Raw genomic sequence first — 72,089 nt, forward strand, 5'->3', positions numbered from 1 at the left:
ATAGTTTTGTGTACCGAAATAAACTTTGACCTTGACATTGACCTAGTGACCTACTTTTACATTTTTGAAAATACAGGCTTCAAATTTGGACCACATGCATAGATTTGTGTTCAGAAATGAAATTTGATCTTGATTTTGACCTAGTGGCCTACTTCCACATCTCTCAAGCTACATCCTTCAAGTTTGAACCACAGGCATAGTTTTGTGTACCGAAAAAAGCTTTGACCTTGAGGTTGACCGAGTGACCTACTTTCAAATTTCTCAAGCTACAGGCTTTAAATTTGGACCACTTGCATAGATTTGTTTACTAAGATAAACTGTGACCTTGACATTTGCATGCTGACCTACTTTCTCATTTATGAAGGTACAGGCTTCAAATTTGGACCACATGCATAGTTTTATGTTCCGAAATGAAATTTGACCTTGATTTTGTCCTAGTGTCCTACTTTCACATTTCTCAATATACAGCCTTCAAGTTTGAACCACATGCATAGTTTTGTGTACTAAAATAAACTTTGACCTTGAGGTTGACCTAGTGACATACTTTCAAATTTCTCAAGCTACAGGCTATAAATTTGGACCACTTGCATAGATTTGTTTACTAAAATAAACTGCGATCTTGACATTTGCATGCTGACCTGCTTTCACATTTATGAAGGTACATGCTTCAAATTTGGACCACATGCATAGTTTTATGTTCCAAAATAAAATTTGACCTTGATTTTGACCTAGTGGCCTACTTTCACATTCCCAAGCTACAGCCGTCAGATTTGGACCACTTGCATAGTTTTGTGTATCGAAATGAACTTTGACCTTGAGGTTGACCCAGTGACCTACTTTCTCATTTCTGTAGCTACAGCCTTCAAATTTGGACCACATGCATAGGTTTGTTAACTGAAATTAACTTTGACCCTGACATTGACCTAGTGACCTACTTTCACGTTTTTGAAGATACAGGCTTCAAATTTGGACCACATGGATAGTTTTGTGTTCCGAAATAAAATTTGACTTTGATTTTGACCGAGTGACCTACTTTCACATTTCTCAAGCTACAGCCTTCAAATTTTGACCACATGTGTGGGTTTGTGTACCAAAATGAACTTTGACCTTGATTTTGACCTTGAGCTTGTCATAAAATTTGGAACATCCAAAAATGGCTCAATGGTGGGCGCCAAGATCACTTTGTAATCTCTTGTTTTTGTTTATTTTGTTAAATGCCATTTTTGAATAGTATTTCATTTATGTAACTTTTCTACATGAATCAGAGGTGTTTGATGAATGATTTTATACATAATTATTTTAACAAATCGTCAAGGAGAACATTAGCCTTGTCCGGGGATCAGTAACGTAAATCTGTCGTTCGGTGTCTTCTTTTTTCTATTCTGTATTGCACAATATTGTAAAACCGAATTCAATAAACTAAACTAATTGATTAATTAAATACACTTTATATAACCTGGTAGATATATTTTTAAAGAAGATTTTGGTGTTGTTATTGTACCGGTACTAAAAATGGTATAAAATTAATTCCCTGCTCCCACGTTTTAACAGAATCTTTAATCCTGGTAATTATGTTCGGCACCTCCCGTAGATGTTATAAACGGAAATAGCCGAAGAATATCGTCTGCGCTCCTCTCGCTAAAGTAAGACGGTGGAAAAGAGACAACTGTTTATATGCAATAGGGAAGATAATAGAATCGATTTTTATCGAATTCTTCAGTATGCCGGTATATATGGCAAAGTTTGAAAGTGACATCGGATTCATTGGTTTTAACTGAACGATAGAAGATATTAAATGTCTCTGCTTCATTTCTATGTAAAGATAACAAATTATAACATGCATTAATTAGCATTTCTTACCTGTCACTTCTTGCGAGACTCCTCTTGTTCTTGGCAGTAGGAAAAGGGATTTCTGTCTTTATTGGTACAGATGGGGGCTAATGACCATCACAATATGGTTCCAATAGACAAAGGTCGTTGCTTATTGGAGAGTCAGTCTACCTGGCAATTGTATAAATTAGTGAGAAGGGGAACTGTGTTTTGTTTTCATACTAAACATAATAAAAAAATAATAAGAAACTTTTTTAGGAATATTATATAAATTCTATTATGGTTTTAGGGAAAAAAGCAAATTTTCAGTTTTTTTCAAGTTCTGTCTGGAGATGTGCTCAAATTCAAATTTGATATTTTAGAAAAATGTGAGTGTCACTCATCTTAAGATTTTGTTTTAATAATTACATAATATCGTAAATAAAATTTCTGCAAGGTAAATGCGACTAAGGAAATAATATACACAACCGCCATGTAAAGATAAAATATCATAAAAAAAGAATAACGTCTTTCAATATATATGTATTGATATGGTTTTGGTTCGACCACCAAAAGAATATGTATTTCTTGTATTCTTGGGATTTTTTCTCATACATTTGATCCTTTCATTATTCTTTTCATTGAAAATGAATGTATTTCTACTTTTAGCTGTAGCGGCCCTCAACAGTGGCCTCCACTTAAACAAAATTGAGTCAGGACTTTGTAATTATGCTACAGATCACGTTTGATAAAGATGTAAGACACAATCTTATGAATGAGTCACCTAAATATGCAACCAGTTAAGATGTTTTATTTCATGCTAACCGGTTAAATACTGAAAAATATCAGCGAGATATTTATCTATATCACTCACAGTGCCGAACATCTTTCTTTTTCATGTTCTTTCTGTTTTGTATCATAGCCATCCATATATGGAAGTTCAGTAGGCGTTCCACATTGCCATATGCAGCAGTTTAGTGAGTACTTAAAATCCTTGCTTTACAAATGTGTAAAGCCCAGATAAAATAAACCAATGCGAGAGCAGAAAATCAGTAAAATACACTTCGCTGTCTGCTGTTCCAGACACGCTGGAATACTTTCCTATCCAACAGTGCGGTAACTAGCGTGCAGGTATTTAATACCTGCCCACTTTTAGTTACCGAACCCTGCACTCAGTGTATACGTTTTGCCTGCACCAAATTTGTTAAGAAAAAACACCGGGCTATGATACAATCCATTAAACAGATCAACTAGAGTTCCTCAGAAACAAAGGCAAAACAAGTAGCCTATCAACAGATCGGCCAGAATTATACGGATTTAGAAGATGATACACAATGTTAGGTAGTTACATAGCAAGAACACTGCACCTGTCTGTTGATCTGGATGTTATTTGTTATGCTCCATATACATCTTTTTTCTGCCCAGTCGATATACTTGCATATAAAAATTCAGACAAGTTTATGCATGGTTATTTGTTTAGAAACTGCATTTAATAATTTGAAATTACATGCATCATACTTGATAAGTTTTATATTCCTATAGAAGGGAACAAGAGATACAGTAGGTACATGTATAAGGGTTTTGCAAAGTTGTAAGGCTTCTTCGAACTATGATGATGTAAAAAAAAAATCGAAAATGACTAAGAGGGAATCATAGTCTGTGGGCTATACCGGCTAAACATGACACAAAATACATTGGAAAACACTTGAAGAACTTTAAATACTTGTGACATATGTAACATAAAAAGATCCGAATATAGTAAATACAGCACACAGAGAAAATTTAATTTACTTGAAAGTACGTAATAAGCATTTCATTCATGTCATTCCATACAAGAGTTTGAAAGCTTAAAGAAAATAGTTTTTTTCTTACCCTTTTTTTGTGATTCGGTCGTATCTGCTTTCTCTAAAATCTTGTTTTCGATATCTTCCTTCAAAGTCCAGGGCACTCATCTGCAGCTTAATGAAATTTTAAGTTGTGGACATATGTAGGAAACGGTATATAAAGTACATTCGCTAATTTCAACTACGTACAAGGAATAGTAGTATTTTCTTTTGTTTATGTAAGAAAGTTTGCTAAACCTATGAACAAACGTCGTCATGGCGCCCCGCCGAATGTATCCCCGCCGAACGCCACCTCGCCGACTGTAGTCCCGCCAAAAGTCGTAACCCTGAACGTCGGCTCGACAAACGTCGCCCCGCCGAATGTCCACCTTTTATCTCCAATTTTCTTAATACAGTTCGGATGGCGAAAAGACGACGTCCGGCAGTTCGACGTTTGGCCTAGCGACGTTAGGCGGTACGATATTTGGCGGATGACGTTTGGCGGGAAGTCATTCGGCTGGGCGCATTTCGGCGGGGCGACGTTCGGCACGGTGGCGAAATAACGAAATGGAATAAATCAGACACCATATAAAACAGATCTAATACTGACTTTAAAGTTGATCATAGAAGTAAAAGAGCAGACAGTGCAGAAACAATAAGAATGAATGTCATGAAAACAGTTTTAAGACATCGTACATTGTATATAAAAATACTGAACATTTTTAGAAGAGATGGTTAAAGCCACTATAATAATTATTTATTTTTTGTCACTGGTCTTTGTGTATCTGTGAAGTTAAAAAAAAAGAATATTGTTATTACTTACTAAATTCGAATCAGCTCTAGGTAGTCTCTGCTTGACGTTTTCCCTAATCCTCGCAAAATCCTCTCTATACATTTTGTATCCACCTGACTTGATGTACGCGCCCTTGATTACTTTCGGATTAATCAATATATCATACATGTTTTGTAATTCGCTTCTACAAATATCTTTAAGATACAGACGGTTCTTCTCTACGACTACCAGTTTTATTGTATCCATTTCGTCCTAAAGGTAAACATTTCTTTAAAAGACGTATATTTTGGAGATGTGCATTATTACACAGACAAATAAATCATTGAAGCTAAATCATTCTTCTCTAATGTTTGACAAAATACCATGTTTCAGAATCTGTAAACATCATTAAAAGACACTATATCTTCCTTTTAAATGCCACTAAATGGTTTGACAACCTTGACAGTCACTCATACTAGGGAGTATTAATTGAACGGTGTTTCAACAAAAGTCAGACTATCTATAATTGATGTTAAAACCGAAAGTTACCCCTTAGCCATTAGGAAGACGACCAGGGAATGATTGGTGAAATGAAACTCTAAGCATAGAAATAAAGTATTACAAAATACTACATTGTAAACAAAGAAGAAATCCTGATCAAACTTTATTTTGTCATCGAACAGAAATTTTCACAAAAGTACGGTGCAATTAATCCCTTCATACACGATTTTATATCACTACTGAACCAGTAACACTGAACATAAATGTTTAATTATCAAAATGTGCCTAATAATATAAACTAAGTATTTCAATTTTTTTTTAATTTTGAAAATCCATAAATGAGCGAAAAAAATCCGGCCCAATACACAAACTATGTAAAAACATTTGTTTCGCCCACCACCAGATAAACAGATGTTTATGCGTGACGGCACGGCGATTTCTCCTATACACATATATCCAGAATATACAGGCTGGCATACTTGTTCCGTATATTCTAAATTACGACAAGTAAACGGGACAAATGTCAAAGACCCTTCGAATACATGAAAATACCATTTATCTTAAAGCAGGACACTAATAAACACCATTTCTAATGGGTACTTTTGTGTTGTTGTCTTTTTGTTGTTTTTTTTTTTTTTTTTTTTTTGAAAACTCGTGTATTTAATATATACAGGAGATATACATGCATGTATATTCGACTTGCACGGGATCCCGTATATGCATGACAAATATACGGACTTCCCGTATACTAGATGTTCCGGACACGGGATTGTATACTAGGTCCGTATATTTGTAATATACACCCCGTATACTCCCGTATTTTCGAAATATACGGGACCGTTTCCTCCCGTATATTAATCCTTGTTTTAGCAGTGACCTTTTCCAGCTAATGTCTTAGTTGCATGGCTAAATGAACCGCCGCTCGAAAATCCAACACCTTAATAATTAAATATATTAACAATTTCTATTTCTTTTTCTTCAAATGTCCACTTATATGTACTGCCTAATCTTCCCCTCTTTCTAAAAACAATAATATTTGATTTCTGAACATTAACAGTAAGATTCCATCTTTTACAATATGACTCCAAATTATGCAATGATTCTGGTAAAAACAAAGACAAATATCAAACAGGGAATGCCACGTACCAAAATCGCAGCCTCCCCAAAACGAAACCCACAGCACGCAGACGTGCACACCACAAACACACACACATACACGTGCACACACACAAAGCCAACTCACGAGGACAAAACGAACAAACAAAGGAACATACACACATACACGCGCGCACACACAAAACCTACACAAAAGGACAATACGAACAAACAAAGGAACACAGTGGGGCACCGCCTTGGAACGGTCAGTGGCAAAAACACCACTGGGGAGCTTAACCCGGTTTATGGTGCGCACCCAACCTCACTCTTACCCCCACCATGTTCCAAAGACACGGGACAGTGTAAATAAAAGTAATCCCCTCCAGGTGAATCTCTAACATACGTAATGGAAACAAAAAGGCATGTCATGTAAAACACAAAATGCTCGTGTATAAAAATATAAAAAGCAAACCTTTAGAACCAAAAACGCATGTACTCAATGCCTTTTCAGAAGACAGAGCAACAAAAGAAACACCCTTAAGGGCCTGACGAAACAGACCAGAAGACAGATATCAAAACAGTTCAGTCCTGGTAGGATTTAAAAACTGCTTATCATAGAGTCCTCCCCCTCTTCCGTCAGACACAATCAAAGAGGGAAGCGTAGTGTCCAACTGTAAACGGGTTGAACACTAAACATGCGGTATGTCTCAAAACAGTTGGGTCGTAACAGTTGGGTCGTAACCTTTTTTAATAAAACGTTTTATAATTTTACCAAATACATTTGGAAAATTACCATGACCCAAGATCTTACGAAGTTTGTAAACCACATCCCCATAAAAAACGGGTTTAGAAATACCTTCTCGCAGATGTGTCTAAGCTTCTTTTGATTGAGCAAATAATAATGCAAACAATAACAGATATATTGATAACTGATCAAGTGTAATACCAGCATTTATGTTCTGTTGTAAATGTATCTCAATGTCATTCAAAAACAAAAAAAAACGGTATCGACGAGGTTATCTCTCCTTGCAACAAGCCTAAATTACAGTCAAAAAAGTCTGAAAAAGTATTCATATGTCTCACACATGATTTAACATTTTCATACATCGACTGTAGAACAGCAAACAGCTTGCCGTCGATCCCTGATTTTATTATTTTATACCATAAACAACTTTTGGCAATTAAATCATATGCTTTTTTGTGTAACCTTTAAAACAAAGCATTAAAAATGACTTATTCTTCAGCTGTTTCTCAACCAGATAAATTAAAATAAATATAGCGCCTACTGTGCTAAAATGTCGTCTTAATCCAACCTGAGCATCGGTCATGATATCGTTTTGCTCGACCCACTTTTTAAGTCTATTATTCAAAATATCAGAAAACAGTTTTGCAAAGCAACTTACGAGGGTTATATCTATGTAATTGTCTGGGTCAGTCGAATCACCTTTTTTATGTAACGGAATAATTAAACCTCTTGACCAGCTAGGCGGAAACTTACCCTGCTCTAGTATATAATTGAATAATAGATGAATATGTCACACTGTTATATCAATACTAACTTTTTTAAAAATACTCATATAGAATATAGTCTATTGAACATGATTTATTCGAAGCCAACGATTTTGTAGCAGATAAAATATCCGTAGTAGTTATTTGTGAATCAAGTTCAGAAAAAGCACTTTCGGTATTATTATCAGAAAAAAGGAGATAAAAACAATCTTCGTTTTCATTTGATTAAGAATTCTGTGCTAAGTTCTGAAAATGATTGAAAAAAAAATCTATATTAATACCTTTTCTGAACGGATTACTATTTTTCTTTTTTAACATTTTCCAACATTTACTACGTCTAATATTATTCATTGTCTCGCTCAAATTTCTGTTATATTCATTTTTACATTTTCTGCAAAAATATATATATATATTCTTTTCTTGTTTAACAATGTCTTGTTTCATATATTTTATTGACATTGTACTCAAAGATTGCCTTTTTATATATTGACATTTATTTTTACTTTTATCTACAGATGTACATGTAAAGTATACATTTTTAACAGAAACATTTCTCAAAATATTTACTACCTTTGCTGTTAAAAAGTTTGTAAACAAAGCTTCTAAATCGTCCATATCGCGGATATAACAATATAAAATATTATCAATAATTATCACAAAACTGAAATGTATGAAATGCAGTTATCACATTTGTCAATAAAATACACATAATGGTACAGCTCATTCGTATAAGATAATTTGATAACAACTTTATTGTTCAGTGTCCCGTGATGTTGCAAGCGCTTAATTTAGATACGGAAAGATAAACCATGACATATTGTTCATTTCAAATTATATTGAAATAGGAACAAATAATGCTGGATATATGTATGACCAATTAGGTTGGTAAGAGCAAATTTGCTGTGATAGCTCATATGGAAGAATTCTACATAGCAAGCTTAATCGGGATTTCAGATCCACAGAGGTGAGTACATTTGATTACCTATATAATATTATTGATAGAATTGATAAATAGAAGATATTTCATTAGTCTTTTCATATCGAAATTATTAAACGTGTTGAATAAAATGATTCAACGAATTCAATATGGAAAGTTACAATTGTAAAATACACGTGTGCTTAAAATAAACAATTTGTTATAATAAATAATACAAAGAAAAACTAATTTAGTATTTCTTGCGTTCACTTAATTGATATATCTGTGCAAAAATAAATAGGGTCAACCTTGATCGTTTATGTACCAGATTGCTTAGCACTCATGGTTCTACAAACCAATGTATGCCTATATTTCTTTTGAAAAGAAACAGATACATGTACGTGTGTCTTCTTCTCTATTTCAGCAAAAGACAGGAAGCATGAATTCCAAGAAAAGTATTACTTCCGGTTCATTGCGTAGAAAGAGAGGGTAAGGAACTTGCAACAGGTTTAACATAATACAAATAAGTGCTGTAACATTTATATGAACCACGGTTTCTGTCTTCATACCTATCGGGCGGACACATCTGACGGGGTAGATTGGTTGGATATTTATCATTAAAAGACACTGACAGCTCATGTACTTTATCTAACTGATGTTTCTAAAGGCATGTGAATCATGTTTAGTCCCCATCGTGCCCCTCAGTGTCATGAAAAAATGATCACATTCATAATGATAATGACTATGAATCTGTATAAAGCCGTTAAAAATGTTAGACAAACCTGTTAGAACGATCTCGCATTCATTCCATCTGTTTGCACATTAATTGATGCATGTGTGTTTGCTGAATTGAATAGAAACGTGCCGTGTACCTATGGTGATTTTACTTTTAGGCGAGATACATGAGGTGACGGGCTATTTCGTGAAAAATCTATGTAATACTTTTGCATAGTGAAATATTATGTCTGGTTTTTATAAGTAAAATAGTATTTCAGACATGTCTGTAGTATCTGAATCTGAGACTGTTAATGTAGGACAGGGAAGTAAATTGATTTTATATATCTGATGCATTTTCATTTCCCTTTTTTAAGCCAATGGCATAATAATAAAAAGGCATTCTATCATTTATAACTTCCATCGAATATGCATCATTAATCACTTTTGTTCGGGAAAGATAAAAGCAATTGTCAGTGGTTTGAAATGTAAATTTCGACACTTGAGACGGAGAGGGAACGGGACACTCCATCTATTGTTTGGCATAAATTTGCTAAAAGGTTAGTTAAACAAATTAAAACACAAAGTAGTTTGACTAACCGTACAACTAATAATGAAAGTTTTAAGATGTGAATTAAAAGCTTTGTACTTGGCACGAATGCAATGGCTTCCTAAAATATGCGATAAACAAGACATTTTCATATATATTCATGTGATCAATGTTTCACTTATTCTTATACAAGCAACTCCAAGTAATACATATTTATAGGTAAAAAAATCGCTTACATTTTATTCTCTATATTTTCTCTACATTTATTTCAGTGGTACTGCCACAAAACACGAAGGGCTCTCTACGAGTACATCATCGGAAAGGTTTAAAATTTTCAAATATTTCATTAATATTATTATCAATTAAAAGCATAAAATTTTCGATAGTATATTTTTCCAATCTCTTTGATTGAGGAAAAAAAGCACTGGCACGAGAAAAATGGCATTGTACATGTTATATCCTACCCCTAGGTATATTATGAGAAGGATGATACAAAAACAGGAAATATACAAGTCCACTGCATTCGCGTATCTCTCACCTAAAACGTTCATTTCGGCAAATGGGTACTATGCATGTTGAACAATTATCAACAACGAGCAAACTGCAAAATGTTCAAAACACAGCTGCACGTCTAATTACGAAAAAAAAAACGTTTGAACATATAACATAAATCCTTAAAGAACTTCATTGGCTTTAAATATAAGATAGAATCATATAAAAACATTCTCATTCAAACATTCAAGGCCTTGCATGGACAGTCGCCGGTGAATATATGAGAGCCTTACTGAAGGTTTACGTGCCAACTAGAAATTTGAGATCAGCAAGTGCAGCAATAACCTTGTGCCACAAAAAGTCGACTGGTTTCATACAGTGATAGAAGTTTTGCCGCCGCAAAACTATGAAATTCTCTTCCTGACAATCTCAGAAAAGATTCATCACTAAATTCATTCAAGAGAGCTCTCAAAACACACCTTTTCAAAATTTTCTACAACACATGGATACCAACTGTGACTGTTTCTACCCATAATAAATATGCTATTGTTATTTTGTGACACAGAACTACAGCAAGTCATTTATCGCTGACGAAAACCTCTTTACTGTACATATTTTGTAAAATGTTTTACATTTCAACATTTATATTTCCAATGTCTGTTCAATAAACGCACTTGTTGGTAAGTCTCTATGGGTAGGGTGGTGTGTGGTATGTATTTAAAATGCAGTATATGATTGCACCATTAACCGGCGGGTGTGGGGTTGAACCTGTATATGCAGCTCGTCTTGGCGTACCAGATGCTTTAAGCACTGGTATTGGCAAAAGGGGTTAAATGACCTCAAGGGGAGGGGTGCAGTCATGACTCTTTGTTACAATAAGGCTGTAATTCTTGTCATTGTCATTATTGACATTGTTATTATCATTATTATTATTATTATTATTATTATTATTATTATGTACAACGCCATTCATATATCATTTATAAAAATATGCGTTCAATCAAATTATTCAGATTCAGTTTTATGATTGAATATGTCATGTTTTGTGATTTTCCTACATATCTGCGAAATGTCACATGTTTTATTGTAAATCGCCCTTGAACGTATATTTCATACGAAAAGGGCGCTCAGCAAATCTGGTATAATAACAGTAAAATCAATAATAATAATAATAGTAATAATTTTCTGACTTTGTGAGCAATAAAAACATTTTCTACAGATAAGAGACAATCCGTATATTTAATGTTTTCGTCATCATTATTAAACATTAATAACCTTCCCTAGTCCATTACCGGTTCAGACGACTACAGATAACCTGACTGGCTGATGTTGAAAGAAACATTGACCAAATATGACTGGTTCGCGACGGAAGACTTTTCAATATGCTCAAAAGCTTTTTTTATTTCGCTAACCGAAATCGAAATATTTAGAATTCAAGAAATAGCATAAAATTTCAAATAAGGGTAAATACCTCTGGATAAAAAGTTTATTTAATGCAAAAAACGACGAACATATCGTCCATTTAGAGCCAGACGGGCTCATTAACGTTCTTTATCCATATGATGATGAGCCCGTCTTGCTCTCAATGGACGAAATGCAAACTAACTAATAAACTTAAAATTTTCCAGCGCAGTATTTTCCTAATAATTGCCTGATAGATGTTGTATTCGATCAATGTTTTATAAGTTTAGCAAGTTCATAGAACAAAAGTGCGACCTGCATTTTATCCTCATTATTTTTTTCTTTTCCTTTATTCCAGTGGTACTACCACCAAACGTGACGAACCATCTACCAGCATTTCATCAAAAAGGTAATATATTTAGAGATAATACACTACAAATGAAATGTTATAAAGCGTTTAGCAAGTACAATTTTGCAATCCTTCATATTGAAGAAAAAACATTAATAGTCTGCTTATATTTGCGCTTATGTGTGCGTAATATACTTACTATTTCCGATACGTTCATGATGCTTTACTCTATAGGATATAAGACTTTCATATACTGAGATATTTCAGAACTTCCGTTCTTGTGGTAATGCAGTGGCAAATTTTAGAGCTGATATTATATGCTTGCGGAGTGTTTCCGTTCTGCTATAAATTATATTCCTATTCACAATGCTAAATTGTTAATATTAAATATTTTCTGCTATTTGTTTATGCTTCAGTCAATGATGTATCAGTTATGTTTCGTCTTTGGTTGCTTACTGACAAGTATCAGACTCATTCAGTAAAAAATTAAACTTACAGAATTTATTTCTAAACCGCTTATATTTTATTATATATATTCCCTCTACCTTTATTTCAGTGTTACTGCCACCAAACGTGAAGGACCGTTTGCGAGGACATTATCAAAAAGGTTTTACTGCAATTTCAAGTGTATTTCATTACTTACATTGTCTAAAGGTTTCAATAGTATATTGGTTGCAATTCGTTCGAATGATAAAAGGCATTGGCATGAGAGTATGGCATTGTATATGCCGAAGTATATTATGAGGGACATGATACAAAACGAGAAAATATACTAGTCCATTGCAATTGCGTATTTTTTCAACTGAAACGTTCAGTTCGACAAATGGGTACTATGCATGTTGTTAATCTGATTGTTCACGATATCAGATAACTCAAGTTTTCCAGATGTCTCAATATTTCTTTACGCAGGGACAATCCGTATACTTTATGTTTTTGTCATCGTTATTAAACTTTAATAACTTTCTCTAGTCCATTTCCGGTCCAGACGAATACAGATAACCTTAACCTAACTGGCTATGTTGAAAGAAACTAGAGATAGACCCTAAAATTTTCAATGATAAATATTCATTAAATAAAGTCTGGAAATTCATTTCCAAGTTCTTCAAATAACCAGAAGGATTTTACAAATATGAAGTTTATGGTAGTTTTGTTAACACCAATAACAGAGTTTTAATTTTTAATTCGAAGTTGTGATCCACAACGAAGGACAACTCTTGCCTTTGGCTATTACTTATAAGCAGAGATATCTATTAGTTTACTTCCCTTGCAATTGGAAACTTTTTAGACACAATATCATACTTTTTTGCACAACAAAAACATTTAGGACTTATTCACATGTGTTTGAGTTACTCCTCAAAACATGGTTTCTATGATTTTGCTAACTTACTTATGGTAAAAAGTCAATTTTAAACAAGCCAATAATAAAATGAAATACCAGTAAGTAATTAATAGTGCAGATAATACAGTTTTGCTTGTATCAAAATGTCACAATAGAAGCACTTTTGTAATACAGAACACCTAGAAAAAGTGCAGTTATATATGATCTCTATTTCCTATCCCTTGAAACATTGACAAAATGTGACTGGTTCCAGACGGAAGACTTCCATATGCTTAAAAGTTTACTTTATTTCGCTTACCAAAATCGAAGTATTTAGAATTCAGGAAACTGTATAAAATTCCAATTAATGGTAAACACTGTGGATAAAAAGTTTTCTTAATGCAACAAACGACCTACTGAAAAGTTCATGAACTTGAAGGATTTCCAGCGAAGTATTTTCCTAAAAAATGCCTGATAGATGCCCCATTCGAGCAATGTTTTCCTAATAATTGCCTGATAGATGTTGTATTCGATCAATGTTTTGCGCTGCTCATATCAGTTTAACAAATTCATGGAACAAAAGAGCAACCAACATTTTATTCCCAACATTTTCTTTTCCTTTATTCCAGTGGTACTGGCACCAAACGTGTTGGCCAATCTACCAGTACATCATCAAAAAGGTTATATATTTACAGATAATTTACTACCAATAAAATATTATAATAGGTATATTTTTGAAACCCTTCTGACTGACGAAAAACACTAACATTCTGCCTATATGCGCATTTATTTGTGCGTAATATACTGGCTATTTCCGATACGTTCATGATGCTTCATTTTATAGGATATGAAACTTTAATATACTAAGATTCCAGGACTGCCGTTCTTGTGGTAATGCAGTGGCATATTTTAGAGCTGATATTTGTCCGTTTTGTTTCGCTTTTGCGGGATGTTTCCATACTGCTATAGTTACATAATTAAATTATACATGAATTCCCATTCACAATAATAAATAGTATATTCTGAATATTTTCTGCTATTTGTTTATGCTTCAGTCAATGACTTATCAATCAGATTTTGCCTTTGGTTGCTTACTGACCCCTCTCAGACTCATTTAGTAAAACAATAAACTTACAGAAGTTATTTCTAAACCGCTTATATTTTATTCTTTATATTCTCTCTACCTTAATTTCAGCGGTATAGCCACCAAACGGGAAGGACCGTGTGCAAGTACATCATCAACAAGGTTTTATAATTTCAAATATGTTTCATTACTTACTTCTATCAAAAAATGACTGCAATTCGTTCGATTGATGAAAATAGGCACTGGCTTTAGAATATGACACTGTATATGTTATTCCGCCATTTTTATTTTTCACTGACTGACATCGATGTAAATTTGTAATAATTATATATATAATTATAGATATGTAGAACTTCAAAAGTCACCCCTGGCGACAATTCGGTTCAATGAAAAAATAGCTTCTTTCATAAACAATAAAAACCCTTTTCATTTCTAATGAAATTGTTGTTGTTTTCAGTTCATTAATCACATTTTTATTGCTCCGGTGACATTAATTTTTAATCAACTCTTGTATAAAGACATTCCATCATTAATAACAACGTCTTGACATACCTTAGATCTAAGAATATTACATACCTTAGTCTAAGAATATTACCTAAGATGATAAGACACGTCGTAATGCGAGTTACTTTGTTCGTTTAACTCATTAAAGTTTGATAATATCAAATAAATCATAACTGAAAAGGAATAAATGACCCAGTAAGACATCCTGCAAACAATGAAGTACTCCCATTTAAAAACCTGTTTTCATTGCTTTGACATTTAAGAAGGAGCGTGGAGATAGGGATATGCTGTGAGCTTGTTTGTTGTAACAAATGAAAGCGTAGTAAAAAATGAAAAGATGTTTGTTTAATAATAGAAATACTTTTTAAACAAATGGAGACGTGACTTTATATTTAATTGGAATTTATGATACAGCACACTAGACGATGTGATAAACAATATAATTTGATACATTCAAGAACTTGACGAGAACTAGTAGATTTGAAATGCAAGTGCAAATGTTTCATTTTGTATTTCAACGGCTGATATCGAAATATGAAGAAATACAAATAATATTTTAGTTATCATGAAATATTTAAAAAATCACAAAAAGTCTAATGTTAAAAAAATCCAGAAGAATGATGTAATTTTTGACCTTTTTAGTTTACATTTTATCGATAATTCCTTGCTCTTGTAAAATGCCTTCGGCCTACTTTGAAATATCTATATATTTCGTAATTGCTTGAAAAACGTCGCATTCCATTAATATTTTGCGTATTCTTTAACAAGCTACTCCTAGTAATGTATATTCATAGAACAAAAGAACCTGTAACATTATATTCCCTTTAATGTTTTTTTATTTATTTCAGTGGTATTGCCAACAAACGTGACGGACCATCAAAGATTACGCTATCAAAAAGGTTATACATTTTCATATAAATTATTGCGTACATAAATTCAAACATGTTTGATAGTACAGTTTTGCAATCATTGTGTAAGATGAAAGAGACCGTTAATATTCTGCTAAATTTTGTCTATTATATCATCCAGTGATGCATAAGTCAAGACTGGCCTTTGGCAGCATATATATAAGTCTCAGAAGTCATTGACTAAAGACTACTTACATTCAAGATTATCTCTTATAAGCGTCCTGGACATATTACTTCTGCTGTATCACACGGTGTCATTCCGTAAAGGATACCTCTTAGCGCATTACATGGAAGCGCAGGGCACTGAAGCCTCACAGCTTAAACCAATCTAGGTATGATGGACTCCAGTGAAAACATGTTAATCTTTTTAAAGAAGATAATATGATTTATTAAGACTCTCACCATGTCTCACGGAAATTTTGATGCGTGTTTTTTTGTATCATGATATGCATTTAATGCAATGAAGGGCAAGACAAAGTTCTGTATTGAAAATAAATTGCCCAGATCACGGCGTATTATGTAAACCATGACAAATATTTGGTTAAAGCATAGTAGTTGCAGTATTCATCATACAAACAGTGTAAAAGAGTTACTTTCACGCACAGTTCTAAATGACCATTCAGATAAGTGCTCCATAAAACGAAGAAAGTCGTATTTCATAAGGTTCCAGTATTTTCATAAGCACGTGTCTCTGTCCTTCTCGCAAAATCAAATTGTTTAAAACATATGGCATGGAACCCCTTTAAGTTGTATGATACAGAACTACTTTAAGCTGTAAAAAACTTAGATTAAATCGCTTTCCAAACGGGGAAGCAAGTTACTTTATTCAGTAACAAGTTCCCAATTTAGGAAGTAGGGAAAAGCCATAAATCGATTTCTCGCATACTGGTTATAATTATAAAATGATAGGCTTTGTATATAATTTTTCCAGGAACTGTCTCGCCAACACGAAGTTATTACATACATAACACCATTTATAGTAACAGATACAATTATATTAAAATCATTGTCTTCTGTTGCGTATAAACGACAGAGGTGGTGATAATTACCACATATAAAGTTTCAATTGTTACGCGATTATAACAAGAGACAAAGAGATTTTTAGTGTAGAAACTTGTTTTAAGCGCAAGAAACGGGAAAGCCCAAGAAACAAATATAGCAAAATTGCATTTTCAATTGATTAACAAAACTGTAAAACAAATTCCAGTTAGTGTACAGATTTCATCATAATGCACTGGTTCTAAATGCGACTTTTCTGAGGACATCCAAATTTGCTGAATACATTATTGAGAAATGAAATGATTTTTTTTTCGGTGTTCATGCGAAATGAACGACAGAATAGGATCGGCAAATACATGAATCGCGATGTTCAATTTGCCGATCGTATTATGTCGTTCATTTCGCATGAACACCGAAATAAAATATGCGTGCACGCGTAAATATATACGTCTACCTATAATTTTTTATAAGTGCACGCGTAAATATGTAGGTGCACGCTTATATGGACGTGCGCGTGTATATATACGTGCACTAGTTTGTAATAACGCGTGCACGTATAAATTTACGCGTGCACGTATAAAAATATACACGTGGCCGTATAAATTTATGCGTGCACGCACATTCTAGCAGCACTTAAATATACGCGTGCACTTATAAAGTTACAAGTGTGTGTGAAAATATATACGTGCACGTATAATTTTACACGTGCAAGTGTAATTCTGGGTGCTCGTATATATACGCATCACCTATATATTTACAAGTACGCTTAAATATATACGCGGACGTATAATATTACGCGTGCACGTATATATACGCGTGCACGTTTATATGGACGTAAATTTATAGGTACACGCGTAATTACAAGTGCACGTACATATAAGCGATTCTACATATCTACGCGTGCACGTATAAAAATATACAGGTAGATGTATATATTTACACGTGCACGCAGATTTTTATACGTGCGCGTACATTTTAAAATGTGCGCGCACGTAAAGCAGACTTTTATGGTGTACCATTTGTGTCGAAAGTCTGCTTTGCGTGCGCGCACATTTTAAAATATACGTGCACGTATAAAAATATTCGTATACGTCTACCTGTATATTTTTGTATGTGTACGAGTAGATATGTAGATACACGCTTATATTTACGATCGCGTGTATATATGCGTGCACTTGTAATTACGCGTGCACCTATAAATCTACGCGAGCACGTCCATATATATATATATAAATATATACGAGCATTTCCATATATATATACGTGCACGCATATATATACGTGCACCTATAATTACGCGTGCCACTATAAATTTTCGCGTGTAGTTCATATATGCGTGCACGCGTATATATACGTGCATCAAAAATTACGCTTGCACGCGTAAAATTACACGTCCACGTATATATTTACGCGAACACTTGTTAATATATAGGTGCACGCGTATATATACGAGCACCCAGAATTACATCTGCACGCGTAAGATTATGAGTCCACGTATGTATTTTCACACACACTTGTAGATATATAGGTGCACGCGTATATCAAAGTGCTGCTAAAATATGCGTCCACTCATAAATATATACGCCCACGTGTATATTTTTATACATGCACTCGTAATAATGAAGGTGCACGCATACATGGACGTGCACGCGTAAATTTATACGTGCACGCGTAATAAAAAGTGCACGTATATATACTCGCGCACGTCCATATAAGTGTGCACCTACATATTTACACGTGCACGTATAAAAATTTATAGGTAGCCGTATATATTTACGTATGCACGCATATTTTTAAACATGCACGTATATTTTGAAACGAACGTGCACGCAAAGCAGACTTTCGACCCAAATGGTACACCATAGACTTTCGACCCAAATGGTACACCATAATAAAGGTCATTAAACTGAACATCACATGGTTAAAAGACTCCAGTGCAATAGTTTTAAAGGACTCCTGTGCCGTTGCAATTTCGTTCGGACTCTATTTACATGTTGCTATAGCTACTCAAGTGACAGGACGGATCGTTTATTATTACAAGTTAGGAATGTAAACCGGGAAGAGCTGTCAGCACTTATGTGATAGACGAAAACATGACATGTACTGGGTACGGTAAATTGCACTATGAGGTATCCGTTATGGAATGACACCGTGTATCAGCAATATAAGACCACAGCCATGTCCGTTTCATCTTAATTGGAGACAGAGGCTAACGTAGTGCCAGGAAAAGCTAATTTTATATATGTCTGTGATGTCCTTGGAGAATCTACTTATGTCATGATTGAAAACCAATTACAATGCCCTAATATTAATAAGTATACACAATGTACCTTAATGACCTCCATTAGTAAGGTTTTCCTGTTGATGTTTTTATTCTCTTAGAGTCGATGCAGTAAACACAAATTTCAATCACAGTCTTGCATATTCATGCACAGGCAACTTGAAATAATGCAAACCCGCAAAAAGGAAGAATCTAACATGTTACTCCTAATATTTCATACATACATTTCAGTACTGTGATCTCCGCGGGTAAACGATCATCTGCACATGTAGCATCAAGGTTTAACATTTTTCTCTTACTTCTCGTTTTATCTAAATGGTTAAAATACACTTACATGCTGTTTTAATAGTTACCTCATTGCAACTAATTCAAACGAAAAAATAACCATGAACATTCTGGTTGACACTTACCTTGTCAAATTCCGATGATATTGTGAACGTTCACGAAACTGCAATTCTAGTGCCAATGTGACATCCAAATTTCAAGTCTTTGTTCGATTAGGTCTGTTGTCTTGTTGCGTTCTTCAGCAGTCCATCTTTGCTTTGTATAACTACTTCTTTCATAATGCCAGTCTTAATAACATACCATGAAGACTTTAAGTTAAATTTTGTTTTGTATGATATAGCATTTAAAGGTCCATTACTAAGGGAAAGTGAGTTGGCATTTTTTTTCATAGCCAGTGCATAGACTTCTGCAAGACACTAAATAATGAAGATTGGCAGGTCAAAATTTACAGAAGGTCTTTGGAACTCAAAGAAATGTATGTGTATTATGTTGAAATTTCAATGAATCGACAGAATGACCCCCAGGTCTTTTTAACTTTCTTCATACTTCATAGAAAAATAATTGTACATATACTGCGATTTATTTCGAATTTCTACATACCAACTTTCATTTTCCAATAAAATGAAATAGTTTCTGTGCTTTTTAAAAGAAATTAAAATGTTCACTTTCCTTAGTATTGGACCTTTAATGATGTATCTGCGCCTCATAAATCAAAATAAGCCAGACTTTATCAAAATTTAGTTTTGTTATTTAAGAGATACCAGCTCAAGCAAGTTAGGAGCATCTGCATCTGCATCTAAGACTGTTCATTCATTACCAGGAAGGTAAATTTCATTAGATGTTATTTTGTGTTTCCTATATTTAATAGTTTTGAACGGAAATAGATTACATTGTCCATGTTACAAGAACTAAGGTTAAGTGTCGTAATGTGCAGTATAGGTAACGTGCATTGCGTGTATTTTACCGCAGTGCCCCTGTATCTACATACGTGACAACACGCAGAAAACGTCCGTAGATATAGCAAAAATAATACTAGAAAATACGTGATCGCAATCTTGAATGGAAACAAAAAGTGTTAGCCATTTAGAGAAAGAAATACAGTGGATCTTATGAATACCGGACCTTTCTAAAACCGGAGACTTTGAAAAACGGACGATTTTCTCACTTCCAATTTTTCTCTTTCTTTTTTCTATATCGACCATACTTTTAAATACTAGTATTGGAACTTCAAAATTTGAGCACCGGACGATATTTCGAACAGCTTCACTTATTTATTACAAGTTTACTTATAAAAATCACTATATGAACACGTATTTATTTGTTGCAATGTCAATATGTGCCTTCATGATAACTTCAATCAAATATCATTTTAACTACGGTATCATTGAAAGCATATATTTAGTTAAGAAATTAATCAGCAAGCGGAAAAATTTAACCTTGGACATTGGTTTGATTTCGTAATTGGTCAAACAATTTCACAAACTGTCGCAACTTCAAACCCTGTTTCAGGTAAAAATGTAAACCCTTTAAAAACATGACAATGTACGACTACTCTGTCATTTTCATAATTAAAATGACTCGCCGTCGAAAAATCGTAAAACTGAACCGTCCATACTGGACAAAAATAAAACCACCTTAAACGATTATAGTATGCAGTTAAAAATATTGCTAACACCCAAATACCAGAAACTCCTGGCTTTTCTTCTGTTCCCAAGGGCGTGCGGTTTTCGGAAATTACACTGTAATATGTTTGTTTGGTTTAAGGTCGTTTTTGACCAGTATTTCAGATAATTTATGTAACAGTAGGCACTTTTCTAGATTCAGTACCAGTATAAACCTGTTCTCCGCAAGTAACTGCCAACTTCCCTACAAGAAGAGACGGGGGACGAATGATTTCAGACACAATGTCTCATATCATATCGTCACAGTGTTCATACACCCGCCTGAGGATCGAACTCAGTACCCGTAGGATCCGTATATTCGCAATTTATCTTTTGAGCTAAGCGGGCGAACTAGAAATAATTAGGGTAAAACGGAAATTGATAATTTTGAACAATAACGTTATTAATTGTATCATATCATTAACTTTTGTATTTTCATTGGTAAGTGCCAGCATATCATCTCAATCTGATAAAGTTCTCGATCTTCATAAATTCAAATTCAAATTCATCTTCTGTATAATCGAATTTCCAATATTGCTATTCTTGTTTCCACCAATCTAATTTTATTTTGAACCAGTCAAACGACTCGTTTCAATCAGCATCTGGCCAAAAGAGGACTGGATTCTGAGTTTGGCATAATAATATCTCTTTAGAATAAAAATTTCGTCATATCATGAGGAAAAGGAAATGATTTTGTTTCTAGAATTACCTTTAAAAAGTGAAATCAGGAGAAAATAAGGCCCGAGTCGAGAATCGAACCCGGACTGCTGCGACAATAATTTTTTCTTGTGTACTTGACCAATACACCTCAAGAACTCGTAATTATTGATTTTTGAATATAGCAGTTTATATCCGGTATGCCTTACAATGTTTTTCATTTATGAATAGAAAAATAGGGAAACAGCTGATTCTAGTGCGTTTAAAAAGGCTTAATTCTTAGAACTTTAAAACCGTACGTGATAATCATATATCAAAAACTAAAATTCCAGGTAAAATTAAATAAAATAAATATTTTATTTAAACTTCTACTACTTTATCCAAGCTCACCGGATTCGTTGAAACTAAATTCTATGACTATCACTACACTACACTACAATTTATTCGTAACATTTTTCTAGTTCAGGAAAGAGACACGATCATTGCTTTTCTACAATGAACCCACGTACAACGACTCCGTACACAAGGTATGTTTGTGTTTTTTATAGCTTTTATTTTTAAACGGTTTGTAACAAAAACAAATAAAGTTATGGAAAAAAGCGAAAAGCATTATGTGAATATAGGAAGGTTAAAATGTACATTTTCAACATCTTGATTGTGCGAGAAAACAAAAATGAAATAGGAATATCTTCTTAAAAATAAAGCTAAACATCTCAATATGTATGGTAGTGCAATTGATTGGAATTAACACACAGAAAAATCACTGAACACAAGGAAAATCTCATTGGAAAGATATCTAGCAAAAACAAAAAAAAAATGTCCAAAAAGCGAAAAAAAGATACAATATAGACAATATTTGGCTATAAAAGTCTAACGTCTTCATAACAGAGATGTGCATTTTAAGATTTTCAGGTATTTGTGTAGTTGTTAAACAACGTAATTTTTAAGGTGGGTGTTGAATTGATTTTTGTCACTTACGTATCATTGGCCTTGTGACTTGCGCAATTGTGCCTTATCGTTTAGGTGTTTTGTATGAAAATAATATCGATAATAACCTCATCTGGCTCTCGAATTAAGGTTTCTACGTGTCTTCTCACTAATTTTATTTTGAGTAAGCACAGGGTGTTCCGCATGGTTCTATTCATGTCTGTTACACGTTTAAGCATTAACATAAAACCTATTGTGAAATGTTTATTACCAGATGGCCTTCCGCCCGTCCTTAAATTTTGTGTCCACTTTGCATTTCCTATCCCTCTTTAAGGATTTTCATTAAACTTAGTTCAAATGATCAACTCATCAAGACGATGTGAAGAACTTATAAGTCAGTCTTGACGGCTCAGGGACAAAATTACAACTCAAGGTTAAAGGTTTGAGCCTTCCAATTTGTGTCTGCTCTGTATCTCCGAAACTCCTTGAAGGATTTTTATGAAACTTTTGACGAATGATTTATCACCTCATCAAGAAATATGCAGAACTCGTGAGTCAACCATGTCGGCTCAAGATCAAAGTCACGACTCAAGGTGAAATGTTTGAACCTTTCATTTTCTGCCCACTCTGTATCTCCTAAACCCCTTTAAGGATTTTGGTTTAAACAGTATTTATTGATTTATTGATTTTTAAATAATGTCACATATATGCTCATCGGTGTGTTTCAAGAGTCTGTTCCTTGAAAAACACTGCTTGCCAAGGCAACGGAAAAACTGACTTTGGCTGGATTTCAAAATAATTTCATAGAAAGATCCTCTTGATGACCAACTGATTAAGTGGAATTGGACTGATTTTCATGGAATGCATGACGAAATGAACGTCAAACGTTTCAATGGAAAAGAATAGGGCGAATATAAATATTTAACAATAAAGGTTAAACTGGCATTTTGTCTTTGAACTGTCAATTGTTTGGGGCAAAATCTTTAGAGCATATTTCAAAAGAAACCAAATATGACACGACCCGCCCGCTTAGCTCAGTATGTAGAGCGTCGGTCTACGGATCGCGGGGTCGTGAGTTCGATCCTCGGGCTGGGCGTATGTTCTCCGTGACTATTTGATAAACGACATTGTGTCTGAAATCATTAGTCCTCCACCTCTGATTCATGTGGGAAAGTTGGCAGTTACTTGCGGAGAACAGGTTTGTACTGGTACAGAATCCAGGAACACTGGTTAGGTTAACTGCCCGCCGTTACATGACTGAAATACTGTTGAAAAACGGCGTTATACCCAAAACAAACAAACAACAAATATGACACTAATAACTTTGGCCGAAATGTCCACAATGCATAAATACAATCAATATTAAAACAATTCTACAGAGGCAGTAACGTATAGTGTACCCTTTAGGTCGAAAGTCTGCTATGCGTGCGCGAACATTTCAAAATATACGTGTACGTATAGAAATATACGTGCACGCGTAAATATATACGTCTACCTATAAATTTTTATAAATGCACGCGTAAATATGTAGGTGCACGTATATATGGACGTGCACGCGAAAATTTATAGGTACACGCGTAATTACAAGCGCACGTACATATAAGCGCGTATATTTCAAATACGTGCGCGTATATTTTAAAATGTGCGCGCACGTAAAGCAGACTTTTATGGTGTACCATTTGGGTCGAAAGTCTGCTTTGCGTGCGCGCACATTTTTAAGTATACGTGCACGTATAAAAATATTCGTGTACATGTAAATATATACGTTTACCTGTATATTTTATATGTGCACGAGTAGATATGTAGATACACGCTTATATGTACGTGCGCGTGTATATATGTGTGCACTTGTAAGTACGCGTGCACCTATAAATCTACGCGAGCACGTCCATATATAATATATACGAGCACTTCCATATATATACGTGTACGCGTATATATACGTGCACCTATAATTACGCGTGCAACTATAAATTTTTGCATGTACGTTCATATATGCGTGCACGCGTATATATACGTGCACCAAAAATTACGCATGCACGAGTAAAATTATACGTCCGCGTATATATTTACGCGTACATATGTAAATATATAGGTGCACGCGTATATATACGAGCACCCAGAATTACATCTGCACGCGTAAAATCATAAGTCCACGTATATATTTTCACACACACACACACACGCACGCACGCACGCACGCACGCACGCACACACACACTCACACTTGTAGATATATAGTGCACGCGTATATCAAAGTGCTGCTAGAATATGCGTGCACGCATAAATATATACGTCCACGTGTATATTTTTATACGTGCAAGCGAAAATATGTAAGTGCACGCATACATGGACGTGCACGCGTAAATTTACACGTGCACGCGTAATAAGAAGCGCACGTATATATAAGCGTACACCTACATATTTACCCGTGCACGTATAAAAATTAATAGGTAAACGTATATATTTACGCATGCACGCATATTTTTATAATTGCAAGTATATTTTGAAATGTACGCGCACGCAAAGCAGACTTTTGACCCAAATGGTACACCATAGACTTTCGACCCAAATGGTACACCATAGTAAAGGTCATTAAACTGAACATCACATGATATAGCTATTCAAGTGACAGCATGGATCGTTTATTATTACAAGTTAGGTATGTAAACCGATGAGAAGTGTCAGCACCTGTGAGCTAGACGAAAACGTTACATGTATCGAAATAATTTGGAAAAATCTGCTGCATGTTCACGTTCACTCCAACTTACACCTGTCAATTCGTTTCACTTTTTTATGAAGTTGAATTGTTAGAGTTTCGCTTTTAGCCATGACTTCATAAGAAACATATATAGCAAGTTCTGTTAAAGTACAATCCCGAATATTTATTGTGAAACGTTTACTACGTCTGTGATGTTCTTGAAAACTCGCTTGTTTTTAATCGCCTACGCTTCGGGGTACTGGGCACGGTAAATTGCACTATGTTGTATCCGTTATGGATTGACACTGTGTATCAGCAATATAAGACCACAGCCATGTTCGTTTCATCTGAATTGGAGACAGAGGCTAGCGTAGTGCCAGGAAAAGCTAATTCTATATAGTTTGATGTCACTTCATTTGCTAATGTCATGATAATACATAGACATTCCATTAGTTTTCAATTCCGGTAAATATGCAGTCATGACTTACATCTGACCGGGAAAATTTCAGGTTAATTATGACAATGAGAGTTATCTTTGCATAATAAAAGCTTAACCTAATATTTCATACATATATTTCAGTACTGTGATCTCCGTGGGTAAACGATCATCTACACATGTAGCATCAAGAAGGTTTAACATTTTCTCTTACTTCTCGTTTTGTTTAAATGGTTAAATTACACTTACATGCTGTTTTAATAGTAGCCTCATTGCAACTAACCTCTGCTCTGTATCTCCGAATCCCCTTAAAGGATTTTTATGAAACTTTTGACGAATGATTTTTCACCTCATCAAGACGATATGCAGAACTCGTGAGTCAACCATGTCGGCTCAAGATCAAAGTCACGACTCAAGGTGAAATGTTTGAACCTTTCATTTTGTGTCCACTCTGTATCTCCTAAACCCCTTTAAGGATTTTGGTTTAAACAGTATTTATTGATATAGTTACGATTGTTACAGTTTTACAAATATACAAACATAGAGGATTGAGTAGGAAGCTATCAGCTTTCTTAGAAACTTTCTCTCTGTACATAGCGTAATTTCAATGATAGCTTCTGCTTGCAGTTGTTTCGTTTATCTATATGGTATTTGACATAAATGTGTCAACAGTAATTTTAATTTAAGTTGACAAAGGAGATGTTTATGGATAAGAAATCCATGCTGCCTCAAGGTCAAGTTCACAACTCAAGGTCTAATATTTTAGCCTTCCATTATGTGTGTGCTATGTATCTCATAAGCCGAATTAATTTATGTCGTCATACATGGACTTAGAATATACTTAACAACATCAATGCTTCCAACCAATAACATCAACCCTTTCACTATCCATAAAGAGGCGGGGATATACCTGTTATTCAAAATGCCTTGTTGATATAATATCGTTCGGACAAAAATGGGTAAAACTTATCGCAAATTGCAGCAGTGTTTGTATAAAGTTCTAACTTGGGCATCGGAAAATTTATTTAAAATTTCCAAAACGAAAACTCAGTGTGTCCATTTTGTCAGTTACGGATATAGCACTGTGATCCTGAGCATTTTCTAGATGGTACATAAATACCCGTTGTTAACGGAGCAAAGTTTCTTAGTGTTATTTTTTTGATAAAAGCACTTTCTTTTATACCAAATAAAAAATCTGAAAGCCAAGTGTTTGATGTTATTGAATCTTTTAAAAGTTATTTCAAATACTGATTTGATGGCTTTATCACGGCTTTATAGAGCTTTGGTTAGTTCAAGCTAGATTTCGATTGTGTTGTTTATGGTCCAGCAAGACAACCTTATTTACAAATGTTAGATACCATTTGTTATCAAGGTCTTTGTATTGCTCTTTGTGCATTTAAAACATCACCTGTTGCAAGCTTGTATTTTGAAGCAAACGGAGCTTCTGTTTAGGAACACTCATTACAATATGTTTTGTGGATGACTGCAAACAAACCGAATCCTGCTCATAAAATCATTTTTAAACTAAGTACTTTGCTTCTATTTGGAAAATTTCAAAACAAATCCAACCGTTAGGATTTCGCATAAAATCTTCTATAAATGAAACTGAGTTCGACGATATGAAAGAAGATTCCGTTCCCGATACACCACCATTGAAATTACTTCCATTACAGTTTTTTATGCGAGAATTGCCTTTACAAATAACAAATGGTAAGAGTAGACTTGCCGGAAGAACTTATCACCCCAAACACACCTATAGTGCCACGCATTTGCAAAGCAACAAGTTCATTTTAATTTTATGCAAAAAGACATACAGGGAGGAGGGTGTAGTGGTAAAAAGTGGGGGTTTGGGAAGGGGCATCAGCTGGGACACATATGTACAAAAGACAAACACATACACACAAAACTAACATGCGTATATAAACAAACAGAAAAGTAAGATACTGTGTGGCACTGCCCAAGAAACTCAGACGCATAAGCAACGCACGCGCACACACATGCAGGAAAAAAGAAACAGCAAGACAAGTAAACGTAAAAGGAAAGGGGCTGCAAAAGCAAGGGAGGACTAATGCAAGAGGAAAGGATGAGATGGGGCGAGTCTGAAACTTACCCTAAAATATTCAAATCCAAATCTATTGAAATCAAGTCAACGTACATGGATTTTTTTCTAATTTATGATTTAAAGGTTGCACCAGCTTAGGCGTAATTTATGGTCATATAGTGATTTAAAGATTGGCTATGCTCAATTTGACTAAAGTACATATCCTATTACCCAACGTTTAGGATCTTTGAACGAGCTATTGATAGCCTCGTTCTGACGACCCTTTCGTAAACCTATCAGAGCTTTGCAAATTTATAGTTAGCCTTGATCTTTGATATTTACAATTCTTATGTTGTAATGTGTCAGATAGCCGGTAAGCTCAGTTCATAGGCAACTTGCTCTGTAAGCGAGGGATCCCGGGTTCGAGCCCTGGATTGATTGCACATTTTTCTTACACTTTGACTTTTGAAAAAGTTGTCAGATTCAAATAAAAATGGATTTGCGAAAATAAAAATAAAGCAATATAGGAATTCCAAAATATACAGAGGATGAATGTGAATGGATCATTCTCAGTTCTTCGTTTAGAAGATCATGTATAGAGGACGCAACTTGACCCCGATGCATTATAATGAGGCACAACCTATTATTGAAAAGGAGTGTACGTAAAACAAGAGCTGCACGTAAATATAAATTTATGTAAATATGAATTAGTGTACATGTATTAGTTTGCTACAGATTCAAATGAGTGGATGAACAGTAACAAACTAAAAATGAATTCCTCAAAAACTGAACATATTGCCTTTGGAAGTGCCCCCTCAGTTGAATAAGTTAAACATTCACGAGATAGATATTTGTGGTGACAAAATCAAGAGACAGAGTAACATCAGATATTTGGGGGCCTATTTGGACGAAACTTTAACTTTCAAAGAGCATATAAAAATAAAGTGTAGAACGGCAATGTTGAATTTTTTCCGAATCAAAAACATTCGCAAATATTTGACTCAGGATGCAACTGAAACCTTAGTGCTATCGCTGGTTATTTCGCATTTAGACTACTGTAATGTTATTTTATACGGTATTTCTGATTGTGACATCGCAAAACTGCAACGCATTCAAAATATGTGTGCGAAGTTAGTTCTGAATCGTAGAAGAAGAGACAGTTCTAAGCAGGCACTCTACGATTTGCACTGGCTGCCGATCAAAGCCAGAATAAACTTTAAGATCTTGACGTACATGTTCAATTGCCATGTTGGAAATGCGCCTGCATATTTGATTGAACTCTTAACACCGAAAATCCCCCAGCGCTCCCTCAGATCCTCGGAGTCATCAGTTGACTGTTACATCGTCCCTTTCAACAAGCGAAAAACTTTTAGTGATAGAAGCTTTAGTACTATAGGGCCAAAGTTGTGGAACAATTTGCCGTTGAACATCAGACAAAGTTCTTCAATTGACTGCTTTAGGAAAAAGTTGAAAACGCATTTCTTCAGAGACTACTTTGCATTATTCTAAGTTTTGACTGAGTTTTAAACAGTGATGCTGGTGACAGTGATAGAAATTTAATGTTTGTCTGTGATAATTGTATGTTAGTAATATTTTAAAATATAGTATTATCATTGACTTTAAATTAATAATTGCTATTTTGATTCGTTTTAATTAATCTTATTTAAAATATTTTATATTTAATATTTTATTTCAACTTGTATTGTAAAACGCCATTGAATATGTTTTAAATGTAGAAATAGGCGTTTAAGCAAATAAACCAGTTTCAGTTTCAGTTTTTTCAGTTTCATGTATTTGAAAGTTTTAACTGATCAAATGTAAGTATATATACTTTGATACTGCTATGTATACAAACTTATTCAATATAAATATACATGGCTACCCTAAGCACCCTTAATTACTATAATGGAAAAATCGATATGAATAAACAGCCTAAGGTCAACCATCGCGGTAAAGTTGCGACTACTATACTTTAATCAGATTGGCTATGCTGCTGTCAGCCACTTTCATCGATCAAATTTACGTTTGCCAAATAACGCACCTATAGTTTTGACGAGGCAAAAGCTATTGATTTAGTTCTAAATTTTGTGAAGAAAAGTTTATTATATATTCCGACTCAGTTTCTGTTTTACAGTAAATTCGTAAATCCTTTCCTTCAAAATATTCTTCTTTGGTTTCATGCACAATCTTTTAAGAAGTCTGTCATATTTTGTTTGATTCAAAGTCATATTGGTATTAATGGAAACGAGGATATCCGTGCATCAGCAAAGAAATCTGTTTCATTAACACATACTGAAATAATCATAAAACTGATTTTAAACCAAATACAGATATGTTTCTTAATACTTAAATTTTGTGCGATTGTTAAATCCGAACATTTATAGCATAAAAGAATCATACAGGAATTAATGCAGTTGACAACTAATCTTTCTTGATACCTAAACTTGGTGTGATTATTAAATCCGCACATTTATGATATAAAAGAACTATTCAAATAATAATGCAGTACACCATTAGTCTTTCTCAATATACTTGAATTCTGTGCGATATTAATGCAGTTAATACTCATTCCAGTGTCTACACATACTACCCAAACATAAATGATGTATAACCATAATGATTATTGAAATTTTACTTGTCAGTTGGGGTGAATAAGAGATCGTAATTTTACTTGTCAGTTAGGTTAAAACAGTGAAAAGGAACTAAAACAAATCTCATTGCAATTCAATATGTGTATATTTTTGTAGTACACACAGATGTATCCATATCTGTTTTGTTTTAGAAATTCTCGAAGGAACGCCTTGAAGAGAAAAGAAGAAACAATCACGGATCATTTAGAGACTGACCAAGTTTCTGGGTATGTTCAAAGTAATCATATTGTGCTTATTACCGTAAACTGTAATAAATCTACTAATGTCGACCTAAATCTACCCTTAACTTTTAACATTTCTTTTAAAATGATATTCAAAGCACAACGTTTCAAGCTCGCTAGTTTGTTACCGTAAACTTTGATTTTCATGACGCCAAGCCTCTTACGCTTTTGAACGCTTTTCACAATTTATTAAATGCTTAGCTTTCCTGAGCAGAAAGTTCATGTGGTTAGCTTTTGACACTACGAAATGTCCATCGTCAGCTGCAGCTGGTCGTCCTGTGTCTGTTGTCCTTCAACAATTGCTTGAAGTACATATTCCCCTTTACCACTTGGTCAAGATAAAAATGTCACTTGGTCAAAATAAAAATGTCACATATATGTTCTTCGGTGTGTTTCAAGAATCTGTTTCTTGCAAAACACTGGTTGCCAAGGCAACGGAAAAACCTACTTGTTAGAAATCTTTGGCTGGATTTCAAAATAATTTCATAGAAAATTTCTCTTGATGACCAACTGATTAAGTGGAATTGGACTGATTTTCATGGAATGCTTTAGATGCGGTTGGTATCTTGTTTTGAAATATTTCCAAGTAAATTATCAGGGATGTACCTTTGGGATGTGTCACTTTATTTTGTTTGAGATAATTGTGTCCTAGCTTAACTTGAAACCTTTGTTGTCCTTTTTGAAATCTTAGATCTGGTGAGACCTTTATATCTTAAAGACAAAACTTTTCTTCTGGCTACCCTGTTTCGTGTGCCGCTTTTCTTCAAATAGTTTATATTATATGTGACAATTTCAGTAATCGGTTTTAAACTATTAGTATTTACCTGATGATGTCCAGCTTAAACTCTTTTAAGCTAAAATTGTTAGACTGGAGTTGATTTCTCTGGAGTTTTCTTAAGGTGATTTATTTAACTACATCATAGAGTTCTATCGAATGGTATACCAACTTCACTTCTGTTTAAAAAGATCGCCCACTCTCAGTGAAGTGGGTCTTTTTCACGTTAAATGAATAAACTGTGATTTGGTAATCAATTTACATCAATGTTTTGTTTATTTATGCTATGATCGTTCGGCTGTCGTGCAGACATGATTTAAATTCTATGCAGTGTCTCTACACCTCGAATACTTATTTAACTAAGTGCATCTTTTTGGTAATAAAAGAGCAACAATGTAAATTGCTTTTACCTAAGAATTTGACTAATGCTGCAAACAGAAGTAACATTATTAGCATTGTAGAATTATTTCAAGTTGACATGACTTGTCGGTCAATGTCACAGAGGTCATATAGGCTTTGTTAGTAAATATAACATGAAATATACAGTTCTCGTTTTAGGCACATTTGCTGTTTATATTAAAGGATACACTGGAGAGAATTTGATATCAAATAATATTTCACTCGTGTTTTATTTAGCTCACATGCCCGCTTATGCCATCTTTGTGTTTAAAAATACAGCCATCTGTTAATTACTTAGTATATTTCGTCAAGAAAATATTTCTGATTAAATCGCTGATTACTTTTAAAATGAAAAAAATATGCACATATTTCGTCAAGAAAATATTTCTGATTAAATCGCTGATTACTTTTAAAATGAAAAAATATGCAGATTATTTTACATTACTTTTATCAATATCTGATAGAAAATATGAAATACATAAAACAGGAAAACTCCGTAAAACGAACACACTACTCGGTAGACTATATTATGCAAAGTTTACAGAGATATTTGCTCTTTAGGAATCATTTACGATGGAACACAAATAAAAAAAAACAATATGGAGGAATTGCTTTTCAAAAATTTCGTTTATACGAGAAGCAATGAACTTGTAACTGAAAATTGAAAAAATAAATATCTCAGAGGCCTGCATATGAAGTTTAAATTCTTTGAATTACAATATTTCCGTTGTTTTTATAACTTAGCGATAAATGTGCATTGTTCCAAAAAATTCGCAATCGAACATCCAAAAATAGGTGATTAATTAGAGAGAATAGAGAGTAGGTTTTAAAGTCTCCCCTCTCATAAAGGAGTATCAAAGCAGCACTGTGGTAGATCTACATGACATTGAATGTATTATTTCTTTGGGAAGAGTACAAAATTATTGTCATGAAACTGGGTTACAACGCTATAATGATAGTATCTGAATACAAAAAACGTTCCTAGAACTACATACATTAGTATCACATGGACATAAAGACAGCAAAGCTGGGAGTTTCTCTCTGAATTGTTAACCCACTCATCTCTAATATTTTGGAAGCTTCGAGACAGAAAAAATGTTACGTTCATTATCATAGCGTTGCACAAATCACCAAACGTAGCGTGTGTTCCTGAAGGCCGTGAAGAAATCGTGCAATAAGCGTTGGAAAACCGTTACTGCTATTGATGGGACTATGTCAACCAAGACCTATGGACATTCTCTTTTGCTACATAAGACAGTGTAACAATGACCGTTATAAACTGAAGATTGTTGAGCGTGATTAATTTGCATGGCGTTCAGGGAATCTTAAAGAGACGGCTAGAAAAATCCTTGAAGGAACGAGTGGGCGAGTTGAAAAAACTGTTATATTAACCAGTTTACTACTATAAAAGTTTTGCGTCTTGCTATAAGTGTCGCAAAATTGATTTAGTACAGTCACATATCTCAAAACGATATTTGTTACAATGAAATATACATCATTGAATAGAGATGGTACCTACCCAAATAAATCAAAGGGGGACAACTCTGAATTGATCAATAAACTGAAGCCAACATTAAACATTGATCAAAAGTGAAAGAAAAATCAGATAGGTCCTTTTTCAAACAATTTATCAGGCAGACAAAATATGACCTACATTTGTTTAAATCACTTTGTATTCAATATACAATATGCACGCTTTTCTCATGACTTACACTGACAGTTATTTTGTAAGTTGTAGTGAGGTCCGGATAGAAAGTTTAGTAATGCATGAAGATTATATAAAATAATGCATACATTCCTTTGAAGAAAATTAACGACATTAAGAAACGTTATTAAGTTTTGATCTTTTAGCCAAAGTTGTTTATTTATTGTTCTCAATGGTGATACATTGGTTTACACAACATTTATATATTACAAAATGTAAAATGTATATATCCAACAATGAGAAATAACAATAAAAGTTAAATTGGTAACACAAAAATTCATTGTCTTCAAATTTAATTACAATGTTTAAGGTAGTGGTTGTAATTACTACATGTTAATGTAGCTGACAGGTAATGACTCTATGTAATGTATTTTAAGCAATTCTCAATTCAAACATTCTCTGGAGGGAACTAGCACGATCATTTGCTTTCCTTGAAAAACGAATAAATGCTGAAAAAGCTATTTGATAATTTTCGTTACAGGTCAACTACCCTAAACAAACTAAAAGGTGTTTTATTTATTGTTGAAAACAAAGTAATCGGATAATTTCAGATATCAACATTAATTTAAAACTTATACTGTTTACACAACTTGAAAAAAAGGTTTTTGTTGGGGCCTCTCATTTACAAATATATCAACAATTATCACCTGAATTGAGTGCATTCATGAGTGGAAAATATTGATAGTAAAATGGTGTAGGGGTTTGTTTACAATATAAATTGGTATGGTTTTGGTAAGCTTATAATAAAGAGCATGTCATTCTCTTTCACTCAGAATTTTTTCAAGCGTTTTAGACTCTTGGCTAGTCTTGGAATTTGACTTTATTAAAAGACAAAAGGAAGTTCAGTATAGGCTCTTTCAAAATGTTGAAAGTAGAGTAAACTTACCTTATACTCTATTGAATTTATTTAGCTGTGGGAGCTTTTGACATAGACTATAATTGGGGAAGTCCTAAAATCTTTGAAAAACGGTCAATACAAGAGTTGTCCATTTTGCTTCAGATATTTTGAGAAAGTCATTTTTTAGATATCAAATATTTCTATTTTTGACATGGAGAAGAGGAAAACCATAAATATATTTAGAAAATTGGTGCACTTAGCTATCATTTCACTCTGACAAAAACCTATAAAGATGAATTTGAATTTTTAGGTACCATCTCTATGATTGAAAATAACAAAATAAGGTTAAACTTCTATCAGGAGATTCCACATTAAATGTATATTTATGAAGTACAAGTTGAATTCAACTCATATAGGTTCTACTATTATATGTTGATTCCATGCCATATAAGTATTACCACCTTCAGTTATTTGTATGTAATAAATTCTTTGATTAAGTAAGCATTACATAATGACAACTTATGAAATTCACATAACATTTAAAGACTGATGATTTAATTGTTATATACATCTACAACAAAACCTATTTAAAGCATAACACGTAACTAAGTAAAGTAATAGCATATTATTTTTGATTTGGTCTGTTCACAAGAAACAATGGAAAGCGCAACACCTCTTATGCCAGCTTGCACCAGCTTAGGCGTATTTTATGGTCATATTGCGATTTTAAATTTCCAGCATTTCGTGGAGAATGTTGGCACCTGGTCAAAAACACAGACCTTCAGTAAGCAAGCTAAATAGCTTCATAACATGAATAATTCTACCATAGAGCGAGGGTTCGAACCTAATTGAGCAATTATCCCAAAGGAGTAAAAATTATAACAACACTGAGTCAAGACAGGAAACAATATTTCAACAGAGCCAGCTGATTTTGAAAAAAATATATATTTGGAAGACACATTGATTTCATCTAACTATAAAAATTATATTCATTTGTTCTTTTCATATTCAGTATTACTTCGTCATATCAGTTTATACTAAAATTATGAAATTAATCTTTAACTGGTAGTCCTATAAATTTGAGCAACACATATTTTTATTGAAAGATTTACATTACAAAAACTTGTTGTTCAGGCGTAGAGATCACATGTTTCGATAAGGCACCTAATAAAAAATAATCTTGTTAATACTTTCCAAATAGCTTTCTATCTTGATTTATTGTAGAATATATATTATATAACGTTCTACCTCATTGTTGAAAAACTGACGGACAGACTGTCAAACTGACGGCTGACATTACTTAATATCTCCTTTGGTCATGGACGGTTTATTACCTGCACTGAATTTGGTTAAATATGTGTTCAAATACTGTTGCAGATCCTTGTCAGAGTTAATATATAATGATATAATTATCTCCAAATTTCAAATACGACTTTGAACGCTTTTTAAAGTTGATATTTAAGATGATTAACAACGTATATGATATTCTATTATATACCTATATAAATTCTGTAAAAAATCGGCTTGTATTTCACAATTAAATATAAAGAGACAGACAAAAATTAGGTATTGTGCCTTTTCAATTCCGTATTGTACCTTCCGTATTGCATGCTGCCGGACTATTTTCATTAATATGCATGATCCGACACGTTACTATAAATAGCGCACATAAAAACTTCACTAAGTTCCATTTAGTATTGATATACATTGAAGAGTTCGTTCAAGAACAAAACAAGAATCAAAATGGTAAAGGTATATAATAAAAGGGTCATTATAACAGTAGCCAGATCTGGGACTTTGTATTCGGCTCTCGTGGATTCTGCAAGGTCGGATCACACTCGGCGCTTGCGCGCATCGTGAGATCCGATCTGACAAAATCCATTCGAGCGGATACTGCATCCCAGATGAAGCTACTGTTATAATAACCCTATTTTACAGTACATATATCACAAGTTTTATATCCTGTCAACTGTCATGAAACTTTGTTTAATTAAAGACGTACACCACGGGATTTAGATGTATTTAGCAAGCCCATGTGTTTGATTTACAATGGCGAAGATGGCAAGCTTTATACTAAGTCAGGCACAATAGAGTCCATTTGTAAAATAGAAGCTAGGCTACATATTGTTGGAATTGCCGGCCCATTTCGAACTGGAAAGTCTTATCTTATTAACAAACTTGCTGGAAAATCTGGTATGTATAAACGAAAGTATTTAAGTTTTCAACGGGAAGGTTAGTGTGTGCTTGTAAAATGGCGACACACGCTTGTCATTATCTTTAGGCAAATTTTCATGACACAGTCTTTTAGAACATGATAAGAGTATTCAACTATTCACTTTGTGTTTTATTGTGAGTGATTCGTCAAATTAATGAACTTCATCTGAAATACATTAAAAATGTCATTGTCTTTGCGTTTTTAAACTAGTGCTCGTCGCAACACCAGATAAACAGGTAAATTTTTTATTCCAAATTTTCTTTTTTACTCATATTATAAGCAAAATATATAATATTAAACTATTGACACACCGGTATAAACATAAATCTACAACAAAATAACAAAATTAAAAAATACATATAGCTCGGCTGAAATTTAGCCTAAGTTATTTGATATGGCATTATCTACAGTACTTGGAGTTTGCCCATCTCAGCGTATATGCTGGATTAATATTTCGTATATCTTGCAGCAAGGGCGTTTTCTCGGTCAGATAGTTTCTGTAAGTCCTCTAGTTTTTCGATTTCATAACCCAGAAATAAGGCAAAAGCTCTTCTATTTATGTCATAAATACATTCATTTTGGGATCGTTGAAGACCAACGGGACATCCGTTTTTACCGTATGCCAAAGAAAAAAAATACACATTTTAATGAACCTGATCATTTTTTACGAAAAATGCGGAATTTGCCCTCTTTAAAAGTATCATTGGTAACAAAATTTAATGAAATTCTGCAAGACTGTTTCAGTACTGACTTTTAGACATTAAACGTTCTACTATGTAATTGTTGTAAAGTAATTAAAGGTTTCCTGTAACGGTTTATTCCATTGTTTTTATTTGTTCCGAATTTAGGGTCTCAAATACCCGACCTTCCAACCCATTTTATATTTTCGGCAGTTTAATAGCTAAGAAAAGTATTAAAATTGCTCTACTTTTTTAATGATATAGTATCAGACAGTTTTGCTACGGTTCATAACTTGATACTTTTTCATGAGAAACTATAAAACGCTGTATTCACTTAAGATTTAAGACAACTTGCATATAAACGCGAAGTATATCAATCAGAAAACACACTGTTTCTCAATAAATCGAGCCAATGAATGTCCAGTCAGAAATAGTGTAACAATAGTTTCTTTATGTTGTTTGTACAATCAAATATTTCGTTAACGAAAAAGGTACAGGAGGTCCATTGTCCCTACTTTTAGTTGTAGTGTTTTCTGTTGGTTTTTTTTTTTTTTTTTTTTGTTCTTTTTTTTTTTGTTTTTGTTTTTGTTTGTTGTTATTTTTTGTCGATTTGTGCTCTAACTTCAATGTTAATATTTGTCTTATGCAGTTTAATAGGTGTAAAAACTAATTTATTAAAAATGTTACATTGGCTTACCTCAGTAGGAAACAATGTTTAAAAGTCTAGTAACTACATATTTCTAATTTCAATAACGTGTGTTTCAGAAATATTACATTCGACAGGCAAACTGTAACATCAATGTACAAGATATGGCACAAATATGATTTCACATACGATGTATGTGAGGATACGAGAAGTCGTTTACATTTTTGTATTTTCTAAACCGGATACTCATACACGCATATATTAGTATTATATATATATATATATTATTGATATTACATCCTAAAACGGATTAAAAAAACGTTACTTTGAATATTTATTATAACAGTACCACTTATAACGGTACCAACAGTATTACTCAACAACATCAAACACTATAGAGATACGATAAATTGCATACTTCTTGAATAAATAAAAAGCTGTAAAACTCCATATAACTGGATCAATGTCACGAAAATGCAACAATAATGGCAATAAATGTATTTATAACAGTTTGGCACTATTTCAGAGGTCTACGCACTGATATATTTTTAGGGGCATTGAAGGGATTTTAATATATCTGGAGACTTATTGTTATAAAAATAGAAGGTAAAACATTCAAGTTCCACAAAAGAGTACATCAAAAGTATTTTTAGCATAAGCTGCTTTGCGATGTTTGAAACTGCTAATGCGTAAGACTTCTGAGGCAAAAATGAATATTTTGACAGCTATATCTTATCTATATGTATGTTTTTGATTGAAAATGACAGTACTTTTATCAATTGAAATGAATAACAAATTATTTAATTCCCTTGAAATGTACCTTATTTAATTAGATATCGTTTGATTTGTTTTATACTAATGAATAATTCAGCAGTTTTCTCTGATTAATTTTTATAAATGTAACCGATTTCAGCTGGTCATATTGACAAAAAAAATTAAATAAATGTAAAATCCTCTGCAATACCAGTTTAATTTCAATATAGTTATAACACTTCGAGCAGCTATACCTCTTCCATATGCATATGTTAGATCGAAGTTAAGACAGCCATTTTGAAAATCAAGGCCATTTTAATTTGAATAGTCTGTAAATACTAAAATATAGTATTTTGTTGACAGTTTAACTTATCTGAATTAAGTGTTGAGTTAATGCAACTAACCAAAAAACATCGTGGTGTCAGAGTTGAAATCATCCAATTTTTGCTATATTCACCAATATGCAGCACATTCGATGTTCTAACAATATATTTTTCATCGAATTCTGTTTAAAATCGTTGTTTTTCTAATAGATTTAAGATAAAAAATTTCTGATAAGGGATTCCCGGTTTATAAAAAAAGCAAACAGCATGTGAATTCCAGTCAGTGAGCACCTAGCAAACATCACGTGACAATAAGAGAAAATAACCATATCAATAGAACACACACGTATATGTATCGTACAATACTTCGACGTTTTGAAATATAGATAAACAAAACAATATCGTAATATGAATACGATTCGATGAAGACAAAATGAGTTAGTTGATCTAGTTCTAACATGTCTCCAAAATTGTGTCTCCAAAAAGTCACAATTGACAGGGAATTATGTTTTTAAATACACACAACCTTTAATATGATCAAATTTTTTTAAGCTTCCCAGTGATATTTTTAAAGCGTAGGTTAGCTTTTTTTGAGTTTTATAACAATCTTACACTTCACTTTGTTAAAATCATTGCCCGACAATAATTTCAGGATCGTTTGATTTAAAGTGTTAGGATAGGAATTATATGACGAATTATATGACTAGGGAAGTGCCTACAGTTTTAGTATCTTTAACAAGTAAATGGGTCCAATCGCCAAGGTGACTTTGTCTAAGACTAGCTGATAAACGAAATAGAATGTCCCATGTTAAAACGTATGGTGAGACTAAATATTTCGTATATAAAACTTTCCTCTGGCTACCTTGCCTAAATAATATCTGTACCAATGATTTGTATATGAATTCAGTTATGAACTAGATAATTTCAGGGATCAGACAAAAACCATTCGATGTTTCAACTATCAATCTTCAGCTTAAACTACTATAGGCTGGAGATACTATACCTGACTGCCTTTGTGTCGAAGTTTTCTTCAAACAATATCTTTAAACAACAACGTACGTGTCCTATCGCATAGGTGCTCAAGCTGCAACTCAGTAAGATTGCTCTGACTCATAGATTCTCAGCGCCTATATGCTATCACTTATAGCATTCAACTACGGTAACCATATAGGTAAAACCCTGATGTCTTGGCTGTACTTCACCAATAACGCTGAACCTCATCTATAAGCTGGAACACTCCTATTTTCTCAGTAGGTCAACAAAACCTATGTCCCTGATGCTCAACCTATATTTGCTATCATCTACATGTAAAGCATTTAAGTACCGTTATGGTAATACTCATATGCGTTGGTCCTGTAGCTCGAAACCTTGTTGAAATTCTGCAATTCTTCTTCAGTCTATGACCTTCAAACGTTTTCAATCCGCCCTGACAGTGTAGTTGCAATAACTCCTTCATCAAGGTACTAGGATAAATTATTAATTGAATCCTCGATGTGTCTTCTTCTATCGCTGGATACAGACTGATCTCTCTGGCACCCATCTTCCTATCTATACCTTAGCAGACGTGAGCTTTGATTGGTGCTATTTGTAGAACTTGTTTCTGACTGGTCCAAATTCGCACATAGCATTTTACGAAGAGTACCTGCTCTAACAAGATAGTTTGTTCCTTTCAACTGTTGTATATAATGTAAAGTGTGATGCTGTTATCCGGCTATCACTGAAAATACCTAAATCGTCAAGAAATGGCCAAATAATCCAATAATTAACACCAATTCAAATATAATTATAGCAATGACACAATGAAAAAAGTGGCATGCACTATCTGTGCTTACTTACTTATTACGTAAGCAATTTATCAGCTAAACAAATTATTCTGACATAAAGATACTACCAATTTTCTGTGAAAATAAGTTCTGAAACAACACAATAAATGAACAAGAGGGCTATGAAGGCCCTGTATCGCTCACCTGACCTATTGACCTAAAGATCATAAGGATTAACATTCTGACCAAGCTTCCTTAAGATATGGTCATAAATGTGGCCTCTAAAGTGTTAACTAGCTTTTCCTTTGATCTGACCCGGTGACCTTAGTTTTTGACCCAACATGTCCCAGATTCGAACTTGACCTAAAGATCATCAAGATTAACATTCTGACTAAGTTTCATGAAGATACAGTCATAAACGTGGCCTCTAGAGTGTTAACAAGCTTTTCCTGTGATTTGACCAAGTGACCTAGTTTTTGACCCCAACTGACCCAGATTTGACCTTGGCCTGTAGTTCATCAAGATTAACATTCTGATCAAGTTTCATTAAGATATGGTTATAAATGTGGCCTCTACAGTGTTAACTAGCTTTTCCTTTGATTTGACCTGGTGACCTAGTTTTTGATCCTACATGACCCAGATTCAAACTGGACCTTGAGATCAACTAATTAACATTCTGACCAAGTTTCATGAAGATGCAGTCATAAAAGTGGCCTCTACAGTGTTAACAAGGTTTTCCTTTAATTTGACCTGGTGACCTAGATTTTGACCCCAGATAAACCAATATCAAACTCTTCTAAGATTTTATTGAGGGTAACATTCTGATAAAGTTTTATCAAGATTAGGTCAAAATTGTGACCTCTATAGAGTTAACAAGCTTTTCCTTTGATTTGACCTGGTGACCTAGTTTTTGATTCCAGATAACCCAATATCAAACTCGTCCAAGATTTTATAGAGGGTAACATTCTGACCAAGTTTCATTAAGATTGGGTCAAAATTGTGACCTCTAGAGTGTTAACAAGCTTTTCCTTTGATTTGCCCTTGTGACCTAGTTTTTGACCCCAGATGACTTAATGTCAAACTCGTTCAAGATTTTACTGAGGGTAACATTCTGACCAAGATTCATTAAGATTAGGCAAAAACTGTGACCTCTAGAGTGTTAACAGTCAAATTGTTGACGACAAAAGTGTGTCCTCTAGAGCGTTAACAAGCATTTCCTTTGATTTGACCTGGTGACCTAGTTTTTGACCCTAGATGACCTAATATCAAAATCGTCCAAGGTTTTATTGAGTGTAACATTCTGACCAAGTTTCATTAAGATTGGGCCAAAACTGTGACCTCTAGAGTGTTAACAGTCAAATTGTTGACGCCGACGCCGACGGACGGACGGACGACGACGGACGACGGACACAGGGTGATCACAAAAGCTCACCTTTGAGCACTTCGTGCTCAGGTGAGCTAAAAATCAAATCGGTAGACGAGTCTATAAATTGAAACATCAAACTGCATGCGTAGTCACGTGACGATAGCGTCTAAAAATACTTTCACATCTTGTTTTATATCTATCAAAAGTGTTGCAACGGTTTATAAAATTCATGAGAAAAACTGCAAAAACTTTAATGCTTCCGTTCTTTTTTTTTTTTTGGAAACTATAAACTTGTCAGCCATTATGTTCCTATAAATATATTAAACATTGGTGGCATTTTGCCTTTCGGTAAAGATTTCTTTTAAAAAATCACAAATCACAATGTGTGAGTTAGTCTCTTTAAAGCAATCACAATAACATAATTTTGGAACAATTTTAGTGAGCCAGTTTGTAACGATTGTCGTCTTTAACAAAGATTATACTTTTGAATAAGCTTCTCTTTTGATGTTTTGCAATGGAGTGGTAATGACTTCTATGAAGTTTTGCACTTGCGTCAGCATTTGCACTGCTTACACAATTTCTACATCTGTAGTAAAGAGAAGATATGTTACTTAGCGACAAACGACACCCATACCTTAAGCCGATACTAAGATACATAGATATTTGAATATTAGGCAGTAATTATTTTATATTGTTTCTGTATGGCAAACATGAGGATGATATTTCTTTTTAAATCATGCGAAGTTCAAAAATTTAAAGTTTTCCGAAACTATATGTACTATTATGATGGGTTTGGTACATATTTACATTTTACTTGGCATGTTATAAAAAAGTAAGCATTGTCTAACGAACAAAGCAAAATATTAGTATTCTCGGCAACATAAGATAAGATTTGTGGTAGTATATTTCACATAAACTTCGTTTTCACCATCTGATAAAACATGTGTCTGAATTTAGCCAGAGCAACCAGAACAGCCAGGTAGCCAGAAAACAGCCCTAACCCTGAACCTAAAACTGGCTACTCTGCCTAGTCTGGCTACTCTGGCTAAGTTCATGCATTTTGATTAAACGTTGTGCGAATATAAGGCTTAACTGCATTCAGTCGACTCGTACATTTTTGAAGTTGTCATTAAATTTTACTGACATTTTTCTTAGACTGACATCCACCCTTAAAAGTTTCCTTAAGGATAGTGTATCATCGTGATATAGCGCAAATTTTGGGTAATTTCTTAGGTACGACTTTCACTTTCTTTGCATCAGTCGACAGACCGAATAGTTTGAAAATGGTGACAAAAATTATATAGCACAATAATCTATTTAGTTCAGAATTCCAACTGAACTCTATTATATTTCAACTTTATCTCCTTAATAACATACCCAGTTATAAAGATAGTTTGTCAGTTTGTTTCAACCAACCATCTGCTTAGAATAAATCCCTTTACAAACATGTTTATTTGATAATTTCTATGTAACGTAATACTCGCACACACACACATAAACATGGCTAGTAACAAAAGCACCAATGGATGGTTTAAACTCTTTTATTGCGCATAAATCCTCACTTTTTACCTACCAGTTTGTTTTGTAAATATATTGATATTGAAATTATGAAAAGAGAAAAGCAAATATGATTACATTAAATGAATGGCATTATTTCGATCGATTCGTCAAAAACATGACCGTCAGAGGGCATGACCACTTTTCCCTGTATGTACAAAAATTAATGCAGTGAAAGTTTTAACAATTACTTGTTAGAAACTGCATGTCCGGTTTTAAAACAAGTTTAACGTAAGATCGTTTATAAAGCTGTTCATACCATTCTGATTAATCAATAAAACATGGCTACAAGAACTAATACTAGAAACAACACTTAGACAACATCTCCCTCTTAATCGTTGCAAATAATTTCCCAGAATTGTTTCTGTGATGATTATCTGTCAAGATTCTGCTAGTTATACCGATCCGCTGAAAAACATGGCGGCCAGTTTCAATATATGTTTACAGTTGGAATTTTAAAACAAATCTTTTTGTCAGCAATTGTTTGTCCGCTTTTAAAATAATTATACACAGATGTTGGAAACGCTGGTCCAAGTTTGAAATCACTACAACAGATATGTTCCTTGGGTTCCCGTCTACCAGTATTGTTACAAATTATTCTTATTTAGAAAATAGCTACCGGAGCTGTAAACAAATCTTTTTCTGACCCTATGGTCTCATTTTGAAATAATTTCACCGAAATATATTTTGGGTAACCTTCTAAAAAAATTCAAAATTATGGTTGCTTGGGACTGAGCTAACTTTCCCTATATAGCTGTATGGAATACTTGTCATCTGAATCTGCAGGCCAGTATTCATAGTATTTTGGAAGGGACTATCGAAAATATTACCTTTCTGAGCAGAGATATTCTGGTAAGCGATTTACGACAATAATGACACACTGGCATTGTACTCACCGTCCGGTGATGTTAACTGATATAACCATGTTTACACAATATGATTTAATCAACTGATACTTTTCAGAACACATATATCGGGTTTTTCATTTCATTCCCAACATTATTTAGTACAAGTACATACATGTAGTACCTACATCCTCTCGGAAGAATAGGAATAAGATGAAAAGCATCAATAAATCTAAAAATATCCGTGACATATATTGTCATAAAAAGTTTTGATGTTCATCGTGAGGAAAAAAAGATACGATTGCAAGAGTGACACCAATATATCGCAAAGTTTTAGTCACAGAATTATTGCATTTTTTTTATGTAGAATTATATGAAATCATTAATATTTTGTGATTCTATCCGCCGACGAAATTAAATCCGTACGAACGTATAATATTCCCATTCATTACACCTTCACAAGTTGAACCAATGAACCATACAGTGGCATTCTATTTTGGAGCAAATCAAGAAGTTAATGCCCATGAAATTAAAGTTTTGATGATTTTATAGTACCAAAGCAAACTTTTGTTTTACATTTAACCATCTTGAGTTAATTACAGTAGAAATAATGTATAAATAAACCACTTACCTCATACAAAATAAAGATTTGTTCTTAGGTTAGAAGTCAATAATTTCAATCAATAAAATACCCAACCATTATATAGTACTGATTCATAATTAAAAGATCATGAGTATTCTTTTCCTTTTTGCGGCCTAATTTTCAGTTTAGAAAGCTTTAGTTTATATAGATTTTTGATAATTTATGAATATATTGAAGGATTTATTGTGGGAGATTCGACAAAAGCCGTCACTAAAGGAATTTGGGTTTGGTGCAGACAGCACCCAACTTGCTCCGAAGAGCCTACAGTACTTGTTTTACTAGATACAGAAGGTCTAGGTGACATCAAGAAAGTAAGAATTTAGTTTTAATATGTATCCTTCAACATAACGTTTCATTAGAACATATATGTAAGGTGCGAAATCAACCAACTTATGTTTGATATTCATTTTGATGTCGGAGGGAACTCCAAAAAAAGAATACTTAATTTGAATAGATAAATCTAGCTTTAGTCATTCAAATTATTTATATCTATATTTCTTACACTTGAAAACAAATGGTTATCATCTACAAATTTCTGCTATAAACTGTGCAATGGCTATGTTGACTACCCACGTTTTAAATACCCGCGTTTTGAATTGTTCTTTGTATTTTCTCAGGGAAACAAACATCACGATCAAAAGATCATGACGTTAGTAACACTTTTGTGCAATTCGTTGGTCTACAATATGATTGGACGGTTTGATGACGATTCAATGAGTAAACTCTCGTATCCTTAAAGATAACCAATGACCGTCATTGCTTAAAATATTTAATCGATAGATATTTACACCAGATATAGAAATATAGAAAATACAATTCAACTGTACTTAACTTTACTTAACTTATATATATTGTAAGTTTGTTCATGAAAACTATATAGATAAATCAAAAGATGCAATAAGCAAAGAAATTTCAACTACGTAGTTTGATTAATTGAACAAAAAAGTGGTCTTACATTATTTCTTTAACATCGGTTTGGTTTTATTGGTTTAGACTTAGTCAAGTACTATTGAAAAGACTAACTTAAGTGAAACGTATTCTATGTTGTAATAAAATGTGTTAAAAATGTTATAAATGGCGTACTTGGAGGCTCTGATTCTGTACAATCCTTAATGCACTCAAGTTTCGCATCACAGATATCAAGTTGGGTAAAATTTGGAGACACAGCAGAAAACGAAGAAAAGTTAGGATGTGTCATGCCTGAACTTGTGCTCGTTTTACGAGACTTTATACTAAAGTTTGCAAAGGGAATAGACTCTCCTAAAGCATACTTTGAAGACTGCTTGTGTGCAGACAGTGGTATTGAGGAGTACGACGAACCACGGCGGGACCTAAAGAAGTATTTCCCTGACAGAGAATGCTTTGTGCTTCCGACTCCTGGTGATGACGATGTTATGGCACGTTTGGATTCAGCAAAAGATTCAGAATTAAAGGAAACATTCAAAAAGGGCGTGAACGAAATGACAGAGCACATTCTTGGCTCTCCTCCCAAGCTAATGTTTGACAGTGAAGCGAAGGTATCCAGTCCGATAAACGGCACGAGTAAGTGTCATAATATTTCCCTATCAACTATTTAACTTTTTTTTAAATGGGGATCTTTTTAAAACATCTTGAAGTTAACAGTAGCAAATTATTAAATCATGTTTTATCCAGTTCATTTTTACATGCTACAAGATATTGACATAATATGTTTGGTACAGATTGACGTTGAACCATGGCATTTTAATACGAAGCATATTAGTATAGAAATAAAACGGTATTACTACTACTTTTGCTGGGCATGGAAAGTAATTCACTCTTGCAGTATGTTTACCGGTGCTGGAAAAATCCATCTTACGGTGTAAGATTACTCTCGTGCTTTAAATGACATATCACGAACTACATATATGTAGAAGACTTATGTAGTTATTTATATTTTATTATAAAAAACGGAATAAAAGAATTTTATTATTGTTCCTTCTCAATAGAAGGAACACTTATGGTGAATATGTCACACTTGACTGAGCATGTAATGGATGCAAGGGTATCATCAAAGGAATCCGATTTCCCGTAGTGCGCCGCCATCTTGGTCTTATGCATATTCATTACAAATAGCCTCTAGCCCAATATGTGTTTACGCATAATCAATCTTTATTTCAGTCTTTATAGTGCAATACAACTACTAAAATAACAGAACAACAAGACACAATAATAAAGTTTAAATCATGTAACTCCTCAATTGAATATATTATAGTAAAGAATCGAGATTAATGAAATGAATATGAATATGCATCATCTAAAAATAGACTCCCGCCAAAACAAAATTTACGTAATGAAATTGTCCCTGGTCACGTGAATTTTTTAGCTTCTAACGTTTCGGATTTGCAGGTGCTTTCTTTTGCGTACTTTTTTACTCTTCCTGATTTGTTTTTCGAATCGTAAATGCATGTATTAAATTTCTTTGTGTTAAGTGTGCAAGTACTCGCTGGTGTAGTCGCGTGATGAAAATATCCGGAACACAGACTGCAAGACAAATGCTTCCAAATAGCAGAATATGTACTGCACTTGCTTATATTAAAAAAACAATTTTGGGTTATGATAAAACTGTTAATACTTAGATTAGTTCTTAATTAAGTTTGCACCAATAATGACAGCACATATTTTTCTCATTGCATTATTAAACATTGTAACATTATGCTAAAACAATATCCCTTAATATATTTTATATGCGCTAGAAGGAACCTTTTGGTAAGCTAAATCTTGTTATTTCTTAATATCGGTATGCAAGAAAAAGATTATGTCACTGGTTATGGGTGCAAATGGGAATATCCGGCTCTCGGCTAACCGTTTAGGTGGTAACTTGGCTGTAGCCTCGTTACCACCTAAACAGTACCCTCGATGCCGGAAATTCCCATTTGCACCTAAAACCAGTGAAAGAGTCTTATAGTCTCCTTTAACTGCATGACTGTAGTATCAGATCCTACTAAAACAATGTAGCTGCTCAAATGCTACTTGTACCATGGTTAAATGTTCTTGCTGTCGTTTGTTACAGACGAAGTCCAGGTCTTACTAATATACCTTTAATGCTGTTATCAAGTGGCTGGGGCTCCGTGGCCGAGTGGTTAAGGTCGCTGACTTCAAATCACTTGCCCCTCATCGATGTGGGTTCGAGCTTCACTCGGGGCGTTGAACTCTTCATGTGACGAAGCCATCCAGCTGGCTTACGGAAAGTCGGTGGTTCTACCCAGGTGCCCGCTCGTGATGAAATAATGCACCTGGGGTCTTCTTACTGTAATCTACATGCTCCGTAACCCCTCTCTAAAGTCTAGTTTGTTTTGTAATGCCCATAGTTTCCTCGTTAAGGGTAGTTCATTAGTTTTTGACTGGGGTCATACGGCGCTTTTCATTGAATTGCAATCAAGTGTAACATTGAAGGGTCCATGTACACCACCGCAGTGTTTATACGTCTGCGAAAGTCTCTAAATTATAATTTGGTATTTGTTACATGCTCCAATGTTGAGATCTGTTCGCGCCGGTGCTAGATGATACCACAGATAATGTAGCATAACAACTATGGCAACTCTAACAATTGTAAAATGAGGTCATATATAAACTATGACGAAATTCATGTATCTTTCAGCTCTGCCTTTTCAGCACGTATTTGTTTTGAAAACTAGCAGCTACACAGGGGTTAGCAACAACGCTATCATAACATATAATACAATTTCTTCGAACCTCAGGCAAACTTCTGTTCCGACACAGCTATCTAAAACTAGAGCTCTTTATAAACTGTGCTTAATAAACATAGAAAGGTGTATTCATCAAAGTAAATATGTTTCCTTCACAACGCCGGTATTAAAGTTATCAAAGGTACATCGATGATCTATAAAAGCGTACCTGCATTTCTTTTAACGTTTGCTTGTTTCAAAATTGCAGACTAGTGAAACGTTACATTTGTTATTACAATTCCTCTAGACTCGTCGATGTGTGTTAAGGTCTTTGTCAGTCGATTTGGACTTAATATTTAATGACCTTCGTAAACCGAAAATAAAGACGAACAAACCGACGACCTATCGTTAAATATATTTATTTCAGTCTTGTTACGAGACATGATCTTAACATCAAATGTCATCAAGTGGTGTGCTTTTCGTGCTTTTACAGTATTCAAAAGTCTTGTGGAACACTACGTTGACTGCATTAACAATGGTCGCATTCCGAATATTGAAGATGCATATTTCATTGCTGCAAAGGAAAAGAATAAAGCGATTGGGGAGAAGATTATTGAACAGTTCAAAGCAGAAATAAAACGTGTTTTCCCGCTACCATTACCCGCCATCGAAGAAGTTCAAAATAAAGTGTTTCAGCTCATAAGTGATGAACTACATTCTTGCCGAAAAAAGATGAAAATGGATAAAGACTTTGAAATAGAAGATGACGTCAGGGTTTGTATGATTCGGCTGTAGCGTGAAGGAAATTTCAAGAGAGATAAAAACTATTAAAAAAAACAACAAAAGCAACTGTTTTTTTTTTTTTTCTTTTGATAATTGGGTATTAAATTCTGTTCGGCAGGTTAATATAGCGATATCATAAACAGAAAATTTTGCCTTTTATGTTTTAAGTCAAACAAACGCACAGTAAATTTTAAGAAATGAGACATCAAATTATAGCGGTGGTGTCTGACTTAAATTCCCATGATTAATCCTGTGAAATTATGGCAGGATAAAATAGCTACCAACCTGTCACAGAATTTTAGAAATAAGATATATTGCGGGTAAGGATAATTTTAACAGGTACTTTATAGTTTTTGCCATATTTTGCATTACAGACCACACTTCACTATGTATATTTTTTTGCTGTAATTACGCTAAAAGTACGATTCTAAGTAAATGGGTGTTTAGGATCCCTTTTATCTGTTTTTGTTCACATAAGGGATGTAACATTTAAATTACTAACACGCACAATGTAAATTAAAGTAGTGCGACTGAGTTTGTGTTTAGAGTAAATATTACCAAAAAATTGAAACTAAACAGAGAAAAATAACTAATTAAAAATGGCAAATACCATACTAATTATTTGCATGAACTTTGTAAACCAATGTATTGGATTATATACATTTCTCATTTCTGTGATCCAAAAATTAGTTTATCGGATTTCATCATCATACATGCGATAAGAAATGCAACACATTGAAAAAGCAACAAAGTGAGCGATGTATTTTTTGGATAGTTTCGTTAATGAAATAAGAAGTTTCTAAATAACTCTGCGCTATCTGGAGCCATGTAATGAAAGCATATATTAGTTGTTGGTCACAGTGCAAATAGATTGATTAGACATATCTTTTTTACATTTGATGTGATGACATTACAGAAGGCCTTGGAACAAATCTGGCATGATTATAGAAAGGAAAACTCAAGATCCCTACAGAAAACATTACTTTGCTATTTGGATGAAAGATATAGTACAAGTAGCGAAAATGAAAGTGGATACGAAGCATTCAAGGACAGGATGAATAAACTCAAGACAGAGTTTAAGAAATCATTTAATCATATTGATGAGGATGAGGTAAATTCCTTCACTCTTTATTTTGTTTTATTCTAAAGCAGCTATTTCAATCTTCAGATTTCATCTATATAACCTAATGAAAATTTATATTTTTTACGTTTACAGTTTCTTAACGTTTTGCAGTAGTATACATGAAAACTATTAAAAGAATCCAGAACACTAGTTTCTTCAACTAAGCACCGTTGTATAGCAGAAATACATCATTATAAAAAGCGTTAAACCCATCAATCAAACAAAAAATACTAAACATTAAATGTGCGATGTAACTGATGATGCATTCAAAAAAAGGAACACTTCAGCGCGAGATGATTTATTGAACCAAACTAAAGCATACCAGTTCTCAATTTGGTAAAAAAAAATGTTTAACTGAATACTGTTTCAGGTAATCCGTGCCTGGGCTTCTTTCAGTGACAAAATGCAAGAAACTGAAATTAACGTTCTGAGGAAAGATCGTCATCTTACAAATTCCGAAAAAGAAGGTATATATATATATATCTAAATACAAACAAGAGCTGTCCGTCAGACAGCTAATGCTCGACTATTCGAATTGTTGTCTTAGAAACAGAAATATTACCCTGAATGTTAAAATATCTATAGAGTTTCAATTCAATATCTGCATTAGTTTTGCTGATAGTAACTTGTATGTAAGATTTTCTAAGTCCAAAGAGGATATAATTCTGCCAAAATACATGTCATAGTTATGAGACTTAACACAAGGTAGAGTAGAATAGCAAGAACTATTCTTCAGATAGATAGTCGATCTAATAAAAGAGCCGCAGCTATTCATTAATGATCGTCTTTTGCCAGTACCAATCTGACGAAAGTTAGTACAATGCAACCATCATGATAGCAGTTCAGGCTTATTAACAGTAAGAAGATCAGTTCTCAGTCTGTTCATAATACTAAAAATGAGTGTCGTTCCGTCCGAAATTTATATAAACATTAGTATACTATGTCCCTGGAATCACTGGTTCAATTACAAGAAGATACAGAAGATAAAGCTGTTAGTAATGCTGGTTGTTGAGCATATGTATTTCAAATGAACTTCACTAAATAGCAGACACAGAAATATATATGTATATATTTTATATTCAAGAACAAATTAACCAGCTTAAAGCCGAAAACGAAAAGGTCTTAGCTGAAACGAGGAAACGGGGTGAGCTGGAAGCACAACGTTTGTGGGAGAAACTCAAACTTCAAAAAGAAAGGGAAATGCATGCGGAAAATGAAATGAAACATCTACGTGGTGAATTGAATGCACTGAAGCACAGAACATTTTACGGAAGACTAAAGTATCTTTTGTCTGGAAATTAAACTAATCTGCTGACTGCAGTTGAAATGAAAAAAAAAAACCAAAACATAATCGTATATAGTGCACACGAAATATTCAAAGGCAATTCACAGAACATTTTTGTACGAATAAATTTTTAACTTTCATGCTTAAACTCTTCAATGCTCTTTCATTTTAAACAATTATTCGAGAATGTCACGATACGTGTTTAAAGCTATGGACAAGACATTTGATATGAGAACCATGAACTGAACCAAACAATAAATCAAATTCCATTTGAAACAGACTTTGTTTCCTGAAATGTTTACTTCAGTTCTTAGACTATTAGAATTACTTACATCTTTAACAAAATTTAATTCCGAGAAAGTTTCATAGATATATTGAAATAAAAAAAATATATCATTTTTTTTTTAAATGGAGAACCTTTCTTTTGCTGAACCTTATATACCATACACAACGGAAAGAAAAACATCACGAGTAACTATTTTTTGCTGAGGTAATTATATTAATTAATAAAAAAGAGCTCTTAAGAGTATCTCTAAATTAAATTTACTCAACTATTTTTGTTATCTTTACATAAGATTTCCTACACATAATAACAGTATAAATAAACTATCATTACAACATCCATACACCTTGCATAAAAAGAAAAACAACCTTATATTATACTTTCTATTCTTTGCGTCTTCTTAACTTTTACGGACATCCCTTGTTTTCGTTATACCCTAGTTAGTATTTAAGTATTATGCTGGTATATTGGAGTCAAACTATACATGTCAGTCCGTCGGTCCGTCCATCATGTCAGTTCTATGTCTTTTTAACCGAAATGACCCGCTATATCTATCATAATCCTGTCATCAATGATTAAACACAACAAGACGCTATGCAGAGTGTGCAGTCGCGGCAACTATGTCAAAGGCCAAAGTCACACCTGGAGGCCAACGGTGAAATAGCTTTACTTCGTGCCATTTCCATATTATACAAATTGCTTTTAATTAATTATGCTGAGATTTTAAACACTTCTAGTTTTAAGGATCTTGAATCACCAGATTGTTTATTTAGATCTGCCTACAGCCGAGTTGTTGTAATAAAAGACCGCTCAGTGTGGTATTAAAATGACATCATTGCGTTTCTCTTCTTTGTGATTGTTGAAACGATACAGCAATGATTTGCTCATCACATGTTTACCTTTCCGTAGGAAATACCGATACTAAAACTAGGTCTAAATACCCGCACACTAATAAAGTGTGATATATCTTTCATATGCAACCTAAAGTTACTGTAACAGTTGCTCTGTAAATATCAATTTGTTTCTCCAATCTGATTCCGCCATCCGCCCATAAACACTAAATCGATTCGGCAGTAAAGACCCTCATATGATAGATCAAAAGCTTAATACACACCGTTATATTATCAAGGCCAGATAAGGACAAAAACTTAGGTCATAGTAACCCGAATTACTAAGGTCTGTAACATCGTATGAGGTCCTTATTTGCGTTGAGTCCTAGATGAGTTTTGTGATAGCTGAAAGAAATCAACAAGTACCATATATTTTTCATATGCATGCAACGTATAATAAAATTTGTACTGTAAATATTACATTTTACAAAAATTAATACCGTCACACTGCCCTAACCAATGAACCGTATAGACAGTGAATCCCCTCAGATTGTAGACCACAACCTAAATTTCAAAAATATATCTTCAATATTAAACTGGGACAAACACATAAGTCAGTAGCCCGAGATTAAAACAGGCTAGTAATGCGATTTTCACGCGGTTCTATATACCTGAGTTGAGTCGTATACGGATGCATGTTAGATAGATGATAGAATAACACAAATGATATGTATACCTCTTAAACTTCTTGTCTTACGACAACATCGCCGGCCTTCTGTTTCAAAGATATTTCTTTTTAAAATGTAGAACAAAATTGTATCCGTATAATATACACTTACCGAAGTCAAAGGGTTTTTCCCTAATTTGTAATTTGTCCTGCAAACCTGTGTTGAAATGTAGGCCGGCTAATAGCATAAACTATTGACCGTCAATTTATATAAGGAAATAAGAAAAAGTAGAAATTGCAAAGGTCGCTCAACACGACAAGAAGGAAAATGTTGCAGGCCCAGTATGATTGTGCCTGTTCATGAACGGTAGTGGAAATGCATAATTACGTCCACGCCCTCTAGCCACGGGTTACAAGTACCAAAAACAATTAAGAGACATCCACAGATGTTTTCATATGGCGGAGCACATGGAACCTTCAATGATACACTTGTGTGTACATGTAATTCCATGAAAAGTGGCATATGGTCCCTAGGTGTCACGTATTATTATTTTTGACCAATCAGCATTCCAATGTTAATCGCCTCAAAAGTTCCCCCGAGACAAATTGGCTGATTCACAATTTATCTTCTTTTCTTTTCAAATTTATTCATTAAAAACGAGAATCCTACCCCTATCCCCTAGGTTCACAATGCATCTTTTACGTTACTCCGACCTGACAGAAATACAGACTTCAGTAAATTTTGAGCATCGGTTCAAATGTACAATTTAACAGTATGTCCAGCTTACGGTTTATTTTTCTCAGTCATTGCCAGTATTACGGTCGCTTTTTTATCTTTAGGAAGACACCGTTGAAAACTCTAACTAGAGGCTAGTAGGTACGATTCCAGCCTTGCAAAATTATGACCTTCTTTCATAAATATTTACTGACGTTCTTTTTTACTACATTTGCTTGCAAATAGTTTCATTTTATCGAACCCACAAGTTTTATACTTACTTTGTACACGAAATAACAATTTTCATTTTAAAGAAAGTGTATTCATTTTATCATTGTCTGCATTGTGTTATTTTTTATTTCTATTGTCCAGACAATCGTAGTACTTAAGTGGTCTCAGTTGGTGTGGATTTGTCTTTGCCGGTCTGTCCTCAGTTAAATTCCGTATCTGTTGTATTACGCCCTTTTGCATGTTGTAGTTTCGTATTGGCAACTTATGGTGGCATATTTCCGCCAACCACATATCCACTTATTTATTTAGACAGTTTTCTCTAAAAATGGCACATATCCAGTTATTATCTGGCAAGTGGCAAAATTGCGTGTTACCCAGATAATTATGTTAACAGGACAAACTGCCTGTTAGTGCCCACTTCTGCCATCCATATACTCACATAAATAAGTGGTTAATGTGAAAGTTTTCTTGATATCCAGTTAATATTCCTATCCAAATTGACGATTAAAGGTTAGACTTTTCGTCCCCTGTACGGAATTGTCACGGTATAAAATTTGAATATTGAAAACAGGAGAAATGTATAGGCGGCCGCATAGCTCAGTCGGTAGAGTATTGGTACGGTATTTCTAGGCCCTGGGTTCGAGTCTCGATCTGGCTGCACATCCTGTGACAGAATGAATGAGTGGTGCATTTTGTGCCCAACGTGGGGCCTCGACGACATTACACTGGTTAGTCTCCGACGCCTGTAATTGCCTGATTTATAAAGTACCCGTTGAAATTTGATGACGAATTACAAATTGGTGGGGAAATATGTCACGGTATAGAATTGAATATTGAAAAGGGGAGAACATGTGTAGGCGTTCGGGTAGTTCTGTCCGTAGATTATCGGAACGTTATTCCGAGGCCCCTCGTTCGAGTCTCGGTCTGGCTTCACATTTTTCTCACCCTAGCTTGTGACAGAATGAATGAGTGTATATCCACCTCATCCCCTACCACCACCCCTAATAGCTTGTGCCTATAGACAGGATTTGGAATGACAAATTTCCATAAGTGTTTATGCCCCTTTATATATTTTCATTTATTCCGTAATGATAGGGGGGGATTACGGGATCTGGCCAATCATAACTGACTAAGTGACAAAAATTAAGATACCTGTTTAACGTAAAAGAATATGTGGATGGCAGTAGTTGGCACTAACAAGCAGTTTTGTCCTGTTAAGATACTGAAGTGGGTAACAAGCAGTTTTGTCACTTACAAGATAATAAGTGACATTTTTACGAAAAATATGGAGATAAATAAGTTGATATGTGGTTGGCAGAAATATGCCACCATAGCAACTTCAAAATTCTCGGCAAATTTTCCTGGTTCGTTACTTCATTAGAACTTCTCGAGTTTACAAAATTTTCTTATTTTATTGTTTTCAGTCTTTATCCCCTTTTCTCAATCTGGGGCTAATAGCGGGAGGGGGAGGGGGGTGGATGGGAGGGCAACCAGCTAAACCTACAAAGAAAGGGGCTTCGTCCTAAGTGACAATAGACATCACAATCATCAAATCCATAAAAATACATCTAAAATTGCTTTTGTATGATTCCCGAATCCCCTATTAGTCTGTCCGTCCCGCAATTCTTGTCTAGACTATTTATCAGCAACCACCTCTTGGAATGTAGTGAAACTTCATAGGAAGCTTCACTATTAAGGGGAACTGCGCGTTGTTGTCGGATGAATTTTCACTCGAGTTTTTGCCCTTTGATTATTCAACAATAGTGTACTAAAGTACATTTCATGTCCAGTATATTCCACAGCAACCATTGAATATGGTGAATCTTCATAGGAAACTTCACTATTAAAGTAGTGTACTCGTAATAGTAATGTTTAAAAATTGCAAGAACTTGATAAGTCTTAAGGTTAATATTGTTTCGCATTGTGTTGCTTTTTGTTAAGAACTTTTACCGTGTCTTTTTGTAAGTTTCGTGTAATTTAAGAAATTTCCTCAAGCTCAAATACAGACAACTTTCAAAGTGATAACCACTTTACAAAACGATCGCAGAGAAATTATTATACCAATATAATTTGATAAAAGAAACCTCGAAGTATTGCTCAATAATTATAAAACACAGAATGAATCCGTTGATAACATTTTTTGAGGGGTGGGAGGGAGGATGGGGTGGGAGTCGGGGTGTGCTCACGTAAATGGATTTAATCGGGCACAAATTTAGCTCCAACACTGAAAAATTATGTCCGAGTTATGTGAGACTGTTTTAAATTTTGCACTTTACATCCAAATATAACCATGGGGCAGAAATAAAACCTACCTATATTTCTTCCGCAATATGTAAACTAAAGAGTAAAGTCAAGATAAAGAACTTTTACCGTGTGTAACTCAGTATTTTCAAAGATGTCTAACCCTGCACCCTTCTGTATCAGTGGTAAAACTTACTTTAAACAGCAAGAAATGGCTTATTAAATGAAACCATTCCGCTTTTATACCAATGACAAATCTTAAAACAAATAGTTTAACTTACTAGAAAAAGAAATATAAATAAAACAAGGTTTGGTCCTTTATCCTAAGTTCATGAGCGTGGATCTATGTTTACGGGCGTAAATTCGGATTCACGAGCTTAAACCATAGTTAAAGAACGTGAACCTATGTAGACGACCGTGAACTTGAGTTTACGACCGTGAACATGGGTTTACGGCCGTAAACATAGGTTCACGCTCGTGAACATAGGATAACGACCGAAAATCATAGTTTTGTTCGAGAAATCTAGTTCATCGAACGTAAAACTAGGTTCACGTTCCTAAACTATGGTTTACGCTCGTAAACCCAAGTTCAAGGTCGTAAACATAGGTTCACGCTCGTAAACATAGGTTCACATCCGTTAACTAATGTTAACGACAAGCCAGTTATACAATAATTACATTCTTGGTCGAAATACTAGGATTATCTAATTCTTACTTATATTTTTGCACAAAAACATAGGAGAACGGACGTAAAGCAAAGTTTACGCTCTTGAACCCATGTTTATGTTCAATAAACTAGATTTCTCGGGGTTTTTTCTCATTTTTCACAAACGAAATTAATAGTGTAATTCTTTTCCCTTTACTAATATAGAATTTTCAAATAAAGAAATATTTTCGGATTCCTTTTCTTTTTTTTTTTTGCAAACTGGTGTCGTGAAAGTTTAAAATCTGTGATTCTATGGCACTTGCACTTGATAAGCTTTTGTTGTCATCATTTTTCATACATTTGTTACTCCAATAGCTAATTCCGTTTGCAAATAAGGGTATCCCAGGTGGTGCTCTTTTCAGTAGAACAGTAGAAGTTTAAATGCATAACTGAGGAGAGCATTGAATTGTTATTGACAGACGGGCTTCCTGAGCAGAAATTCTGTTCTTTCCTGGATGTCAAGATTCGTGGGATGTGTAAACAAAGTCAACGTTTTTAAACTAGGATATGCAGACATTTATTCGGCGAACGCCGTCTAAGAACGAATTCATGAACTGGACTGACCCATGCCACGTGACTGAAGTTTGCAAGTCAGACTACTTGATAACGCATTATAGATAATTTATCAAAATGAAAGATTTATGTAAAACTCTGTCTGATTGGGTGAGGGTGTCTTTTTTCCCACTCTGCTGATTGTGCAACGCTGACGAAGCGCTTGTCCTTAAAGACACTGTTTATGGTTTGAAAGCTAAGTTTCGCTCAGTGTATTTAGAAGAATATTGATATATCTAAAAATGATAAGCGAGTTTAGTAAATAAAATAAAAAAGTGTTCAAATACCAACATATATCAATTTACAGGAAAAGCTGAATACGGTCTGCGTATCACATTAATGAGGGTGTAATTAGCCAATCGATTAAGGGGTCTTAGGCTGAGAAGTGACTTCAAGACCACTGCGGTAATTATTCGTCGTAGGATAAACAAAAAAAAGATGCACCCCTGCAAAACCTTTGTGAAAAATTAAAAGAGAACCGTATAAATTATTAAAGTGTGGTGTTTAGTTTTGCTTTTTGAAAAATGTTAGAACGATGATAGAATAACAGAAATGATTACGATTCGCCGACCATCTTTTTTAAAGCTATTTCTTTTATATTTTTAATATTGACATGTACCATACAAGTATTTATGTCTAGAATTCACACCACCCGTGTGTTTATAACAGTTTTAACACGACATTTTTGTGTTATAATTTGATTTCATTTAAAGGTAAAACCATGTTTTGAAACGCTTCTGAATACATAGATATTAAATACAAGTAGATGCAGAATGAAATTATAAAGACCTATATGCGCCATACAATGATATACAATGTATAGATGTATACATTTCTTTGAGACAGGCTGTTAAGTGTGGTTCATTTTGCAATGGACAAGGCTTTCAGTACAAATATAAAGAATCGGTGTAACACTAAACGGTGTTTGTGTTGGAAATCAGGGCAGCCTAAACAATTAGGCAATTTACGCTGTGTGATTCTAACACGTATTCACCCATCATTACCCGCCCCTGAATCCTAAATTTCATATCAATCCAACATAATAACATTTTATTTAAAAAGGATGTACAGAAACATTTTTTTAAGTATTATAAAAAGAAATACAGGGTGTTTCATAATATTTGTTACCATTTCGCTGTTAATTTGATAAATGACATCAGCAGGTTTACTTAAAATGCTCATGACAATTTCCTTTCACAGAAAAGGTTCAGTTTTACAACATGTGCTCAAAATGACATCCTCTCTGAAGACCTGACTGCTTTCGATCGGTCGGTGTTACCATGTCGTCTGTCAATAATTGACAATGACTGTTTTAACTATTTTGTGCGCTTGCATCCTGCTAAGTTTCTCATCCTCGTGATATTATTCTTGCATTGATTTAACGACTGACCGGTGAATAATCAGCTTAACTACCTTTGTGAACTTTTCTTGAAAATATGGCTTGTTTTGATGATGTCGTTTGTGACGTCATGATCTCAACGTTTTTACGTTTTTTACAGTAAAACTTCCGTCTCCTTAAGAATATTATATAACATGAGTATAACATAACGGTAACAGATTATTGAAACACTCTGTACGTTATTATTTTTCATTGAAATTCTTATGTTTTTCAAAATAGGATGCACCTACGCGCATCCCTGAAGTGCAACGCTACTGAATATTCAAATGTTTTATGCCAGTAAACGCAGGAATCATTCTTTAATAGTCTTATTCGTCGTATTGGTTAATCTTTCTTAAACTAACATCGCATATATCTTAATCAAATATCATTAATTATTTTCCGCCCCTGTTTTCCGAAAAACATCCAACAAATATTCAAATATTTTATGCGTGGTTTTGGTATATATGTCTTAAACGAACAACGCCCGCGTGATTACAACGGCCACACGGTGAAACACACATTTCTCAATCAAACTCGCCAATTATTTTCTTTAGAAAAATTTATAGGCATATCATAAACATGATAATATTAATGCTGTTCACAAAATATCATTTTATACTGATTTCAAAAAATGCTGTGTTGTCACGCATATAATCACAGTTTCTACAAAATAATTTTTTTCTTTTATACTATGTGAACATTTTCCATATCAATTTACATATTGCTAAACCTTATCTCGGCATTGATTTCATTGCCACTTGTTTCATCGTTTACGATAACCGAGAGTTCTGTGCCACCGTAAACCATCGTAACAAGAAGGTTTCTGTCTGTTCCACGACTTGTATTTGGAGACTGTACCTCAACTGCACCTATCTTTCGACACCCTTCATCTGTTGTGTACATTATATTTTCGGGTTCTTCACTTCCAGCTGTTTTCTTTGGTACGTTCGTCGAAGAAAAAATAGAAAAATTGACACTTTTCTGATCTTTATACATGGGGTGATATTTATGCCGCCCCAGTTGCTCTTTCAAAATCACCGACTGGCCTTTTTCAACATGAACTGATAAGATGTCCTTGCAATAGAACTTTTTATCTTCTGAATTAAGCCATTTTTTCTTTGCATCATGTATTTTCTCATTGAAGAGAGAATTTGTCCCTATACCATACGTGAATCTCGATATGCGACTTCTGAATATCATCGGATCATGTCCAAATAGTACAGCTCCTTTCAAAACAGCTTGAAAGGGTGAAGTTGGAACAACAACTTTGATTTCAGTGAACGATTCTTCAACCATTTTCCGAATATGCTGGACTGCTATCGGTGACTCTGCAAATCCACCTACCAAAACAATTGTTTTGCATTCTCGCAACCCATCTTGTTTCAGTTCACGCTTCATTATATTGCAAATGGTTTCACATGTTTCTTTAAAGAGGATGTTTCGAATGAATGTAGAGTTAAACAACAACTCATCATCTTTCAGTTTCAGTTTTTGGTCAGTACCTGCTGTACTCTTCAGTCGTATGGTATTCTTTTCTATTTCTTTCCTTACAGCAAAAGGGACCTTCAGTGCGATGTTTTCAGCTCTAGGATCAGTAACCCCAATTTTGACTTTCTTCTGTTCAAAGTCGTCTTCCATGTCCATCATCTCTGTGGGCTTGGCCTTTCCAAATGTTTTCTTCCATGAATCGCCTTCAAAGCTGTCATGACATACTTGAAAGAATGCGTCATTTACATTCTGCCCACCAGCTAGTTCCCCTTGGGCTAGACATATTTCTTCTAGAAGACCATCCTCTAGTACTTTGATAGCAGAAAGGTCGGCAGTTAACCCTATAAAACATCAACCTATAAATTATACCTGCATGGAACATTTAAAGGTATAGTTTTGAAATTTGTTGTCATATTTTAGTGCTAAATTTCATCACATCATATCAATTTTATTTGTTCAATTTTTCATCTCTAGTTTCTTAACTGGAAGTGGTTTAGCTGAATTTCAATAACATTATACACTAGTTGTTAAATCAGTTTGCATATTTAACCCCTGTATCAAAATATTTAGTCAAAATCATAGTAATGTCCTCTGTCATCTGTTGTATATGCAGGTATAAAGTAATGTAATAGATTTGCGTTATATATCTTAATTTGGCATTTAATTAACAAGTGCACTAGTCACTTTTTTAAAGTAATGAATTCAATCAAAATGACATTAGGTGCATTATCACTTTCATTATTTTAAGTGCTTTGTTTTTTATAACAACAATGACTTTATAAGGGGCCTCCGTGACCGAGTGGTTAATGTTGCAGACTTCAAATCACTTGCCCTTTACAAGTGTTGGTTCGAACCTTACTTTGACGTTGAATTCTTCTTGTGAGGAAGGTCGGCGGTTCTACCTAGGTGCACCCTCATAATAAAATAATGCTCGGAGGGTCACCTGCAGTCTTTCTCCAGCATCGAAGCTGCGCCATATGACCGTGAAAGCCAACAAAATAAGAAAGTCTGATCATGACCTGCGCAATTCGCCATTCAGTCAGTATCATTTTGGTAAGCACCCCTTTTAACAGTTAATAGTACTTTCCAAATAGAAAGATAGAAAATTTCATTACAGGCATTGAACAGTGTGAGGGTTAACGGAAAGTACTTTAATAATGATTTAGTAACAAATAATATAAAAAGCATCAAAATGATATCAAAATGCTTCCAAACATTGATTCTGTCAGTTTGAACTAATTATGATCTATACATAGAAATCAGGTATGATTTAGCGAATTTCTATTCAGCCGATCATATTGTTTCACATTTTGAATACTGATTCACAAACGCATTCTTCCTATCTATAATTATAAACCCTAGAATGTAATGAATCAATTTAAACTAACAATCCTGGTATTTTAAGTGACAGACTTCAAGATCGTTTGACAACAAAGAAAAAAGAAAAAATTTATATGTTAGAGAAATAGCTATATTTCTTGCAATAGTAAAAGAAGTCTTTGTTTCTTAAATAGAATTCCTATTGTTTTTTTCCTGTCATAGATTTGTTTTCAATTTCACATACAATGTATATGATACAAAAATTTGCGCTGAAAACAATGAACAAATAAAAACAATGGGTCACCAGGCTTGTTTTAGTGAAAAATTGTTTTGAACACACCCACTGTTGCTGAAACTGCCAGCTATTGTTCAACATTTTCGTAATTTTGTGCTTTATTTATAAATACCAACCAAAATATCCATCAAGACAGCACAATAAGGTTTATTCTTTCTACAGATTTTATCATAAACTTATTTGATATCATAGTCATATTTGTAATACTATATCATTACAATAATGGGTACAAATGAAAAAAAAATCTTGTTTCATATTCACTGTTGTGAACTTTTTTCAATGAAAAATACCCATAGTGAAGAATGTTACTTTTTAAATTTTGAAAAAAAAAACTGTTTCATAGGTATTTCCCTGTTTTTCTTGTGTATAAATAATTGTATTGTGAACATAAAAATGGCCAAAGATGTATGAGTCACCAGGCTAAATTTAATGTTAAGACCGCTTGAATACAACACCTGTTCGAACGAAAAATGGCGCAAACCTGACCAAATTAATTATATCTGCTAGAAGTTAGAACAAATGTTTTTTAAAAAAAAAAAATTTTATATACACAAGTATAGGAAATTTTGTATAAACACTATCCGACAATTTACTCGGTATGTTTGTTAAATCCGTTTAAAGGGACGTTATTTTTAATTTATTTAACATTGTAAATAATGTAGATCTAAACTTTGTATACATTTTACCGCTTTTTTACGCGACGTTGTTTAACGACGTCACGTCCGTTGTTTTTATTGTTATTCTTCCCTGAGGAAGGCTTAACGCCGAAACGTTGGAAGTTAATAATTATCTATGAACAAACGCTACACGTGTTGTTGTTGATTTTTCTTATTTGTTAACAAATGTTTTAAAAATTCTTATTTTTTTTTCTATAATTGAATACAGTAACTAATAATCTGAAAGTAGATATTGTCTTGTCAATACAAAGGTAAGTGTCTAACATTATATGAACAATACTGTCTTTGTACTAAAATGCGCTGTCAAAACACAGCCACAAATAGCAAGTTGCATAATATATGTCAGGCATGATATATGTCAATACGACATAAACCAGTATCAGCATTTGATAACTGATAAAACTTTTTAAAAATGATATTTTATTCAAGATTTTTCATATTTAAGTTTGCCTGTCACATGTTTAAACAAATAATGACTTCACTTCAATTTTCCATTGATAATGTCAGCTGCGTAGAAAGATGCGCATAAAAAACTATAGGAATTCCCTTTAATTACGTTTGATTAGTTTGATTAAGCATTTTCAAACTATTTTAAACTCATATTTTAAAGTTGGTTATATGACCAAACTTAACTTAAAGAAATATCAGTTAGCTAAAATCTTGAGTCCAGTACCTTTAGGCAATGGACATATTTCTACCCAAGTACGGTCAGAGGAAGGTTTACGGGAAAATATAATTATTAGTAAGTGTAATGAGCATGAAACAAATATATATCATGATGTTACATTTTCAGATACTTAGGGTCTACTGAGAATACTTTGTTTGTAAATAGCATTATCTATTTTGTCGATGATTGAAGTGTTGTAAAAACTTTTAACCAATACGACGAATTCATTTTTACGCTATAGCAATGACATTACTCATTACTTGACATTACAAGAAAAAAAATGCTTACGCATTATTGACACATTACTTAGATTCAGCATTAACATTAGCCAGAGCCTTCATTTGTCAATGTTTAAATTAAAGAATTACACCCTAAACCTCTTCCAAATCTGAATGTTGTACAATTAAGGTATGAGTTAAGAGACCAGCCAGCCGCAGATTTCTGCGTTTTGATTGTCAATTGTGCAACGCAACTTTGAATCAATTGATCGAAATTTAAGACTAGTTTTACAGCTCAAATTTACCTCCAAGATCTGCTGTGAGGAAGACTTGTCCCGGTGTTCCAAGCTCATTCATGTTCGCTCGCTGTTCATTTGGAAGGTGAATGCAGTATATGGCCGCTGCTTCCGGTTCGAGTGCAAGCAGTAAATTCTTCTTTTTGATACCACTCTAAAACGCATTTTGAAATAGGTCACAGTTATTACATTTGTACAGGTAATAAAGTAACTTTTTGTGTCCCTTCCCATTTGATGGGAGTCAGGGCACTTTTGTCATCATCTGTTCGTCCGTCCGGATGATATTTTTCCCTTTTAGATTTCTCTCAGGCAGACTAGAACTATGGCCCTTGACTTACATTTAAGAATATGTATTAAATGGCTGAGAAGGGTCGCACATATTAAAATAATATTTGACATAGGGTCATGAAACATTATTGAATGTTTTTAGGATGTGCATTGGAGCACAAGCTGTAGTTTCCTTTGGGATTTTATTCAGCAAGACTAGAGGTAAGACACTTGAGTATGTCCGAATATGCTTAAATGGTCTAAAAGTTTGTGCCGAACGTATCTCAAAAATTAATTGACATAGAGTCATTATACAATATAGGATTATTTTTCAGCATGTGAAGTTTTCATTGGCCTTGACTTGCAATATGTTTTTACTCTTCCACTGGGGTAATGAAACAATTCATGTTGGTTTTTAGCATAAACATGTGCACACGTGGGATTTTATTTAGAATTTAAGTCCCGCATACATCCCCAAAAATTATGCTCACTTTTTCAGTATCTTTTATTATGTATTTCTTGATAATATCTTATAGTAGCCATTCCCACACCCTAATCCCTAGTGACTCATACACCCAGCCCAAGGTAGTAGTAAAATTTTTACTTTGTCTTACTTTGTCAAGAAGTATAGAATATGACCGTAAATTGACAGGAAATGGGAGACACCAGAGTCTTATGGGCACACATCTAGTTATGAATACCTTTTTTATATGTCATTCAGCTTCATGGTATGTCATAATATATATACAGAGAGAGAGAGCTGTCAAAATTTTCTTAACAAGCTGTATATTTTACAGATTTGCAATAATCTGAATCAAACGAGCATATCTCTATTAAAATGAAATAATTTCCTCGGTCCTCTGGCAAATATATATTACTTCTAGCTGTCATCACTCAATGGCAGGTAAGAATCAAAGCTTAAATTTTAATTAATTCTTACCATTTCTGCAGCTTGTCTCATAAAAGCTTTGGCCTCATTTGACCAAATTGCAGGCACAGTTAATACCCAGAGAATTTTATCCTCTTCCACATTTTGACCCTTTTGTTTCAAATTTTCAATAAAGTGGTTCTTCAGGGCTTCAATGAGTTTTGCTACAACGTCAAGCAGTGGAACATGTTGACCAATCTGATCTTCAGCTTGTATTTCTTTATGAAAACCCTACAGAATGTATAATTGAAAGACCTAAAATACATTTAATCTATCAGAATGATCAGAATTTATTGTAATGTATCCGTATATGCTCAGTACGGAACATTACATATTAAGGTCCAAGAATGGGATTCACACTTATAAAGTCATTAGTAAAGCAATCAAACTTGAGTTTGCACGCACATGTAACGAATTAAAAAACAACTTTAAACTCATTAGAAAAAAAAAACTTTAAAATTATAACACAGTCAACAAAAACATTCTGAATAATCCCTGTAAAACACATGAATACACGGTTTCATTATATCTTTCTCGACTTTAAAAAAGAATGCATTCAATCATAGTAATTATGTTCAATGCATTTAAGTACATTCGAATTAAAAGTATATAAGCCTTCTTTCCAAAAGAAATGTAAAACAACACACATTTCATGATATTAAATTTTAGCATGTCATATTTGTAATGAAGTATAATATTCCTCTATCATATGATTTTTAACGCTTCAAATCAAGATATTTACCTTTAAATGTAAATATTTGGTTTTTCTATTTCGATTGACTTTGCAAAACTGCTGGAAGTTTAACAGGTTTAGATGTTTCTCAAAGATAAATTAGCGATGAGTAATTATGATTTTTATAGGCTTTCCTGTGACCTCGATTAACTGTAAATACTGCAGATATCTTCAAAATTGTAATCACAGTAAGTTTAATCAATAGTTTATCTAACGCATAGATAGAGGTATGAGCGTAGTGTAATCAATAGAAACCTTTAACATTATTATCAAATCTGAACTAAAACGATTAGAATGGTTTAACGTCACATAATTTTAAAGTAGACTAAGAAGTGTCTTTAACTAAAAACTGAATTTTGTAAGAAATTAGTTGTATTAAACAGCAGATTTATATTTTTGTATATCTACCTTTAAATACAAAAGATGTTTAAATCTTTTGAAAAAATACCATTTCCCAGGTATCTCGCTTTCATTTTCTTTGCACAAAGTTTTATATATATCTTCAGCCATTTGACCAAACGAGTCAATTTTATACTCCATTCCGTATTTTTCCTTCGCCTCCAGTAGTATACACGTTGAGGTTTTATGAAGCTGTAACGAAAGTACATTTTAGTTTATGTATGTAAAAGCATTAGAACAGAAAAAAATATTTTGTTAAATATATTGAAAAGAAAACATTTAATCATTAATTTTGAAATAAATTGTCAAACTATGTGGTCTTACTACAGATACATGGATTTTTAACCTGTAGTGCTCCACTACCCCAGTTGTTGTTGAACTGCACGTTACTTCTGTTATTAAGAAAGTCTGCCCTCCATTGCCAAGCGTAGCCAGTATATGTACTGCCAAAGTCAATAGCGACAACCAGCTCAGGCTTCCTAATGATACTCTGAAAAAATATTGAATTATCATGCATGTGTACTAACAGGGTTAGGTATTGTACCAACAGTTTAGTTTTCATATTGACCTTGATTCTCATACTTTTTCGTCCTTGCTCATCATCTAATTACTTGGGCATTCAAAATCATATCACGGTTAATGCTATATCGTTAACTTATCATTCATGTTACAAACTAGCTGTACGCTAAGGTTATACATTTTTCACCAAACCAAAACCGCTCAAACTCAATAAAAATGTCTTAACTGTAGCTCTTTCTAGCCATCTTGACTTTTGCTTTCTCGAACAATTTCTATGATTTAATCGTCCTTCCGGTTTGAACAACGCATGTTAAGCATATATATATATCAAGTGATAATGTGAGGCAAGTACAAACGCGACTGAGCAATCTCTATTTTGTCTGTTTTGTGAATGAAGACAATTTTTTGAAACCTACAATTAATTACATGCTTTGCCATAATCAAGTTTATTATTTTACCAACCCTCTTATGTTATACCTTTATTTCCGTTTCAAATATCATTTAAATGGTGTAATCTTTGTTTACATGTAACCTTATATCATATCACAGTTATATATCGATAAGTCGTTGAGCATGACCTATATTTACATCGATTAAATCATAACCAGTACATTTAAAAAGCTATAAATAGGAAGTTAAAAAGAAACAAAAGTAAAAAAAAATAACATTTGAAATCATCTACTTTAGATGTATATATCCTAAAAAACTTCATTAACATAAATATAGACGTTTGTGTGTTTATATTTACAATGCCATGACTAACGAGTACAAAGACTAACGAGTACAAAAATTAATTGCTTACACTGTTCTGAATTTTAAAGTATTAACGTTTACGTCTGAAAAATGACTGAATTAGTACACACTAGAAAAAACTAATTATGTAAAGAAAACAGATACGCACGATTTCCATATTTTAATCCTCTGCTTGGTCGATCATACCGTTGAAATCTACTACGCAGCAAAATTTAATACCGAAACAGAAACTAGAACTAAAATAACAAGGATCATTACAAAAGTATTCCCACTTAATTTAAATTCACCACAGTAAGAAGAAAAGGGCATGATATATAATTTCTGTTAAAAGACTCAAACAAGCTCAATAAATAAGAAATAAGGAGTTTTGCAATTTTTGTAGCTACAATGTGACTGTTTAAATAATTTTACAGAATGATTATATCAGGAAAAGAAGTAAACCGGGTGTCTATGGTCCATATATTCTAAGAGTCCAAAGATCATTAAAACCATTGCTTTTTAAAAGTATGGCCATTATTTCTTTCTATGTTTACTGTACTGATTTCCGAAGCCAATAGTCGGCAGAATACCATTATATGTTCTTGAAAGAACCGCAGTCGCATAGCGACGCAATAAGTGGAGCCAGTTTGCAAGAGAAATATTGGATGCGCATGCGTATGGCGATGCGAGTATAAACAACCAACCAAAGGGCCAATTCGTTTCACTCAGCCCGGGATATGTCGATCTAATGAGCAAACGCTTCGGCGTACGCCGGCCACGTCAGCTGCAAATAAATAAATCCATTTTTTTATGATTTTCTATTGCAGCCTTTTCCAAATAAGTTCAAAATATTTCTTGCGGTACGTTTCTACTTTTACTGGTATTAATCCTAAATTTCCAAATGTTTACCCGATTTTTTTCTCGAAAATATATGATTTGCCGCTTTGCCTATCTCACAAGACCGGCGCACATTGGTGTACACCGGATAGACCCGGACAGTGAACGCCTAGGCGGTTGCCCTAGGCCTAACGGCGTGCGCCACCGAAGTAAACCGAACTGGCACACACAGAGCATTGAATCCGCATGCGCGTGGCAACAAGCTCAATTTAACCAATCATTAAATGTTCAATATTTTCCGTCGTATGAACACATCTCCGGTTGTTTCTAAATTGTTTTAATACTTTTAACATGTGCGAATGTTGAGCTCTTCTAAACCCCGGGCTAGACAGCGTGGACTGTAACATGTATTTCCACTACCGTTCAAGATCATGCTCAAACCGAGCTTGCAACAGTTTCCTTTATGTTGTGTTAAGGATGTACGAGCGTTTTTCTTTAGGATATCTGCCATTTTAAAAAAAATGTTTCTTCGAATACTGCTTTCTAACAAATGTTTTGCCAAAATATTAATGCTAATTAATTAAAATTTGGCTAATAATGTACCATTTAACCAAATAGATTCTACTTTTTGCGAGAAAAAAACATTTCACCCTTATATTTTTGGCTGAAAATTACCTAAAATTGACGTAAGATTTACAATGGGGTAGGGGTATATAATTTCAAATATCTATTAAAGTAGATCAGGTTTAATTTTGATATTTTCCTGACTGATACATATAATGATAAGCTATAATTGAAATAAAAGTTTTAAGATAGCACTTTATATTATCTAGAAAATATATATCAAAACAAAAAGAACAAAAAATATCAAAATTCACCAGTGTTTTACATTTTTTTTTTTAGTAAATCTCTTAGATGCACGGTGAACGCAACTTTTTTCTTTCCATTTTGAAGCATTTTGAGTGTCATTAAAGCTGTAAAATATTTTGAAAAACTTAACGTCAGAATTCTTAGTCCCCTACTGGTTGAAAACCAGATTCGGGGACTATAGGAATGCGCGTTTCGGTCCGTCCATCATTCCGTTATTCTGTCCGCCCGTCCGTCCGCAATTTCCTGTCCGGTCCATAACTCTGTCATCCATGAAGGGATTTTAACATTACTTTGCACATATGTTCCCCATGATAAGATGATGTGTTTCAGACCTCTAGCCCAAAGGTCAAGGTCACATTTGGCAGTCAAGTGTTAACATGGCATGAACAGGGTCTGTTTCGTGTCCGGTCCATAACTCTGTCATTCATCATGATGAGACGACGTGTCTTGTGTGAAACCCGGACCCCTGGCATAAAGGTCAAGGTCAATAGGGGTTTTTCCTGTCCGGTCCAGAACTCTGTCATCCATCATAGGGTTTTAATATTGCTTGGCATAAATGTTTCCCATGATGAAACGACGTGTCATGCGCAACACCCAGAACCCTAGCTTAAAGGTCAATGTCACATTTGGAGATCAAAGGTCAATGGGACATTTTTCCTCTTCGGTCTATAACTTTGTCATGCAAAACAGGATTTTAATATTATTTGGCACAAATATTTCCCTGAATAAGACAATGTTTCACGTGCAAAACCCGGGCCCTTAGCTGCAAGGTCATGCTCACACTTGGAAGTCAAAGGCTAAAATGGCCCTTTTCCTGTCCAGTCTGTAACTCAACAATCCTTAAAGGGAATTTAATATTACTTGGCACAAATGTTCACCACCATGAGACGGAATATCATGCGCAAGAACCTGGTCTCTAGGTTTACGGTCAAGGTCACACATAGAGGCCAAAGGTCAGATGCAAGAATGACTTTGTCCGGAACATTTTCTTCTTCATGCATAGAGGGATTTTAATGTTAAATAAATGTACACTACCATGAGACAGATTGTTATGCGCAAGAACAAGGTTCCTAGGTCTAAGGTCAAGGTCACACTTAGAGGTCAAATGTAAAATTCAAGAATGACTTTGTCTGGAGCATTTCTTCTTCATGCATGGAGGGATTTTGATGTAACTTGGCACAAATATTCACCACCATGAGGCACCCTTGCTTTTAGAAATACGTCCGTTTGTTTAACTATAGATAGATTATATTGTAACTTAATTATTACTGGCCGTAGGGATAAATCGAGACCAGTTTTCTGTGCTACAACATGCATGTTACATCCAATTTTAGGTATATATTGACCTGTCTGTACCTGGTAAAGAGTTTCTTGTGGACTTATTATATAGATTTTTTTATTTTAGGATTAATTTCCCTTTGTTGTTACTAAAATAACTTATTATATGATACCTTTTTGATAATCCGCCAAAAAATGCCAAATGAAAATAACTGTAGGTTTTTTTATATATACAAATTTTAATCGAAGTCTTTTGTTATTACATATTGTATATATAGTACACTATTGTATATTGTTTATGCATCATTGACAGATATCTGTTCATCATGTTATACTGGAGAAAATTAGGTGTCTTCAAGTAGGGGACATTGTATTGCATGTTTTTTAACTTGTTTTTGTAGATCTTAATACGTTTTTTCCATTGAAAATAAAGTTGGTGGGGTAATTATGTCAACATGTAAATATGAAAGAGATTTGTTAGTAACGTTTATGCTTATATAATATTGACATCATTAACCTGTAAGATCTGAAATCTCTATAACATTAAGTCGGATATTATATGTTTTATAAAGTTTATATGTGTTATGAAGTGCCACCACTTTTTCAATTTTACAAAATTCAAGAAATGTTTAAGCAGGTGGAGAAAATGCCGTATAAAATTAAAACGAGTTCGGTGACCTGCATTTTTTCTTCTCTTGTTTGTCTTAGAAAGTAATGTTCTTCAAGCTCATATATTATAAAAAAATTATTAACGTTATAAATCAATTCGTTCCTACATCCTTAAGCGACATGTTGAGTTTCTACTTTTTCTATTCTATATTTCTAAAAGTCTTTTTATACAGCTTGTTAAAGCCAAATAATGGTTTCTATAAATATCTAAAAAAAGGATGGTTATTATACGAAATAGGCTGCTGCACGTCAATCAAAACGAAGAAGAAATATGTATTCTTTCTGTGTTACCCTAGCTGTTAAGTGAAGGTGAGAACGTGATGCATAACCTACCAATAA

At 33.9% G+C, this 72,089-nt stretch overlaps 2 protein-coding genes across 5 annotated transcripts; one reads left to right on the forward strand and one right to left on the reverse strand.

Annotated features, from left to right (window-relative positions):
• The first annotated feature begins 8,300 nt into the window (after positions 1–8,300).
• On the forward strand, positions 8,301–52,302 carry LOC128547321 (guanylate-binding protein 2-like). 4 transcript variants are annotated; one of them, XM_053519661.1, is made up of 21 exons: positions 8,301–8,473; positions 8,850–8,914; positions 9,962–10,012; positions 11,941–11,991; positions 12,488–12,538; positions 13,879–13,929; positions 14,445–14,495; positions 15,686–15,736; positions 19,257–19,304; positions 20,066–20,134; positions 22,090–22,155; positions 25,837–25,887; positions 30,516–30,590; positions 36,319–36,515; positions 45,291–45,424; positions 45,731–45,840; positions 46,237–46,655; positions 49,254–49,534; positions 50,460–50,654; positions 51,037–51,133; positions 51,751–52,302. In XM_053519661.1, the coding sequence occupies exons 2-21, from the start codon at positions 8,865–8,867 to the stop codon at positions 51,966–51,968; spliced, it is 2,316 nt and encodes a 771-aa protein (XP_053375636.1). In that variant the 5' UTR covers positions 8,301–8,473; positions 8,850–8,864; the 3' UTR covers positions 51,969–52,302. The 4 variants fall into 4 exon arrangements, with proteins under 4 accessions (XP_053375636.1, XP_053375637.1, XP_053375638.1 ...); XM_053519662.1 differs by lacking the exon at positions 19,257–19,304; XM_053519663.1 differs by lacking the exon at positions 13,879–13,929.
• Positions 52,303–59,211: 6,909 nt separating this feature from the next.
• LOC123534226 (heat shock 70 kDa protein 12B-like) lies at positions 59,212–68,360 on the reverse strand. Its single transcript, XM_053519665.1, has 6 exons — positions 68,266–68,360; positions 67,192–67,335; positions 66,855–67,037; positions 65,726–65,944; positions 64,528–64,672; positions 59,212–61,386 (listed from the first exon to the last, which is right to left on the reverse strand). Exons 1-6 carry the CDS (start codon positions 68,272–68,274, stop codon positions 60,272–60,274), a joined length of 1,815 nt encoding a protein of 604 aa, XP_053375640.1. The 5' UTR covers positions 68,275–68,360; the 3' UTR covers positions 59,212–60,271.
• Positions 68,361–72,089: the final 3,729 nt, after the last annotated feature.

The sequence above is a fragment of the Mercenaria mercenaria genome, chromosome 12 (genome assembly GCF_021730395.1).
Source record: "Mercenaria mercenaria strain notata chromosome 12, MADL_Memer_1, whole genome shotgun sequence".
NCBI lineage: Eukaryota > Metazoa > Mollusca > Bivalvia > Venerida > Veneridae > Mercenaria > Mercenaria mercenaria.

Bases quoted from the DNA above. Each gene is read 5' to 3' on its own strand.
- LOC123534226 (XM_053519665.1), bottom strand. The intron at 67,038-67,191 runs GTTAAAAATCCA...CTTTCGTTACAG, and splicing joins GGGGTAGTGGAGCACTACAG to CTTCATAAAACCTCAACGTG. The intron at 65,945-66,854 runs GTAGATATACAA...TACATTCTGTAG, and splicing joins AACATCTTTTGTATTTAAAG to GGTTTTCATAAAGAAATACA.
- LOC128547321 (XM_053519661.1), top strand. From the start codon at position 8,865: ATGAATTCCAAGAAAAGTATTACTTCCGGTTCATTGCGTAGAAAGAGA. The intron at 22,156-25,836 runs GTATGTTTGTGT...CATATATTTCAG, and splicing joins ACAACGACTCCGTACACAAG to TACTGTGATCTCCGTGGGTA. The intron at 45,425-45,730 runs GTAAGAATTTAG...GTATTTTCTCAG, and splicing joins GTCTAGGTGACATCAAGAAA to GGAAACAAACATCACGATCA.